This window comes from Amblyomma maculatum, chromosome 11, assembly GCF_055883805.1.
Source record: "Amblyomma maculatum isolate TAMU_Amacu chromosome 11, ASM5588380v1, whole genome shotgun sequence".
NCBI classification, from domain to species: Eukaryota; Metazoa; Arthropoda; class Arachnida; order Ixodida; family Ixodidae; genus Amblyomma; species Amblyomma maculatum.
Genome location: NC_139354.1, coordinates 144963359 through 145035447, shown reverse-complemented (window position 1 = coordinate 145035447; position 72089 = coordinate 144963359). Strand labels below are relative to the sequence as shown.

The 72089-nt window shown below is 47.9% G+C and overlaps 1 long non-coding RNA gene across 1 annotated transcript; it reads left to right on the top strand.

The window, feature by feature from the left end:
- The first annotated feature begins 27042 nt into the window (after window positions 1–27042).
- On the top strand, window positions 27043–70227 carry LOC146175122 (uncharacterized). The gene is made up of 3 exons (XR_014701834.1): window positions 27043–27094; window positions 45870–45978; window positions 70082–70227. It is a non-coding gene; the product is annotated as an uncharacterized LOC146175122 (long non-coding RNA).
- The last annotated feature ends 1862 nt before the right edge of the window (window positions 70228–72089 follow it).

Here is a 72089-nt window from a genome sequence, read left to right as displayed (position 1 = left end):
GGATTGTCGGAAGCACTCAAGCCTCACGGCATTTAATCAGGAAGGGCAACCCCAAAGACCTCATGCTATTAAAATGCACCAGGAGCATAGTCGGGGTGCATGCTGTCGTGGTGTTTTCTTTTTTCTGTTTTAGCAACGCCAAGCGAAGCCGCCCGCTTCTTTGCAGAACATGCGCTACGGCGCAAGTCCTTTTCTTCAGCTCTCCTGGACCCAGTTGCTGTCACATTTGTACTGCATTCTTGCAGAATTGCTGCTGCTGTATGCTTGCAGCCGGCATTGAAGCGCAGCACAGCTTCTGCTGTGGCTGCTTCCACAGCAAACAGTGATGAGTGCCGCTCTTTGTGGATCAAGGTCCAGATGACCGAGTGGAAGCTTTCGTTCGAGTTCTGGGTCTTCCCCCGAATGCACCTCTGCAGCAGGCTCTTCTCTGATAAACGACTATAAACAGGCAAAAGAGCATCAGCCACATCTCTTGGCAGACTGTAATTGTGCTTTGGTGCAGGCTCCTCTTTTGCCTTTGCAGCGTTGTGGCGGCACCATGACTTATCACCGGTAGGACACAAACTGTGTTTGGGGCAGTCATCAGTAGATGTGATGTGGTAATATGTCGCCATCACAGCTCGCTGCATGGCATCCACATCACCTACATTTGATCGAAGCGCTCGGCCATAATATATTGCCAGCTTGTCAACTAGATCAGCTGTCAGCCTTCCTCTGCCGCCAAGACTTTGCTTCCCTGCACCCTTGTGTCTCTGCAAGAGGTTGCGCAAAGCTGCTCCCATACGCTTGTGCACGTGATTTATGCAGTCCTCTTTGACTATTTCAATGTAGCCATAGATTGCAGCATCTTTAAGAGCACTGAACGTGCGACTGTCCCCATCGCATAGCATGGTTGTGTAGCGCATGTTGTGGCGCTGCAGAGATCTTTCAAACAGAATTTTGCCAGCCTCTACCTCCATTTGACCAGCCTTGGAGTTGGTGTTTTTTTGGCACTGGTGGCGTGATTTCCAAAGTTCGTAGCCGTCAGTGTTTGGCTTAGGACCAATTTCGCAGCCCAGACAAAAGTTTGACAACACCACATAATCAAGCACGTAACCAGTGAAGAGTTCCACCACGGCACCGACGCCTATATCTGATGAGTGTCCGCGCGTCATCCATGTGCCGTCGTAGCACACGGCAATGTTCCCCCTATGCCCAAAACACAAGTCATCGTAGACCTTCGCCACTGCCTGCGCGGCTTGTGCCATAGCGGTCGTGGCGGCTCGGGTAGCAGCGGGTTGCAGTGTGTTCTTCAGATGCCGTTGAAACGTCTTGTTGTGCATCCCACGCCGCGACAACCCCATCGCCGAAAAGATATCGTTCATTGCTGTCTGGCCGTTACCGGTCGACAGCATTGCTCGACTAGCCAGAATATTCAGCTCAAAAGGATTACACCTTTTCTCGCCGTCAATCCTCCGCGAGTTCCACTCGGCCGCAATCTCACCGCAGTTGTCGCATAGCACGATCAGTTTTACGGCGAGGCCATAGCTCCGGTCGCTGGTAATTAAACGCACGCATCCACGACACGTTTTGCACCCCACGGCATCCAGAAGGATATTCACAATGCTGAGGTCAATTACCGCATAGGAGGCCGTTCCGTCCGCATCTGACTCTGCGGACGCACCACTTGCATCGGCGAACAGCGCGGTCTTTCGTGCCGTCGCCGGCGTCGATACCAGTCTATCAAGCGTAGCCTGCTCACGGGCACTCACTTGAGTTATGTCACTGTTAGTGACAGGCGCGGTATCAATACGTACACGACTGCAGTCGGCACGAAGAACGGCGCCGTTGTCCAGCGGAATCGGAGAAGCGTCGCCGCCCGCAACGTGATCGTCACACAATCCCGCAGCACTGGCACTTGCTTCTTGCACAGTATGCAACGAAGTCGCATTCTTAACGCGTTTCTTTGGTTGCTTTCGCCCGTACTTGTGCAAAGAGCGGTACTTCTTCGCGCCTGGCATGACTCTCGCGTTGCACTAGCGTGGTCGGCAGAAAGACAAAATGGCGTCACTGGGAGTCCGCATTTCAGGGCTAGCTTGCCGGAACCAACCAAACGACGCCATTTTGATCACGTGCCTTAACCGGCCAATAGTAGCGCGCGCTGCATGCTATCTTTTTGTTTGTTTTTTATGGAGAAGGCGGAGCGCACAGGGTTGCTTTCCGAAAGAAAAAATAAGCCGAAAGCGCGCACTTTCGAACGAGACCAAAATCGCCGCGGTGGAGCGCGTAGTTCTCATGCGCCGGGCGATCGAAATTGGGTGTCGTTTGTCCACAATTTAAAGGGCAGTGGGTGTGGTACTGCATTTTTTAATCGCTATAACTTCATAAATACGCGGGGTATAAGGATGAAAATTTGCGTGCAGATGCGGAATGGTGCGAGGAATACGAAAATGAAAAAATTGAAAATCCGATTTTCAGGCCGATTTTCGGTGCCAAAGAGCCGTGTCCCCCCTTAACCATATGAGCGCACATGTAAACAGAACATTACTGTCCATGTCAACATCAGGATTCTGACTAACGTCTAAAGCATACACCTCTCCCGAATCTCAGGCGAGGAGCCAGGCATAAAGTAAGATAAATAAGTTGTGTCCAAATTTTCAAGTTTTAAAATCGAAAATAAACTTTTTGTAATAGAGGTTAACTAAAACGGTCCGATAGAGGAAAATCTGGTCTCCTTCTTCGCTTTCACGGTAGAATGTAATGACGACAATAGGAGGCTCACAATACCTAACTCTCCTCCCCTAGCCATACCCATTCGCTGCCAGCATATATAATTACCACACCAGGTTTGCTATCTCTAGTTTAAAAACCATGGGCGAACATATCCTCACCTGCTTCCCGAATATGCAAGCGCCCTTGCCGGCCTTTTGCGGCCATACAGCGACATTCGGGAGTTCCGCAAGGTAGTATACTTGAACTATTTTGTTTCTTTACCACATTAATGACATTGTACAAATATACGATAGTTGCCGGTTTGTTATATACGCAGATGACTGTACTGCTTTTTCTCTGGGAAGGACATGGCGGAAATAAAAATAAAAGCAAGTGCTTTTTGTTGTAAACTGAAAGCTTGGTGTGAAAAAAATTCACTTATTTTAAATGAGGCGAAAACGAAATGTGTGGTATTTCGTTCCCGCTGCTCATTTGTTGGTGTACCGAAAACACTTGTTTTAGGCCCGTATATAGTTTGTACAGAAAAATGTGTCAAATAACTTGGAGTGGTAGTTCATGAACGCCTGTCGTGGAATGATCATGTCAACTACCTCTCTTCAAAATTAAGCAGGGCAGCGGGAACGATAAACCGTTTTCGCCATTTTTTTTTTCAGCTGTAGTAAACCGCATGATCTATTATGCTCTTTTCCATTCCCATCTGTGTTATTGTGTCTTAGTTTGGGGCAACACCACTGCTACAAATATACATAAAATTTCCGTCCTCCAGAAACGAGCTCTCCGCGCAGTTGGAAATGTGTCAGCCTTGGAAACACAGCACCACTTTTTCGTACACACAGGATCATTAAGGCGCAAGATATATATACGCATAAATTACTTTCCACTTATAAACGGGCCATTAAAGGTACCTTAGAACTATTTTTAGATTTAGCCCAACTAACACATTCTTCGAGTAACTATTGTTTTCGTAATCCATCAACTTGGTGTTTCCATCAATACGAACTAATTATGGTAAAATGATGACTCAACATATGCTACTAACACTACGAAATCAGTCCGATGCGCTTCAGATTGATATCGCAGAACTGTCTCAAAAGGGCATTGCTGAACTGTTTATATAGTGTCGTTTACTGCCCCGTATATAATGTATTGCGGTATAATATACTATGTGTGTCCTAGTAATTGGAGTCTTTGATCATGTAAACCGTTTTACTTCTGTATTTTTAATGTTCATTTCTCTTTGATCATGTACGCCTTTTTACTTATGTATTTTGCATGCTCATTTTTTCTGCATTATGTATAAGTGCATTATGTATAATTATTGTAGTCAAATTATGTATAAACGTAACTAGTGCATCGTTCGTCAATGCTGCTGGGTGACTGGAGCTCAGTCAAGCTGCAATAAAAGCAGCTTTTTCTCCTGTCACCGTTTTCCGTTGTACATTGTATGCGAAAATAAACTCATTGACTGATTGATTGATTGATCGATTTTTGATTTCGGTCACGGATCCCTGGGCCAAACGTCCGTCGTCACACATCGCATCGATACTGGAGGTGCCTGCCCTATTCACAGAGGGCCTTACAGAGTTGCTCTTTCTGAACGCCGGGTCATTCAGGAAGAAGTGGAGAAAATGTTGGCCAGCAACATCATTGAGCCGTCGAGCAGCCCCTGGGCGTCTCCGGTGGTACTCGTCAGAAATAATTACCACAGCTGGAGGTTTTGAGTAGATTATCGACACCTAAACAAGATAACAAAGAAAGACGTGCACCCTCTTCCAAGGATCGATGACGCCCTCGACCGCCTGCATGGTGCCAACTACTTCTCCATCGATCTTCGTCCTGGATATTGACAGAGCTGTGTTGACGAAAGAGATCGTGAAAAGACGGCTTTTGTGACCCCACATGGCCTCTACCAATTCAAGATGATGCCTTTCGGCTTATGTAATGCCCCTGCGACCTTCGAGCGCATGATGGACTCTTTACTACGCGGGTTCTCAATGGACCACATGTATGTGCTACCTCGATGAGGTCATCGTATTTTAATCAACCTTTGAGGGCCACCTACATCATGTTTCGGCTATTCTTGGCGTCTTCCGACGAGCTGGCCTTCAGTTGAACTCCAAGAAGTGTAGCTTTGGTTGCCGGGAACTCAAGGTCCTAGGACATTTGTTCAACACCCATGGCATCCAGCCGGACCTCGACAAATTCGCGCTGTAAGTGATTTTCCTATACCGAAATCTAGCAGCGACGTGCTTAGCGTCCTCGGACTTTGCTCATATTTCCGGCGATTTGTACCAAACTTCGCGGAAATCGCCCGTCCCTCACGCAGTTTCTGAAAAAAGGGGTCTCCTTTTCCTAAGGCCACGAACAATCGGTCGCCTTCGTCGCTCTTATTGTCTACCTCACCGCTCCCCAGTGTTGGCTCACTCGAATCCGTCAGTGCCCACAGAAGTACGCACCGACGCAAGTGGTCATAGAATTGGTGCCGTTCTCGCACAACGCCAGCTCGGTTCCTCTCTCGTCATCGCCTATGCCAGCCGAATCCTCTCTGCTGCCAAGCAGAATTATTCCATCACTGAACGTGAGTGCTTAGCCCTAGTTTGGGCCATTACCAAGTTTGGCCCTTACTTGTACGGGCGGCCATTCACAGTAGTCACTGACCACCACGCATTGTGCTGGCTTTCTACACTCAAAGACCCTACTGGCCGCCTTGGACGTTGGGTCTTGCGCCTTCAGAAGTACAATTTTTCAGTAGTTTATGACTCGGTCCAGTTGCATTGAGACGCCGATTGCCTGTCTCGTCATCCAGTCGACCCGCCAATCCAACTTTAATGTGACAATGACGCTTGCGTGATCTCTATTTCTGACTTTTCCAACATTCGCCAGGAGTAACGCCAGGACACTCAGCTTCGCGAAATTATCAATCGCCTCAGCTCCGACCACCATGACACTTCCCTTCGTTTGTTCTCCACGATGGCGTCTTATACCGGCACAATATGCGACCTGATGGCCCCGAACTTCTACTAGTAGTCCCTCAGCACCTACGCTCAGCCGTCCTTGAACAGCTTCACGACGTTCCCACAGCGGGTCATCTAGGCGTCTCTTGGTTCTTTTGGCCAGGCCTATACCGCGCAGCCCGCCGCTACGTGGCCGGAAAAAGACATCAGTTTTACGAGCTGGCCTCCTGCAGCTGATCGACATCCCCATAGACCCATTTTCTCGAGTGGGTCTGGATCATTTAGGGCCTTTTGCACTGTCTGCATCGGAGAACAAATGGATTGCGGTGGGCACTGATTACCCCACACGCTACGCGGTCACACGAGCAATACCAACCAGTTGTGCAACTGATGTCGCTGCTTTCCTCTTCAGCGACGTTATACTCGGCAACGGAGCTCCCCGCCAACTGCTCATCGACTGTGGCCGTTGCTTTCTTGCGCGTATAGTCGACGAGACACTACGGTTGTGCAACGTTCGTTATTCTTTCACGACTGCCTACCATCCACAGACGAACAGGCTTACTGAACGCCTTAACCGGACATTAACTGACGTGCTGTCTATGTACGTTTCTGATGACCACTGCGACTGGGACATAACGCTGCCATTTGTGACATTTCCATACAATTCGTCGCGTCATGACACTACCGGCTACTCCCCCTTCTATCTTCTAAACGGCCGTGAACCTCTGCTTCATTTTGACAGCCTGCTCCCTTCTACTGCCACTGCCAGCTCATATGCTCGTGACGCCATAGCCCGAGCTGATGCTGCCCGCTTTGTTGCTCGCAACCGACTCGCATTCTCCCAGCACTCCCAGAAACGTCGCTATGATTCCTGTCATCGCAACCCAGTATTCTTGCGGCTCTCTCGTGCTACTTTGGACCCCAGCTCGCCACCTTGGCCTCTAGGAAAAACGTTTGCCCCGTTATGCAGCACCCTACAGCATTTTACAAGTGACTCCAGTGACATACGAAATTGCGCCCCTGCACCCCGCAACGCATACCTCTACACCACGCACCGAGACGGTGCATGTTGCACGCCTCAAGGCGTACTACACGGACCCTGTTTTGGACGCTAGCACGCACCGGGACGGTGCTTTTCAGTCGGCGGGGTAGTGTTACATTAGGCGGTGCATGCACTGATATCTGCATAAGGACGGAAGAAGAAGAATCTCGTGAGTTTTGGTGAAGACGACGTGCGAGCTGTGTCTGTTGCTACCCAATTCTTGGCCGATCCCCCTCTGTTGGCATGTGCCATAAATTATTTGGACAACAACAACAACAACGTCGATTGCTGCCCGGTTAACGCTGCTGTGTTTCTGTGTGCTGTGTGCGAAGTCATCTTGGAATTATCCCTTGGCCTTACCTTGCCGCGTATCAATATTATTAAATGTAGGGATTTGCGTATAACTTAATAAAATTTGCTTCAATATTAACTCAAGGCTACAACCACTCGGGCGCAAAAGCATTGCACTTTCTTTTATAAAATGCTTTAAGACAACCTGAAGAAGGGGTGCCCTTTGTTGTTGCTTGGAAGGGTCAGTGATTGATAAATTTAATATTCTGCACATAATGGATGCAGCTGAAAAGGCGTGTTCAGTATGTCCTTACAAGCATCAGGGCCTGGCGTTGATTTCAAATGACATGCCCCTATGCAAATTTCTGAAAGATCCCCAATTTTTTTCCTCGAACTGGTAATGTGTATGTACTACAGGAACAAATGATGCATCAACTTCAGGACGCCACAAGAAATTATGAAAACTTTAGTTACGCGCTAGACGTAACAAGCATAGCAAAAATCTATGCATCAAAACTTCCGTATACACAATAACTATGCTTAGGCTTTCAAGGTGGACGATTGCTTCCGAAAATAAAATTTGCACTTTTTATACCGAGTACCACAAGCCAGAGAAACACCATTAAAATAAGGACCAAGAACTGATGAGGAAGGTGTGTGGAAAGCGTATGGAACATTGTGCTTAACGTGGTACCCCTTGTTAGATTTCCTGTTCACGGAACCACACCGAGCTGTGAACAAGAAGGCTGTAGACTCGGAAATGATGCGTCATGTCTACTGAGGCAAAATCCTTAATATACTTTATTGGCGAGGCCAAAACGTTAAAGCTAAAAGTGGGGACTAACACACTTTCTCTGTGGACACATGACCGCGTCGTTAACGAATTTCGTGCTACTACACCGACAACAATATTAGGCCTTCCTCCTTAATAAACGTGACACATCTTTTTCCAGTCTAATGCCTGTTTTTGTTTCTCAGCTTGGTGTGCTTCCATTAAAAGGAAATCAAATAGGGGAGTCCTATTGCGCAAAATAATTCACGCACTTTGGAAAAACTTCCTCCTTACGTGCGCTTGCTTCTCCTTCTAAGGGTGTTTTTCTTGCTGGTGGTATTTTGTAGAAAAGTAAACAGTACCTAAATTAAGAAAAAATAATGTATTTTATTTTTCTACAGAGTACCATAACAAGAGAAATACCATTAAAAGGTGGAGCCCGCTGGAGTGAGGAGGAAGTGTTGTGCAAAGTGCATGGGTTATTTTGTGCAACACGATGCCTGTTGCCTGATTTCTTTCTCATGGAATCAAGCCGAGCTGAGGAAGAGCCGGCAGCAGACTGATGAATGATCTATCATGTCTATTAAGGTGGAAGACCTGATATGCTATATTTGGTGAGGTCAAAATATTGAGGATGAAAGTAAGGCTACAAAGCTTAGCGCGGTGTTGTAGCACGATTTGCTTTAATAGCGCGGTCAGGTGTCTACGGAGAAAGTGTGAATAATACAGCGTTTTTAATTTCCTCTAATACATTATACAACAATAGCGAAAGCATTTAGTAGGCAATGTAAGAAAATTAGTTGTGGTTTAACGCTGATTAACCCCAGTTGAATTGCGATAGCAACGGCGGAAGCTTCTTTTGCAGCTACATTATTCCCCTATCATGCCCTATCCGTGTAAGGTGCTACATTATTGGGTGCAATTAAGCTCATCCTTTAAGGGTATGACGCGAGCGCTTAAGATACTAGCCCACTTTAAAGTCACGCTTCAATCAAGCCGCATGGACGTGCCTCCGTGTCGTAGGGGTAACGAGAATGGAAACAGTTCTGGCAGGCAGATTCTGATATCACCCTCCCAATGAAAGAAGCAACCCGAGCCGGCCGCTCCTGCCCATGGCATAGAGGCAATGTGAATTTAGCCCGCTTAGACCGAGGCGAAGCCCGCGAAGCGTCATCTGCTCTCTGCCCGCGGAGCACAGATCTGCCCCCTCCCCCCCGCCACACACACAAAAAAAACTGATGGATTTATAGGAAGGGAAAGGCGCGGTAAATGTCTCACTTGTTTTCTGTGGACACCTCAACCGCGCCGTAAGGCAAGGGGGAGGGAAGGGGGAGTTAAAGTGGAAAGAGAGAAAGAGGAGCCGTAGTGGAGGACTACGGAGTAATTTCGACCACCTGGGGATATTTAACGTGCGCTGACATCGCACAGCACACGGACGCCTCTTAGTTTCGCCCAACGTTACTAGGATCTAGTAACGTTGGTTTCGCCTCCATCGAAACGCAGCCGCCGAGGTCGGGTTCGAACCCGGGTGCTCCGGCACAGTAGTCGGGCGTCTTACCACACTGATTTATTTATAGGAAGGGAAACGCGCGGTAACTGTCTCATTTGTTTTCTGTGGACACCGCAACCGCGCCGTAAGGGAAGGGAGAAAGGTGGGAGTGAAAGTGGAAAGAGAGAAAGAGGAGCCCTAGTGGAGGGCTACGGAGTAATTTCGACCACCTGGGGATTTTTAACGTGCGCTGACATCGCACAGCACACGACGCCTCTTCGTTTCGCCTCCATCGAAACGCAGCCGCCGAGGTCGGGTTCGAACCCGGGTACTCCGGCACAGTAGTCGGGCGTCTTACCACTGCACCACCCCGGCGGGGCCGTCTTACCACACAGCGAGCGAGAGAGAGCGAGCGAACGCTATCGCGTTGCTGCGGCAACGACGTTGCTATGGCGACGGCGCGACATTTCTTTCGCGCGGCGGTGGCTCAAGGTCAAGCTTCGCAGGGCACGAACGGCCACGGGCTGCAGGCAAGCGCGGTTCTACCTTGCGCAGTATTGCTTTCGCAATAATAATATTAATGTTAATTCGTGACGGTGGTAATGAATAATTAGAATGAATAATAATCATGATAATCAACAAAACGGGGTAAAGCACCCAGAAGAGAAGTGACCTTTAGGTTTTAGGGCAAACTGGAACTTTTGCTAGTGGAGCGCATAACACGTAAGCCGATAATGTAATTTAGCCAGCGGAAGGTTACAGGGTTGACTAAAATGACTATAACAACATGATGCATCACCTGAAGAGGATAAAACATTTGCGATGTGTTGACTGTTGCAGAGTGAAATGACCGTGCACGGCCAGGTATACGGACAAAGGGAGACAAAAGCACGGAACTGTCGTTTCCATGGCTTTGGTAAAAAGGAAATACTCGTAGATGCTGATACTGTCAATGTTCGTTGGATTAGTTTGGTGTGGTAGAAACATTTGGCTTAGTCTAGCATCGCCTTTTGTTGCGAAAGCAACGCTACGCTAGTCGGTGAGCTCCTTTGCGGAGCCTCCGATGAGCCAAGCTGCGCATGCGCGAGGAGCGAGTGAAGTCACAGGGAGCACAGCTGGAGAGCCGCGTCCGAACAGGGGATTTAGTCGGAACCACGGAGTAAGACAGGAGCGCCGCCTCAGGCGCGCTGCAATGCATTCGGCGTAGGCCGATTTTGCTACACGAACGCCGAGCCGGTGTCCGGCGCTCAGCTCTCTTCCTTCGCTCCCCTTTCCTCGCCGACGCGGTTTTGGTCACGCTTTCCTCCTCTCTCTATCCTCCTTGCAGAAAGACACAAATATGCGCGCCACCTCTCAACAGTTTTGTGAAACGAAATGCCCCTAAGGTCGATCCAGGCGACCGCGCGAGCGTCGCGTACAAAGGGCAGAGAGCAGACGGAGGGCTTTGCGCGTCGTCTGCTAGCCCGAAAACGCACAAGTGGAATCGTGATCATCACCAACCTGTATTTTTTTTACTATACTATAAAACTTCAAGATAATGCTCCGCTAGCGTTTTCTTTTGTTTTTTTGTCGTCTGCGTATTCCCTTAAGAATGAGTCGAGAGGGGCATGCAGACGACAAACCACGCAGCGAGATCACCAGTACGCAAATGGTACGGCACACAGCACGACATACGTGTGAGGAGCGCATAATGTGCATTGCTTTTTTTTTTTATTTGCGGATGGTAGGGTAGGCGATGAATTATTTCGTCGTTGGATGTGATTCAGAGCACGGCAAAGGAAACTAAAAAGTCCTCTTGTTTCTGCCGTAACTGATTCAAAGATTTTCGAGGAGTGGAAGCAGAACATAATTCTGCCACGGATGCTGCATCTGCATTGAGATGCGGAAATGTAATAAACACGCAGATCATGCGCTCGCTGGGAATGGCAGCGCATATTCAAGAGCCTTAGGTGGCCTAAATTGATCGAGAACCATCCACTTCGGCCTCTGTTCGTCTATGCGAAGGGGCCGGAGACTGAACTTAACATCGCGTACCGTTTTTCTAATCGTAATACTCATACTGTCATCCACAGAATCTCAGAACACAAGAGAAAACACAAAGAGGTGAAACACGCTCTGCATGGGGATCTTCGCAAATAGGAAAGAGTCAGCGGTACGCGGCAGATAAGATGTATGAAGCAGATGAGCGCAACGGGACTGAAAAATATATATTCCAGCGATGAGGCATGCAACAGGTGACACCTAAGTGTAGCTCGAAGATGCGGGAAACGCGATTTCAAGGGATATATTCTACACGGCGATGCAGGCGATACATATTCCCGCAGCGAAGCAGGCGATACGCAAGTGCAGCGACATGAAGCAGACGACAGACGCGGCGGCAGCACGAAACCGCCGGAGCTGAGGCGCGGCGGCGGCACGCCTCAGCAGAGTCGGATGGATGGACGGAATATAGGAGCGTTCCCTATGAAACGGGGTGGTAGCAGTAGCTCATTTTTCTCCCTATATCTTAATTATTGATTTAGATTGGTTAACTAAACCATCATTCTGTTTATTAAAATTTTGTTTCTACATTACTAACATTGTCACTTCTCTGCTTTTAAGCCACCAATCTTCCAGTCTTTTTTTTTTTGCTAGTTTCCACCGCCGATTTATTCACCCGGCTACTGGTATCTCTAAACCCCAGAGCTTCAGGAACAGTTACTTCGCCTGCGTCAACTTCCGGGTGGATACCATTATATTCGACTAAAATATGGTCAATTGTTTCACTGAAGTTACCACATACAGCGCATGCGTCATCTTCATTGTTAAATTTATTTTCGTAGCTGCGTGTTCTAAGGCACCCTGATATAGCTTCAAAAAGCAGGGCACTGCCTCTTGAGTTATCAAAAAAAAGCTTCCTTCCTGATCTGCATTTTCCACTTTCGCTATAATTCCGCACTCTGTTTCTTCTCCATCGAATTTATCCAATTTTTACCTTCTGTGTTTTTCACCTGTTGCTTAATGCACTTTATTTCTCCGTCCTTGTGACCAGCGTACTTACTAGTTAGTTACCTAGTTCTTTTCCTCCATTGTGAGTCAACGCTTTTTAAGCACAAGTATTTAAATACTTTAGCTGCCCATCTGTTACTGTCCAATTTCATCAGGCGTTCCTCATATAATATTTTACTCTGAGCTTCCGGTACATCGAAAAATGCCCAGCCCATATCTCCCTGTACCGCCTCATTTGTAGTTTTGCCGTGGGCACCCAGTGCTAATCGTCCAATGGATCTCTGATTTATTTCAAATGTCGACTGTACCTCTGATTTTAGGCACAAAACCGCATTTCCGAAAGTAAGTCCGGGCACCATAATTCTTTTCCAAATACTCCTCAAAACCTCAGACCTGTTGTATCCCCACAATGCCCTATGCTTCCTTATGCCGGCATTCCTTCGTCCTTCGGCCTTAAGTTATTGCTCATGCTTTGCAATGTATGCCAATCCTTCGTTTACCAATAACCACAGATATCTGTATTCTGCTACTCTGGGTATTTCATGGTCTTGTATTTTAAGACCCTGAACAGTTGAGCCGTTGAAAATCATCAGATCCGACTTAACTGCGCTAAAACTGAAGCCTAGAGCGTCGCCTTCGTCTCCGCAATACTTAACTAGAGTTTGCAATTATTCCAGACTTTCAGCTAGCAGCACAATATCGTCTGCATACATCAAACCGGGGAGGCGCTGCTCTACCGCCTTTCCACCTAATCTACATGACAAGTTAAAACCTATAGGTTACTGCCTTGTATCCTCCGTTCCAGGTTTATCATATAAAGCATGAACAGCAGCGTTGATAGAGGACAGCCTTGTCTTAATCCTTTGCATACTTTGACCTCTTCCGTAATTCTTATCTCTTCCCATGTAATTTCTACTGTGTTATCCCGGTATATTTCCTGTAGGAACTCTATAATCTCGTAACCGATACTTTCTTCTTTTATTATGTTCCACAGGAGTTCCCTGTTTACGTTGTCGTACGCCCCGTTTATGTCCAGGAAGGCCAAATACAAAGGTCTGTTTTCGACTCTAGATAATTTGATGCATTGGGTAAGCACGAACAGGCAATCATCTAAGCGCCTACCATTTCTAAAGCCGTTCTGAAGTTCTCCGAGTATCTTGTTACTTTATAACATGCTTGCACCTTTAATTTCACCGCCTGCATGGCCAACCTGTACATAACAGATGTTCTGGTAATCGGCCTGTAGGATTTTATGTGCATCCTGGCTCCTTTCCCTTTATAAATTAAATTCATTTTACTCTGCAGTCAGCTGTCCAGAATTTGCTTATTCGTTATGACTCTTTCCAGAGCTTTTAACAACGTTTCCTTACTTTTTGGATAAAGTTCAATAATCAGCTTGATCGGAATTCCATCTATTCCATTAGATGTGTTTTTAGGAATATTTTTTTCTGCCTTTTTCCAGTTTAGATTGGTCAGGTCTAAGCTGCTTTGTATTCTGTTACCTTGTATTGCTTCCTGATTAGCGGAGATTACCCTATCGTCGCTCTTAAATGACTCGGCTATAACTGATGTAATGTAGTTCACTGCGGTATTTCCCTTTAAAACAATTTCCCTCGTTATCTAGAATCCGATCTCGCTTTTTTTTATTCCTTTTCCCTAGCCGGCTTATATAGTTCCAGAATTTTCTTGCTCCGCCTCTAGAGGCATCGTGTATGTCAGCCATCCAGCGATCAGTGGACTGCTTTATTTTACTTTGGACAAGGGCCTGTACCTCAAGTTTCTTTTGTCGATTTGATTCCCATGTTTGGTCGATTTCCGCCTAACATACATGTGCTTTCTTTGCCACTCGATGTTCCCTCGAAGCAGCCCGTCGTTGTTCAATAGCTTCCCTGATTTCCTTATTCAACCAGCTCGGTGGCTTCCTGTTTTCATTCCAGCGGTTTTGCTACTTTAACCTCCTGAATTTTATCCTTATGAGTAGTTCTACCTGTTCATAATCCCAATCTTCCATGGGACTTTTCTCTATTGCTTCCTCTATATCTGCTGCTATCTGCGCTATATGATCCTCGTTTAATTTCACGTTTACTTTTTGTCTAAGTTCCATTTCTCTTTTCATCAAGGGTACCATCTGCAGACTATAATACGTTTATGATCACTTCCCAGACTACACTCCCCTTCTTCGTCTATTTCCATTTTTGTGACCTTGCTAATAATTTCCTGCGACATTAGACAGTAGCCAATGGTCGTCTGCCTGTTGCGGAATTCCCACGTGATTTGGCCTTCACATTTTGTTTCTCTATTTACTATAACTAGATCGTGTCGCTCACAGAAATCTAGCATTAGCTTCCCGTTACAATCCCTGCATCCATCCAGATCGTCGATGTGGCCGTTCATCTCCCCCAGCAGAACAATATTGGCCCCGTCTCCAAACTGGATTATGTCGTCACTGAGACAGTCAACAAGATCCTTGATTTCTTGCCTGCATTGGTGTCCTGTTCCTAAATAAACTACCCCTAGTCATGTCCTTATGCCGGCAATTGTTTCTGATACCTAGATATGTTCTTTACAAGATGATTTAATTTTTTCCCAATTTGTTTCCTGGTGTATCAACATACCTACCCCTCCACCCTTTTTTTTCCGTTCTCATTCTGTTGCATCCTTTTCAGACGTAGCCTTCTATAAACGGCGGATCTTCTAGATCCCTGAGATGAGTCTCGCAAAGAGCGTACACACCTATTTTGTCATCCTTCAACTGCTGTTCTATCTCTAGCCATTTCGCTCTTTTTCTACCTCCTTGCATGTTTATGTAGCTGATCCTAGGGCTAAATTTCTTTTTTGTACTTTTATTTCTCGACCTCCTCCTTGCCGTTTTTTGGGGGCTCAGCCTCCACTATTACACTTTCTTCTGCTTCACTTCTAACTACCTCTGTGCACGGAGTCCTCGGGGACCCCTAAAAAAGCTACAGCCTGCCTGCCAGGCGCCAGCCGATCTCTGCTCCCACCCTTCTGTTAAAATGAATGCCATCTCGCTGAAAAGCCCTACCAAAACCTGTTTTATGTACCTCCCTGTTTACCTCAACCACTTCGAAACGCTTCTCCAGGCTTAACTTTCTTATGTCCTGATTAACTGTCACCACGTCCTTTTCCATCTTTCCGTTCAATCCTAGCACCTCTGGTACTGTGCATACAACTATCTGCGTCTGCTGTGCTATCTCCCTGATCTCGTCAACTCCCTTAGCTAAACTTTTTACCACTCCTGCAGCGTCACCATTTAGGACATCGTTTAGCCCCGCGGCTACTATTACCATACTGCGCTCTAAGGAATTCTTCAACAGCCTATTTTTACTCTCTTTCAGCTCTGCCCTCATTGTTCTCCCAGGGAAGGCTCCAACCAAAACTCTCTTATCACCATTTACATGTTGCAAGATATCTCGCTTTCACCTGCTCATGTTAGAATCTCCGGCGATAAGCACCTGGGCCTTTTCTCTCCCTTTCCCAACTGTTGGATCCTGCTTTTGGTTATCTGAGTCCTTCTCTCTGGTATTTTCCCTCTTCCTTACTTCCTTTTTTTTCCGGCTTCTTAGTAGCTGCTTCTAAATAGTTCTGTCGGTTCGAATCCGCCTGACCTACTTTGCTTATGCCTTCCATGCCATTGCTGGCCCCAGCCACGTGGCCCGCACTGGAATGTTCGTCCTCGTTGGTTCCAAGGATGAAGTCGGCCTTTTTTCTTTTCTATTTGAGGAAGCTGTCCAAGCAGTTTCTGATTTTATGTCCTTAACAAACGACTTCATTTTCTAAATCATCCACTCGAGACAATAAACTGCCCCTTTCTTGATCAAATCTATCTAAGCGCGCACTCAGGACGCGACACCGACACAAAAAGTCGCTGCCTTTCGCTTCACCTACAGTGTCAAAACGCGTTTCCTTGAGATTAACCTGCGCCTCACACTTAGTACACTTTACCTTCTTTTGATTGCACATCTTAAGCATGTATCGACCGAACTATATCTATTACGAATTCTCAGAATGTACAAACTGCCAAAAGAAGACACAAGAAACGACTAGCAAACACGCTTTAAAATCAATTCTGCGAAAGCCAATAGCCTTGAAAAAAACATTATCTAAACACAATAGTTAAAAAATAAACGCCGAGAAAACTTAGCTGCGGGCACGAAAACCCAGGCCGCTAGGACAAAGAGCTGAAATTTATTCTTTAGGCTGCACCTGTAAAAATCATTTATCTAAACACAATAGTTAAAAAAGAACGCCGAGAAAACCTAGCTGCCGGCACGAAAAACCAGGCCGCTAGGACAAAGAGCTAAAATATATTCTTTGGGCTGCACCTAACCTAACTAGTTGAAAGCGAAATAAAGTTAATAAAAGAAAGAACTTATCTGTGTAACGCTTCGGAAGCTCCCGCTGTCGCCAGTCCGTCCATTTTCGGTAGCCACTTGCAATTGCAGGAGCGATGGAACACGCGTCTCCACCACACGGCTGTCAACTGTCATGGATGGATGGAATATGGGAGCGTCCCCTTTGAAACGGGGTGGTAGCAGTAGCTATCATGCTAATTTTTCTCCATATATCTTAATTATTGATTTAGAATGGTTAACTAAACCATCATTCTATTTACAAAATTTTTGTTCCTACATTACTAACATTATGTCACTTCTCTGCTTTTAAGCCACCAATCTTCCAGTCGTTTCTTGCTAGTTTCCACCGCCGGTTTATTCACCCGGCCACTTGTATCTCTAAACCCCAGAGCTTCAGGAACAGTGATTGCGCCTGCATCAACTTCTTCCGTATGGATACCATTACATTCGAGTATAATATGGTCAATTGTTTCACTGGAGTTTCCACATACAGCACATGCGTCATCTCTATTGTTAAATTTCTTTTTGTTGCGGCGTGTTCTAAGGCGCCCTGATCTAGCTTCAAAAAGTAGGGCACTGCCTATTGAGTTAATAAAGAAATCGTCCTTCCTGATCTGCATTTTCCACTTACGCTATAATTCCACACTCTGTTTCTTTTCCATCGAATTTATCCAATTTTTACCTTCTGTGTGTTTCACCTGTTGCTTAATGTTCTCTATTTATCCGTCCTTCAGACTAGCATACTTACTAGTATGCTAGTCTAGTAACTGGTATGCTAGTCTACTAGTAGCTGACAAATACTGGCGCCATCTATCGTACAGCCAACAAGCTTTCTCCGACGTAGCAAAATTTCGCGCTTCCAAAGAGAGGAGTCGGCGCTCCTGTCTATCTTACTCCTTGGTCGGAACCGTCGCCGACTCCTCAGCTGTGCGGGTGACTCAGGGTTGCTGCCGCCCCCGTGCGAGCTGCGCATGCGCCAGGAGGGAGTGACCTGACAATGTGCGCAGCTGACGTGCCGGGAAGCCCGCCGACTTCTCCGCAGCGCAGTGACTGAGAGGTGCCGCCTAAGAGAGAGAAAGAGAGAGAAGGCAGAGAGGTTAACCAGGAAAGCTTCCGGTTTGCTACCCTGCACTGGGGAAGGGGAATGAGGAGTTTAAAGGAGAAAGATAGAAGAGAATGATAGGAAAGGTAAGGCGGTTAAGGCTCCTCATTGAAGAGAGCAGGTGAGAGGCAGAGGATGGCACGAGCTGCTGGAACACCAGAAGAACGGCTACGAGGCTGGAGGCTTATCGTGCCCATTTCGCATGGCCATAGGTTTAACCATGCTTATACGTGGCCAACCTTTTCTTAAATAGAGGAGCCTTAGTGCCGCCGCATTTTCAGCGCCGCGTATGCGCAGTGACGTCATTGCTCTTCCCATGCGGCGGAGCCACTCCGCATGTTCCGGGTGTAAATATGTGGCACCGTGCCGGTACCGGCGCAGTCAGCCAAGGAGAAGTTGAGCGAAGGAAAAGGAGAGGCTGATCGCCTTTGCCGAACGAACCTTCGTTATCTTTGCTTCTGCGATTCTACTCGGCATGACCATTGGTCGACCCACAGCCAATTTGTTTTTAATTCCTTCTCGCAGTGGATAACTTCATGGTGCCCTTGGGTAGGCTGCTTAGCGGATTATAGTCAAAGCGAGAAGGCACAAAACAATAATAGTGTAAACAGCTCATTCAATCGACAAGCCATGGCCGTTGACTTGGCCGTATATTACAATTAAGGAAAACTTCTGACAAGCGCCCTCGATTTTATACAATATGTCGAACCAACTACGCGGACGGTTCCCGGCGATATCATATCACTTTGCCTAAGATAAAGTATTCATCTTCAAGTCACCTTGGTAGCGGGTTAGCGAAAAATCATAACCAAGTTTTATTTTCTGCAGTCACACACTGGTTGGATTCATGAGCAAAAGGCAAGATATAAGATTGATTTACGATATATGTATTTCGAATTCCAATTGGTTCATTGTAACTACAGGTGGCTACTGAGAAGTGAGACAAATTTTGCACCCTACCTCCCCCAACACTCATTGAACTAGGACTGAAGAAGGAACTAAGAAGGATCAAGGCAATAAAGAGGCCACTAACGCTTCGAAAAACTTTGAATCAGTATGTCAACGCCTGAAATTCGCCGAGTGAAAAAAAGAACACATGTGTGACGTCGAGTTGCTGCAAATACTATCGGCCCCTTTCCCTCCGGAGCTGAATATATTTGTTATTAATTTCTCTTAGAGGTCACTCATTTTATAGCCCCTTATTTCACAAAACAAGAATTAAATGCTCAGCGGTACAGATGTTCTGTTTCACCCTGTGGAATTCTATAAAGCTTATCATAGTCAGAGGTATTTGGGTCGAACCTTTACTAAGTGTGACGCCGAGTTGCTGCAAATACTATCGGCCCCTTTCCCTCCGGAGCTGAATATATTTGTTATTAATTTCTCTTAGAGGTCACTCATTTTATAGCCCCTTATTTCACAAAACAAGAATTAGATGCTCAGCGGTACAGATGTTCTGTTTCACCCTGTGGAATTCTATAAAGCTTATCATAGTCAGAGGTATTTGGGTCGAACCTTTACTAATGCACCATCAACCACCAATCAAATGTTGTACGCAACTTATTTTAAATGACAGCTTGAGTACGTTGCACCAATAAGAGACCCATTTCACGTCTCACTAACGCAGAGTTTTGAGACACTGGAAAAACGCTCAGCTCGCTTCATCATAATTTCAAAAAAAGAGAGCTAGCGTAACACAAATGAAACTACTATCAAAACATCTCCTATTATAAGATCGTCAAAAACACGCCCGAATTTTGCTCTTCTACGAAATTTATTATCAAAATATTTTTTACACAGTGTTTATATCAACCGAGAACCATTTATTTCTTCGTGGCTAGACCATACTCAGAAAGTTAGCATATACCATATTTTAACAATTTGGTGGTTTCTAACTCAATTTTCCCAAAAGTAGCAAGCAGTGGAAGAAGTTATCGAACTATAACAAACGCTTATACGTTTAGAAGCGACTTCGAGTGTTTGTTTTTCTTCCTATTTTCTGTAGCATTTTTGTTTGTGTTCTTATTACGGTAGCAATTTTCAGAAACGTTGAACTGCTTATTCTTTATGCATGTAAACTTACCATCGTGCACTTTGTATTTTGGTATTCTCTGCTTATCATCATTTGCAACTGCATCTTTTGATTCTTTTTCTTTTACGTCGTTTATTCTTGCTAGTTATTTATAATATTTCGTATTGTATTGATCTCTCCCCTCAGTAATATATTCCGTACCCTAAATGAAATACAATTCTTTACTTTGTAGCTTCACAGTGGTCCATGCCACTTGCTCCAAACGAGAAAGTCGAAATTATATCTGTAATAACGTCCTGGCGCCGTGATTATCCAGCACGACGACGACTGACAAGCCAAAATACGATTTAACACCGCTCAGAGGAATGCAAACGTTTTATCTGGCGCCTCCCGCTATCTCAGAGGTTTATGTACGGCATCCTGGGATTTTCAGTCAACCTGACAAACGCTTTCAGTGTTGTACCTTGCGTGTTTAGGCTACATACGTCTACACCTTTCTCTTATAAGACTTTAGCTCAGCAAGAGGTCTACCTACGGATCATACAGTATACCTTGTCCCATGGAAAATCTACAGAGCCATATACTATGGAGCTATAGTAGTCAGGACAAGAATGAAATTGGCTGTACTGAAGAGGAATCAGAGGTTCCGCCAGTAAAGGAGGACGAGACTAAGAAAGCCTTAGAAGCTATAAAAAAGGGGAAAGCGGTTGGGAGGATCATGTAAATAATGATTTGTTGAAGTACAGAGAGGATATACTGCTGCGAAAATGACCACCCTGTAAAACAATGCCTGATGACATCGATGGTACCCGAATGTTGGAAGAATGCTAACATTATCGTGTTTCATAAGATTGCGACGCTAAGGACTTGAAAAATTATAGACCAATAAGGCCAAGACAACCTTAGAGTTTAATCAACCAAAGGATCGCGCCAATTTCCTAAGGGTACCCTACAATCGATCATATCCACACTATAAACCAGGTGATGGAAATTGCTGGGAATATAACCAGCCCATATACATACCATTCGTCAACCATGAGAAAGCATTTTATTTGGTAGAAACCTCAGCGGCCATGCAGGCATTGCGAGACCAAGATGTAGGTAAGCCATATGTGAAAATACTGAAAGATATGTGCAGTGGCTGCACAGCAAGCGTAGTTCTGCATAGTGAAAGTTATCAAATTCCAAATGACAAAGTTGTTAGGCGTCGGCCTGAACATCTTCGTTTTTACAGATCGGGCACTCTGGGCGGGGATATAAATGTTGGAAGTATGACCACGTCCTAGTGACAGCTGCTGCAAGGGCAACACCGGCACGGATCCTCCTAAGCGCAACTTGCTCTGCACGGGTGAGATTGCGGGGAAGGAATATCGCACACGGAGGGATAAGTGCGCGTATGCGGCGCCGAAGTTGTTCTTTTCTTGACAGAAGAAGTGTAGCGTCGTCTACTTCGAGGAGCCGTGGGATTGATGCGTCTTGATTCACAAGGCGAGCTGGTAAATCAGCTTGACTTTGGGAAGGCAGCAGATCCCGTGGGATCCCCTCAATGCGTATTGACTGGGGGAGGCGCGCCGCGCGATGATCGATATCTTGGCAAATTTAAGGCAGCGGCTGAGATGTTGGAGCAGACATACTGCTTGAAGTGCGTCAGTCCGGATGACAACGTGGGTTGTAGGGAGCATGGTTATGGATGCCACGGAGCAGAGTGCCTCCTGAACTGCCACGAGCTCAGCGCAGAAGGTTATAAGTGGTTCCGAAAGCTGAAACGTAGAGGTCTGATTTAGGCTAGGTCTCCGTGGACAGTAGATTGCTGTTTCGGCTTCAAAGCGTTGCAGGCTTCCATCCACGTACACTACTACGGAATCTTGAGGCAGGTGAGTATCTTTCTCTTCAAATTTCTGGCGAAGCAACGTTGCCGAATTGGCAGACGTTGGTCTGCGGATGTCAGTTGGCTTGTTGTCTCCTAACTGTACAAATTTCCAGGAAGGGAGAAGTGGCGCAGGTGGCTAAACAATAATGTGTGCCGTTTCATACGCCCTCAGTGCTTGTGTGGAATGTGACAAAGTGGCCTTAAGTCTGCGAGCATCACGGCGCTGCTGCACCAGTTCATCGATGGTGTTGAGCTGCGGATACTCCTGTAACGCTACGACCGGTGCGACTCGTGGAAGTCAAGTTATGGTCCTCACAGCTTCTCGATTTACGGCTTCAAGGCGATCCCATTGTGCTCTTGTAAGATGCTGGAACTGGGCCTGATAAAAAATACGTGGCTGCAAATCGCGTTCTTATCTCCGAGCCTTCGCAGTACGATAATTCAGTTGTATACGTGCCTTCCTCGAAGTAGGGTCTCGCGTAGCAGCCAGCTCAGCTTGACGGCGAGCTGCCCACAAGTTAAGCAGGCCGAGATCTGGTTTCGGTCGACCTACATCAATCCAGGTAGTAGTCGTAGCGCTGGTTAGCGCTCTTTGCATACGGTCAACAAAGAGTGACGGCGAATCTAGACATACTGTCGAGACATGAGCCAAAGCTGTCCTAGTTGATCACAGAACATTTGCGGCGTAAACGGCGGAGACGGGAGCGATGGAGACCGATGATGATAGGGTGGTGATCACTTCCCCAGCAGTCTGGCTACATGTGCCATGAGGGAGTTCCCGCGCCCAACCACCACGTCGTCTGGATCATAGGCAACACTACGTATGTGACGCACAGGCCATGTTGCTGTCCCAGGTTGATTAAGCAGAACAAACAGGGCATCAGTGAAGGCGTCCCGCACGCGCCTACCTCGAGGGCTTGCAGTCGGATACCCCAATCCGGGTGAGGGGCGTTAAGTCGCTTCCAACCAAAATTGGACACCCGGGGTATTGCCGACGAACACTTAATAGCCAGCCAAGATTAATATGGGAAGGTGCGCCTCCAGCTGGTCGAACGTAATATGAGACAAGAGCGGTTCCTTTCAGAAATTTCGCAGCAACTACTACTACCTCTTGGTATATCGTGCACCAGTTTTCGAGAGAAAGGCGCACATGAGGAATACGCGTTTCAACATATACTGCCGCCTTTCCCGCGGGAGAAGCAGTCTGCACGCGACGGTTGGTCATTGACGGAGACACGTAGCCGCTGAAGCCCGGAATTGATGGCAAGGCGTTCGTTTCCTCAAGTAACATAGCCCACATCCGAAGCTTGTTCAATCGGAGCCGGATCTTGAGCTCGGCCACTTTTATGGAAATGCCTCGACAGTTCCACTGTACTACACCAGGACGACCGGATTTCGCCATTTTCGCGTGCTAGTCCAAGCGATGAAATATCACAGATGTCAGGTTGGACAGCTAGTTGACCATATAGCGGAGCAGCGATGTTGCAGAGTTATCATTGGCCTATTTGGTACACTGGAAAGAGGCAGCAAATGGCGCTGTTGCGCGGGATGAAGGCGGCGGTGCTGGGCAATTGGTATATTTCGCGGTTACTTCTGCAGCTCACCGACGTCAAGCAAGCATATCGAGGGGTTGTCGGAGATTAGAGACCTCTGCTAAGAGACGATTAATTTGCTCATCCACTACAGCCGTATCGTCGTCTGGTAGATCAGTACGCTGCTGTATTGGCTGTTGTCGACGGCGTTTCTTGAGCACCGTATCGTTAGAGTTTTTCTTAGCTGGAGGTGCATTCGAAGCGGGCTCAGGAAGCTCTGGCCACTCGTCAGCATCCCACTGGAGAGCTGCAAAGTTATTGGATGTCTGCACTGGTGTCATGTCTTCTATTGGCCAACGCTTAGCGTTCCGAAGACGAGCTTTCTGCGTTGGATTTTGCTTTGTCGGACAACTTTGAGATGTTATCTCGTGGTCGTCCGATTTGCAAAGGCCGCATCGATACTTAAACTTTCCTTCTGACGCTCCTTCATCGGCAGTAGTAAAAGCGCAAGATTTGCGCATGTGCCCTGCCCGGAAGCAGTTGCAACTGCAAACCGTACTCGGTTTATACGGCTGCGGCCTTAATATGTAGCCGTAGTAGTACAAACAGGCTGGGAGTGTCGGAGGACCCTGCAAGGTGATCATGCAGGAACGCCCCTTTCCTATGTATCGCGCCTGTATGACTAGGTGCGTTGGGCAGTAGAGCTCACGTTGAAGGGTCGTTTGATCTCCGTTTATGTCGACGTTGTAACCGACGCAAAGCTGCAAGTCGGAGCCTTCAACTAGATACCCTTGCACAGACACTGAGATCTCACTTGTTACTGAAATACAACTAAGCGTTTGGATACGTTCCACCACAGGTAAGTGTCGGGAGCCACACTGCTATAGTGTTTGACTTCTTCCTTGCCATGAAGCCCCGAAAACCTCGTTTCGAGACACGCGTCCGCGTGGATGATCCTGTTTGGTATATCGGTCAGGCTTTTGTTGGCTAGAGATTTAATCGCCACTTTATAAGATGTCTATCCCGGTGTAGGTGCAACCTGGTTTTCGATAGTTAAACAGGAGCGCTTTCCTTGATAGCCACCACTTGCCGAAGACGAATTCGTTTGATTATCTTACTAAGGACGCTTGTGAGGGGCACGGGTGCTCGGTGACACGGATGGTGGTGCCGGTAAGTCCATTGGAGAGCATCTCTCCTCATGTCGTACTGTTGGATGTCCATCTCGGCATGTAACTCAGGTCCAGCTGGTGCGGGAGCACCAAGCTGGACCTGAGGCCGATGGTCAGGTTGAAGTGTCGACGGCAGGGCAGAAGTTGCAGCGAGCAATTCTGGCGAAGCTACCTTTGCCAGCGTGGCAGCGGCAGCACTAGGCCTAGCCTCCTCGCCGATCTGAGCGGCAATCATGCATGGGTAGCATGCGCTGGAGGTCTCGCAACCAGACGCCGAGAGGACGTCTGGAGCTTCCTTGGAAGTAGAGGATCCACTTCTCTGGAGACAGAACAGGTGCTTACAAGGACGGCAAGAATTTTCAGAGGAGCGATGAAGCCGCATAGCACGAAATCACTTCTTCTTCTCTTTCACTGGTTTTAAATGTTCTAAGCTTTTTTATACTTGCTTTTCTTTTATTTCATTGCTGCTTGTGTTTGCTTCAGGTCTTTATTTCTCTGTTCAGTTCTGGTCACTAAATCAATTGCCCATTGTTCTCTGCTATTTTTTTGGGTAATATTTCACGACACACTCGTACTACTAGGTCATTTGTTTCTTTTTTTGTCTTGTGTTATTTATTTTGGTCTTAGTTTTTTTATTATATAACGACAAGTACAGCGCTAGTAAACTTCTTTTTGTTGTTTCTTGAAGTTCCTTTTTTTTCGTCTTGTTGTTGTTGATGGTCCCGTCTCCTTGCTTCGCCGAAAGAATTTCAATGGGCCGAAATAAATTAACAAAGTGATTTAATTAAAATAATAGGTTGGTTGGATAAACAAGCACAGCACAGTCGAAATAAAGAACAGAAGAGACAGTGAGTTGGGTCGCCCTCCGGCTTAGGACAGTCCGTCGTCCCAAGCGAGCGTACGGGAGACCGTCAGTCTTCTCCTTCGCTCGGGCCGAAACTCCCCGGGCTACCCATCGCACCTCGTCGTTTTCGCGCAGTCCCACGTTTCCGTGAAAACGTCCTTGGTGTCCCCCGTTCACACAGATTCGTGGAAAATCGTAGCCGAGGTCCAGTTCGCCGAAGCGTCCCAACCCCGGCCTTTCCACCCCTGGCATTCCACTCTCGAGGGCGCGCACGAGATTTACGGCTGCCCGTTACACATACCAAAGAAAAAAAAACAACACCCAACGGGCACTCGACGGGGTCCGCCGACGGCGTTCGGAGCCTCGCGCGCTAAGCACCAGGCCAAACAAAGAACGGCCGAGCGCCTTTCAATGCGCGAGACCCCCCGCCCCTCAACAAAAACATAAAACAGACAACGCGCACACGCAGAGACACTTCGCACTGTAAACAAAAACAAGAAAAAGGTCCCCCTACCTGGGTACGGGCTCCACTACACCCGCGCGCCTCGCGGGCCGGCTCTCCGAAACGGGAGGAAACACACAAACACACAAAAGGAAAACCCGAGTAAACATGCACTATTGACGACCTTACAGCGCTGTTTGTCGTTATATGTTTTCTCTCTTGTCCCGTTTATCGCGCTGTCGATACGGAACATCGTCACCAACTCGCCCAACAATTGACCTTCGTTTTTATTTACCTCTTTTCTTCTTTGTATTTTTCTTGTATTAGCCTACAATTCCTAGCACCGCGGGGCTGAAGATCATTTAGATATTTCCATCTTTTCCTTTCCTGACACTGCAGATACAATGTTAAAAGAATTACACGGGTTCAATGCTGCTTAACTGATTGTGGAGTGATAACTCTGGCTGCGAGCTACCAAGCGTTGCAGCAAACACAATCAGCGTTACGCTGAACGCATCAAAGTTCACCGGCGAATTAGATGGCGGTGGTAAACACGTTTATTGTATTTAAATACGGGGGACACCTAAATTCTGTCTTTAAGGGTATGACGCCATAGCGTAGGCTAGCAGCCCATATATAAAATCTCGCTTTAACCAAGCCGTATGAACTTGCCTTAGTGGCCTGTAGGGGTCACGTGAATACCTATGTTCTGGTAGGCTGATTCTGACGTGACCGTCCCATGTGAAACGGTAGACTCAAGTTGGCAGCTCTAGCCACAATGCCACAGTCCCACGTCGACGGCTTGAAAACCTACAGTAGTGTAGCTTCCGCGACAAAATTGTGTCAAACGAGAAAGGGAAGGATTTTCAGTACCCAGTTAAGGAATGCTATTCACCGCATCACCCATGGCCTGCCTTCATGTGCCTCGTGTTCCAATGTACGAGTTATTCACCTTGCGATAATATTTAAACGGATAATGCCAGCCATTCATGTCGGACATTAAAGACGTTGTGCGAAAGTGAGGGTGTAATGTTGTTCAAAGAGCACGGTTTCTCACAACGTTGCTTCCCTTTTATGAGTATAGCGGCTGAGAGAAATAACAAACGCCCTAAAATTCCATTTACCCTAATCCAGGTCGCATGCCCGGTTTTGTAAGCATAGATTACTGAACATATTAGTAATGCGTAGCAAAGTTATGGGATTCGTTTTGGCCCTACGACTCATTTTTAAGACCTCTGTGTAATGCGAAGAAAACAGCTGCATTCTGTCATTTTTAATTTTTTCGATTAAGCTGACTTCTGCTAGCATAATATATTTCGTTATTGAATTTGTGTTCAATAAAAAATGCTATTATCGGTAGCGATACAGAAGAAACACTTCAGCCGCTTCTCTAGACGCGTGTCTCTAAGCATGTTCGTCCTCTTTCTTCCAGCCATAAAATTGGGATCCGCGATGCCGAAGGAATATACGACGGCATTAAAGGTAAGAATAGGATTTGATGCACACTCCCTGACTAGGAGTTCTCAAATGTTGTAGTATATACGTGTGCAAAGGCCTCAATAGGCCTGCGTCTCTATCAGCTACGGTCGGGATATGAAGAACCGCTTCCAAATTGGGAACCGCTTCCAAATTGTAATCACAATTTGAGCTGCTTGTTCACAAAAATTACAGGCCCAGAAATGAGCACTTTTAAATGCATAAATAATATTTTATGTATAAATAACATTGCCGCTAAAAATGAACCAGCTCACATGAAAGGAGTTTGTAACAATGTGGCAACATTATTTTCTAATTAACAAGTCTCTTTTTTAACCTATCCCATTTTTTTAACTCTCTTATATGTTTAGCCACGCTATATGTAGAGCATACGCTAAAGCATTTTGGAATCGGCTATTTTGACCTAACTCCCAATAAATTTGGTACTGATATAAAACGAACCCAAAGAATGAATAATTTCTTTAGGAACCATGGCCCTCAGGCCGCTTTCCCTGGCCACAGAAAAACAGCATTGACACAAGACGCAATTTTATGGCGAAGCCCTCTGGGTGTCAATAGGTTGATAGCTGACACGGCTTCAAATGAGCGACGTGGCACAGTTCAGTTTTCGCAGGCCGATAACTTGGTGCGATCAGGCGGAGTATTTTAGAAGCTAAAGCACTTATCCTTCTGAGCGCCACATATGGCCCGTCATAATGGGCCAAGAGTTTTTTGACGTAGGCCGCAGCGCCGATACGGACGCTAAAGCTAGACGAAATCACCTATAGATGATGTGACATGCCGGTGATTGGTATGATATTGTCACCGTCAAAAAGCCAGAAGGTTAGAAGGCGGGTTTATTCACAATGACGCGGCACTGGGACGCGGCAAGGCTGGAGGGAGCTCGAAAGAGGGAAAGACGAAGGTTGTCTTCCGGGTCACGAACGTGGTTAGGGCCCGCAAAAACGTCAGTAATCCAGTCTGGCCGCATGACGCCCCACGAGAGTGATTAGTAATGTGGCATTAATTCCCCTATTTGAAAGGCGCCGTCCTCGGTGCTGTTAGCGATCCGAGCAACAAGGAACATCGATTGTATCGGGTGGCTGGGCGAACAAGCGGCTAACGAGCATGGTAGGGTTTCATTCGTGCAACATGAATCACTTCGGACGTTGGCCGTCGAGAGGAACAAACAGTTCCCTGGGGAAGAACTTCAAAGTTCATCTCGCTGAATTGGCGGACTACCTCATACGGGCCAAAGTTTCGCCGAAGCAGCTTTTCACACCGCCCTCTTACACGGATTGGGCTCCAACCCAAACTCGTTCTCCGGGCTCGTAACTCGCATTTCTGTTACGTAGGTTATACCGGTGAGATTCTTTTTCTTGCTGGCACCGGATACGCTGTAGAGCAAGTTGTCGAGCGGTCTCGGCATGCAGAACGAATTCATCAGCACCCATGACTGCGGGATTAGCACTATCAGGAAGCAGCATTTCGTCCATCATAGTCGTGGCCTCGCGGCCGTGGACTAAACGAAACGCAGTGAAGTGCATCGTTTCTTGCGGCGCAGTATTATACGCGAAGATGACTTAGGGAAGTATTGCATCCCAGTTTCGATGGTCCTTGTCAACATAGATTGAAATCATATCCGCAGTTGTGTTATTAAGTCGTTCGGTGAGCCCATTTTTTGTGGGTGATAAGCGGTTATTCTTTGGTGGCTTGTGCCACTGAGTCGTATAACTTCCTGCGTAAGCGCCGAGGTGAAAGCTGTTCGACTGTCAGTTATCATGACTGCGGGTGCACCATGACAAAGTATAATGCTCTGCATAAAAAAACGTCGCAATTTCAGCAGCGATTCAGCGGGGAGAGCTTTAGTTTCACAGTAACGGCTGGGGTAGTCCGTGCCGACCACAATGTACCGATTACCGAGAGAGGACTTTGAAAACGGGCCGAGTAAATCCTGCCGACTTATCGGAACGAGACTTGCAGCGGATCAATAGGTAGTAGCAGTTCGGCTGGCTTAGTCGGCAGCGTCTTTCGACGTTGGTTCTGCCGGCAAGTTTTGACGTAGCGCATAATTACCGCAGTGAACTTAGGTCAGTATACTTCTGGCGTATGCATGCAAACATTCGGGAAAAACCCAGGTGACCAGAAGAAGGGTCGTCATGGGACGCCTGCAGGACTTTGTCGCGAATAGCCTGAAGTATGATGAGAAGGTAATTAATTAGTTTTCGTCGACACGTAGTTCTTCTTGTACAGGGTTTTGTCTCGTAAACAGAAGGATAACAATCCGCACGAGAAGATTGGCGGCGGAGTGGGATTATTTCCTTCTAGGTACTCAATAAGATGCCGTCGTTCAAGGTGGTCTCTTTGTTGTTGGGCCAATGTGTCAGCGGAGATGGCGCCAAGAAATGAAGAATCGTCGTTGAGCTCAGTGCTGTTATGCTGAAGAGGCGCGCGGGACGAGCAGTCTACATCACTGTGCGTCTTGCCTGATTTATACTCGATGATAACACTAAATTCTTGAAGTAGAAGGCTCCAGCGTGCTAGCACCCTGAAGGATCTTTGAGGTTCGCCAATCAACAGAGTGGGTGGTGATCGCCCACTAATCGAAAAGGCCGGCCATACAAGTTGGGGCGAAATTTTGTCACTACCCACACAATAGCAAGACATTCCTTTTCGGTAGTGGAGTAGTTCACCTCGCACCTAAGGTGCGGCTTGCGTATGCGATTACGCTTTCCAAACCATCCTGGCATTGTACGAGGACTGCTCCCAGGCCGGCGTTACCTGCGTCTGTCTGCAGCGTTGTGTCGGCTTGCTAGTCGAAGTGACTAAGTATAGGTGCCCTTTGTAGATGAGTTCGTAGTTTCTCAAATGACCGTTATTTGCTCTTGACCACAGCAGAAAGGTTCGTTCTCTTTAGGGAGGTGAGCTAGGGGCTCAGCTATGCGCGAGAATTTATTCACAAAACGCCGATAGTAGGCACGAAGACCCAGAAAACAACGCACGCTTCACTTGTCGGTTGGAATCTATAAAGCAGCTATGGGGGGGGGGGGGGGGGGGGGCTGCTGTCTTGTCTGGGTCTGGGCTAACACCCTTGGCATTCACAATGTGGCCCAGAAACTTCCGCTCTTGGAAACCGAAATGGCACATTTCTGGCTTAAGCGACAGGCCGGCTGAACGAATGGCTTAAAAGACGGCGCGCCGGCGGCTCAGGTGTTTCTCGAAAGTGTCGGAAAAAATAACGTCATCCAGGTACACAAGGCAAGACTGCCATTTCAGGTCAGAAAGCAGTGTCCAGCATCCGCTGGAACGTCATACAAACCGAGCATAGGGCGAAATGGAGCACCCAAAATTTCTACAAACCGTCCGGGGTAATAAAGGCGGTCTTCTCCCGGTCGCGTTCGTCCACCTCTATCTGCGTAAATTGAGCGGAGCGATGAGAAGTATTTGGCGTGGCGATGACGGTCGAGGGAGTCATCAATGCGCGGTAGAGGATAAACATCATTTTTGGTAACCTTGTTTAAACGGCGGTAATCGACGCAGACATTCTAGTAGAAATTAAGAAGAAGAAATGGACATGGGCAGGACATGTAGTGCGAAGAGAGGATAACCGATGGTCGCTGAGGGTAACAAACTGGATTCCAAGGGAAGGAAAGCGTAGCAGGGGGCGGCAGAAAGTTAGGTGGGCGGATGAGATTAAGAAGTTCGCAGGGGTCAAGTGGATGCAGCTAGCACAGAACCGGGTTAAGTGGGGAAATATGGGAGAGGCCTTCGCCCTGCAGTGGGTATAATCAGGCTGATGATGATGATGATGAATCGACGCGGAACCGTAGGGTCCCATCGTTCTTTGCCACAAGGACAACAGGCGACGCCCATGCGCTCGTCGACGGCAGGATCACGTCGTCCTGGATCCCGTTCCTTTGAAAAGACCCGATAAGGCGACTGACGTAATGGTCTCTGGTTGTCGTCGACTATATTTCGATGCTTTGTGAGCGGCGCAGAAGAGGTTGCCATCGCCCTCGCAGCCTCTGACTCCTCCTCCAAGTACATCATAACCAAATCGCGAGGGGCTTGTCGGAATGTCCAGCAAGGGTGGACTGCTCCCCTAGCTTACCGCATATACCAAAATTGCAGTCGAGATTCGGATCCCCGTACCGATCTCTCGTTTGGGCTCCAGGTCACCAAGGTCTCCAAGGGAATGAGGCAGCCGACGCCGCCACCCGCGCGCTTTCTCTTCGGGCATTTCCCACGGGACCCGACGCGGACCAGGATTTTTATTTCAGCCCAGTTTACAAATTTAAAGAAATATGTGAATATTACAGATCTACACACCAAACTCTTCCCACCCCGTGCAAAGGGCTGGGGAAGGCTAACGAGCGGGTGCTCCTGCGCCTGCTCACCAATACAATGTTGTGCACGGCTATTCTAAAACATTTTGATCCGCAATTCGACGGGCTGTGCTCGCATTGTGCGGAGGTGTCTGACACCTACCACATGCTGTGGGCCTGCCAGCAAAACCCATCTTTGCCCCCTACCCCCAACCCCACACGAGAGAACTGGGAGGCGACCCTGTCCGGCTGCTGCACCCTAGAGGCCCAAAAGGTCTTAACGCAGCGCGCCCGGGCTGCGGCAAACGCCAATGGAGTGCCTGTCTAGGCATCCCACCTAGTGTATATACCTATATGTATTAAAATAAATATTTTCACCACCACCGCCGCCTAACCCTGGAGGTCGTTGCAAAGCCATCCCGGAAAGAGTTGATAATGATGTCTAGGCAGGGTTTTTGATTAGGCAGGATGTCCAGGTGGACGTCAGTTTTAATTGCACTAGTCGGTGTTTCTAATGAGTTTGTGATTTCTGACAACGCGCACTGCCCTGCGCAGTCCGGGAGTTCTTCAAAATACTCAATCGTTGTTTTGCTCGCAACCGAAGTTCGTCACCAAAAGCTCGGTTCGCCTGTCGACCCAGAAGCAGCGACATGTTGGCTTCGGCGATGCCACGAGTTCGGGGGCTGCTATCGCACTCCAGTCACAAACATGCTCGATCTTGACGTTATCACATCGTGATCGTCACAGACTCAAGCTTCTATATGTGTTGCCAAGGTTCGGCTTCAAGAGTGCGGTGGGCGACAAACGATACGATTAGGTCCTTAAGGTGATCACAGCGCCATACTCCTGGAGGAAATGTAAACCGAGTGTAAGGTATCTGGAACACTTAGAGAGCACAGCAGCCGGGGAAAATTACGCCTCGGATGTCTATTCGCGAGGTACAGACAGCAATCGGTGTCACCGGAGCTTCCGGACGTGAAATCTGGGTTTCGCAAGGGCAGAGGATCTAGAGGCCAGATTGCCAACCTTCGCTGGACCATGGAAAAAGCAAGAGAATTCCAGAAACCCACCTACTTTTCTTTATTGACTATGCGAAAGCGTTTGACTGCGTAGATCACAGCAGATTGTGGCAAGCTCTCCAAGAGATGGGAGTTCTAACTCACCTCGTCTCTCTCCTCTGTAACCTGTATGAAGGGCAAGACGCCACAGACAGAAGTGGGCATGGTCTTCCTGATTGGTTTCTGATTGAGAAAGGCGTGAGACAAGGCTGCATACTGTCGCTCTGCCTATTTAACCTATATGCAGAGTGCATCATGGGGAAGGCCGGTCTCGACGAGTTTTCAGCTGGAGGGAAGTTTGCTGGAAAACATATCAACAACCTTAGATATGCGGATGATGCCACTTTAATGGCAGAAAGTGAAGTGGTACTCAAGAAACTTCCGATGCGCGTACAAGAAAAGAGTGAGACGTTTGGGCTTAAACTGAACATTAAAACGACAAAGGTAATGACGTTTTGCCCTATCAAGTCCTGGAGCATCAAGGGACAAGAACTGGAAGCTGTGACAGATTTTCTCTTCTTGGCCTCCAAGATTACCTTGGAAGTAGACTACAGCCATGAAATTAGGAGACGCCTGCTTCTGGGAAAGAGAGCCATGGTTAACATTGACCACTTAGTAAAGAGCAGAGGCATTAGTCTGCCAACCAAGATCCGTATCACTCATGCTATTATCTTTCCAGTTGTGATGTATGGATGCGAGAGTTGGACTGTGAAGAAGGCTGACCGCCGAAGAATTGACGCGTTTGAAATGTGGTGCTGGCGGAGACTCTTGAGAGTTCCTTGGACTGCCAGAAGATCAAATCAGTCCATATTGTCGACCATAACCCTGACTGCTCATTGGAGGGTAAAATTCTAAAGTTAAAGCTCAGCTACCTTGGTGATGTGGTGAGAAGAGAGGAGTCGCTGTAGAAAGATTTGATGTTGGGAAAGATTGAGGGTCCCCGGAGAAAGGGTAAGCAGCGAACGCGATGGTTAGATGGCATTCTCGAGGCGCTGCAGATGAAGTAATGTGATGTTAGGAAAATAGTGAGAGACCGAAAGGCGTGGCGTGACAGACATCGTCCATAGGATCACAAAGAGTCGGACACGACTGAGCGACGGAACTGAACTGAACTGAGAAACTGGTCGGAAATAACCAGCCCCTATACAATGTATTCATTGACTATGAGAAAAAATTTCATTTGGTCGAAACCACAACGGTGATACAGGCAAAGCGAGATCGGGGTGTAGGTGAGCCATATGCGAAAATACTGAAAGATATGGGTAGCGGCTCACAGTAACCGTAGCTCTGCATAAAGAAAGTGATAAACTGCCATTTAAGGAAGGCGTTAGGCAAGGAGACACGAGCTCAGTCAAGCAGTGGGAGCAGTTAGGCATTAGGGTGGATGGAGAATATGTCAGTAATCAGCGATTCGCTGATGACATTGCCTTGTTAAGTAACTGAGGGGACCAACTGCAACTAATGATAAATGATCAAGACAGGAGAAGCAGGAAGGTAGGCCTAAAGAATAATATGCAGAAGACTAAGGTAAAGCTGAGCAGCCTTGGAAAGGAACAGCAGTTTAATATACGTAAGGAAGCGTTGGGAGTAGTAGACAAATATGTCCACTTAGGACAGGTAGATACCGCATATACGCAAACGCACCAACTCGCCCAATTCAGCATTCTTGTGCGTGACTAGATGCTATTTTTGAATAGACATTATGTTACTTTCAACTGTTTTTTGCCTTTTTATTGAACTTTGTATTCTTTTTCTTGCTCCCTATGTTACTGTGCATTAATGCTGTTTCCAAACTACAGCATTAATTTTGTGTATAAATAACAAACAAACATCTGTCTTGCGTCATTCGTCACTTATGTAGTACATGGAGTAATCAGTGCTGCCAACCCTATTGCAAAAACCAGCGTCTCCAGTGCGAAACCAGTAAGATTTTCGCGCTGGCTTTCCACTGGATCTGCTGGACACGCTGGAGGTCTGCGATATTCACTGGAGCAGTAACGGGAAGACACTGGCTGCACTGGTGCGATGGGAGAAAAACGCTGGGATGAGACTTGACGCTGGGTGTGTCGCTGGCATCCGCGATGCACTGGGAGAAGCGCTAAATGTGCGCTGGGCCGCACTGGTCCCAGTGTCCCAGTATAGCCGGTGCGGCCTGCGGCGTCAGCCGGAGTAGCATCCCTCAGGGGCCAACAGGGCAACAGCGTACTTTCAATCGACCATAGGGGGGTATATGAAAAATATGGTTCAAGCAAGCGCTTTTTGCTGCGAAGTCGTTGCGCATTTGTAAGAAAACAAAGGCAGTATCTTTTTTCTAAAGTTTCCATGTTTCGATAGGTCGTTTCGAGCGTTTCGAGAGCGACAACGATCGCCGCGCCTCGATCTCATGACAGACTGACGATTAACGCACTACTAAAGCTGCAATTGAATAATGTGGGCTACCATGCATAACCAACTTCACAGCTGATCTTAATGGCACTCTAACCCAATGATTACTGCCAAAATGTTCAATGCGGGCTCAATCGCAGGCGAGCGTAGCCTGCACCACGGCCCAGTATCAACAGCAGAAAGAAAAACTAAAATGAGGAAGAGAGTAGTTTACCGAGCGATGGGTCCATGAGAGAAAAAGGAACAACATACAGCGCTTGTAATACATAATATTTGGCGTGTTTTTCAAGCTTTTGCGCTCCTTCTTACTCTGCGTATCAAGCAGCCGAGCACTCGGTCATCGCAACGCTTCCCGCAATGTTTATATACAAATAAGGTTTAGTTACACGCAATTAGGGTCATCGCTGCAGCGCTTGCCGGTATTGAAGCTTGGTCGCACGTTTTTCCTTGAAGGCTTCTACTAAAGCTCCGTGTTAAGCGAAAATTACGCCCACGGTAGCAGAGCCCCACCCAAGAGCCAGCGTTGGTAAATTTGCCAGCGATGTCAAACTCCACATGTTAAAATGATTCCAGTGCACAAAATACCACGCATAGGCACCCAGAACATTAGTTGCAAGTCGTGAGAGCAGACAGCAAGCTAAAATGATCAAGAAGTTGCAATTGTTAGAGCGGTAGCAATGGCCTGTAGACTGCGAAACATGAAGTCCCAACCTTATAAATGCGGGTCCTGACATAAAATGCATAAATGTTTTCAGAAAATCCAGTTCTCGGCGTGGCCGAGTGGTTAGCGTGCTGAGCTAGTGATTGGAATGTACCTAGGGACTTAGTTCGAGGCACGCTTGTTAGGCTGTTTGTTTTACTTTTTTAAGTTTTTTTATGTACCTAACTTGTTTCGTTACTTTTTACTTTTTATTTTTTATCCCACGGCTTTTTTTTCCGGGCGAACAGTGCCGCCAGCGCGAAGCGTCCCAGTATGCCGCGTCCCAGTGCGCCCAGTGTCCAGCGTCATACTGGGACGATAATCAGGTATGGCGCTGGGGCGCTGGCTCCCAGTGGCACTGGTTTTTGAAATAGGGAACTGTGAAAACTAAGGAACGAAAACTCAGGAAGCATAGTATAATAATCAGTGATTAGCTCGTTGCATCGTTTGCAATATAACACGAGAGGCCTCAGATTAGAAACACATAAATATTTATGGAAACCAGAAAAATGCAATGATATTTACTTTATATGTCCTACAGTTTTCGAAACATTTCAAGAATCTAGGTCGGAAGGGGGGGCACAGGTAGCGATGTGCATAAATCAGTAAGGCAATAGTCCCACTGAAAGAGTGTGGTGGCCTTAGATTCCTATCACCGTAATGAAATCGTAAGAATCGCAAGATTCGTGAGCAGCGCATCTGACATGTACTTTCCCAGTATAAAGTGTATTGCTCTTCGTAACAAGAAATAACATGAACAGTGCATCCTGTCGGTAGTAGACTGAGAAAATGCAGAGACGAACGATAGCGATTGGTATTCAATGTGTCCTGACTCTCCAAGTTTTGGAACAGATTGATTTCATTTAAGGGGTTCACTTAAAAAGGACTCAGGCTGTGAGAGGCGCCGCAGTATAAAGGATTTTAAATTTCAGCCATCTGGCGTTTTTTTTATAAATTGCTCTTATATCGCACAGCACACGGATGCCTTACGTTTCGCTCCATCGAAAAGCGGCCGCCGCATCTGGTATTTAGATCAGCTTGCCTCGGTAGAGCAGCCTAGCGGCTCAAGCACTGCGCCACCGCGACGGGGTATTTGAAGAGAGACGATCGATTTTTGTTAGGAGACCTACGCAGACATTTTGGTGCACTACCGGGGGACCAGAAGCCGGTATGCTCCGCCCCACAAGTTGGTTAACAGGGAACCATCAGTGTCTGGCGGCAGCTACAAATTCTTATCCATGCCTGTCTTTATACAGCAAGATACATCCGATCGTATACAGGTAACACGTGTCCCTGGTGTCGACAGAAACCGACAATTTATTATATCACATGGGCCTGCCAGAAAATAGATGCAGTGCCGATAATTCACAACGCCCCGCCGGAGCAGTGGGAGGCTGCGCTCTCCAGTTCGGAGTCGAAAACCAGCTGTGGCTGATTGAACGGGCCAGCAGGGCGGCAAAGGCCGCGGGAGTCCTGGATTGTGGACACAACCACGGGAGCTCTAGATTTTTGCATTATATAAAGTTTTTTCTCTCTCTCTCTTTCTCGTTAGGAGACAGAAATGGAGCAGACAGACAGAGGGTGGCAGCAGAGGAAGCAAAAATAGTTTTTCGAAAGCGGGGAGACTTCCTCGCCGTGGTGGTGCAGTAGTTTAGATGCCCGACTACTGTGCTGTAGTACCCGGGTTCAATCCCGACCGCCGGCGGCGGCGTTTCGATGGAGCCCAAAACGAAGAGGCGTCTTTGGGCTCCACGATGTCTGCGCACACTAAAGAACCAAGGGTCGAAATTACTCCGGAGCCCTAGAATACGGCACCACTTTCTCTATTTTCGCTTTGAAACCTACCTTCCTCTCTTCCCATATAGCGCGGCTCCGGTGTTCGCAGAAATATTTTGACAGATACGGCATCTTTCCTTTGCCGTGGGCCAATTATTATAATTATTATTATACCAGCAAGAATAAACAGAGTGGCTTGTAGGGTGACATTGTTGAACAATAATTTAAAACAGCCGGCCCTATAAGACGAAAAGATAGAAGAAGAAAAAAATGTCTGCCTCTATCTGTCCTTGTCCTAGCTCTGTTTTAAAATAACAGGAAGAATAATAAGCATGGACAAAGAGAAATGAAAGAGAACCATAAGAGATAGGTGCCTGCTTCGAAAGGAATCACAGGCGCAGGAAGTAGGGGCAGGGAAATAGGTGGGCGAGTGAAATTACACACTGCAGTGATAAACTTGCTGGCAGTTGGCGATGGCAGAAATCTTCAAAAGAGGTGAAAAACTCATCTAAGTGGGTCTTGCAGGGCTGAGAGTGATCAGCTTTTGTCTAGGAAAATGACAGAATTTGTATTTAACGGAACACGACTAGTAACAGTGGAAATCATTTATTTAGAAAAATGGTTAAGAAGTTAGAGTTCGGGTTGGCGGGGTTTTAATCTGAGCCTCTCTTAGGTGAGGCCCTTGACCGAGCACTTGAAAACAAGGACCTTTGTGTCCCGAGGTCGGCGACGGATGGTAGGCCGCCTCCCAGTTCGACTAGGTTGAATTTTCATTAAGTAGTATGTTTTAGGTTTCCTTAGAAGCATATAAAATGTATTAAACGTCCGAATTGTGATCACAAATCTTGTGTTGATCTTAAAACGGCTGTGAGCTGATTGCGAGCATTAAAGGTTCGCTGATTATAACCATGTTTGGAGGCCGTGGAGGTTATAGTCCTTTCATGTAACCAGGCGATTATTACGACCAGGTAATCTTTGTAGCTTTAAACGGAGACATTGCAGAATGCCGTAATATGTAGTGATGAGCTGGGGATAGTCATGATGGGAATGATCAGTTGTCCTGCAAAGGGAACCCTTAGACTGAAACTTGTGCAGGCTCATGTATTATTGGTTCTTGATGACCAGCAATCGATATTATTTTGTGAGGGCTGGTGTCTGTCTTAGTTTAAGATTTTTAAAGCGAACAAATATACTTGTGGGGCCTTGAGCTTCTGTACGTTGTTTGAGTGTCATGAACGAGGTGTATATTAAGAATGACTCGCGGCTAAAGCGTTTGCTCGATACCCTCTTTGTGCGACTGCTCAATTTATAGCCCCAGTTACAAACAAATATAATCCTTCAAATTCATCACCATAGTTCGTGCTAGATATTAGGCCGGATGTTATTTAGCGTGCACCTCGCTTCGTAGTGTCATGGTGCGAAATTTGGCACGTCATTGAAGGTGCATGTCCTGTCTTTGTTGGGCGGTGCTGGCCAGGCTAATATTGAGCTTTTGAAGTGCTTGCCGCCCAACAGCGGTACCAGAGAGGCAGGACGTTTCAGATAGAACGTGAGCCTCTAAGAATGCTTCGCTGGTGTTTTGGACGACACATTGAAGGAGCCGGTTGTAGGATGCAAATGCAAGCTCGCGAACCTTTTACACAGGAATAGCGAACAGTCAAATGATTTAGTCTTTCTCGCCGGTACGTAAAGAGCACTGATGTGCGTCTAGGTTCTACAGAGGTATTTATTGTAGCCTATATGTATTAAAAATCCTTGAATTGTCATATAAAATACATTATATTGTGCTTGAAAATTCACATGCATCATATTCTGGTATATTGTGGCTCTATTCTTTACGGTTTATGTCGAGCTAAGAAATATACATATTATCACGACTGAAGTCACAGGGAGTCGTGAAGGTACACGTAGCCGAGGACAAGAGAATAAGGTCGGCTTGTCGTTCCGATCACAGAGTCCAGCACCAGCGCGCCGCTTCTGCCAACAACAACCGCTTCGTCGTCGTCGGCGCCAAACACGGCTGTCGCGCGGCGCTAGGCACCTGGCATTATTCCCCCCCGGGAAAGAAAACATCGTCCCCATGACAAGGTGAGAGCAGAAAAAAAAATTAGGCGTGAGGTGAACTGTACAATAACGCAAGGTTTTACTTGCAGGAAGCGCTCAGTCACGCAAAATGTACGGCTTTAAGCGCACCACATGCACAATTTCAGGCCGCTGGCGTCGAACACTGACGGTCACAGTTCCATCTGGAATGACTTCGTAATTAACGCTGTTTAAACGGCGCAGGACTTTATAGGGTCCAAAATAGCGGTGGAGTAGTTTCTGGCTCAAGCCTTTGTGGCGCACGGGGGTCCACACCCACACTTGGTCCCCTGGTTCATAGTGGACTTCCCTGTGCCGGAGGTTATAGTGTCGAGCGTCGGTGGCATGCTGCTCCTTGATGTGCAAGCTGGCCAGCTGACGGGCTTGTTCGGCCTGTTCTGCGAAATGGGCGGCATTGGGTTCGACCGCTTCTTCCCCGCACGGGAGCATCGCGTCCAACATCATGCGGGCCTCTCTGCCATATACGAGACGGAACTGCGTAAACTTCGTGGTTTCCTGCGGCGCCGTATTGTAGGCGAAGGTGACATACGGCAGGATCTCGCCCCACATTTTATGTTCGACGTCGATGTACATTGAGATCATGTCCACCAAAGTTTGGTTTAGTCGTTCCGTTAATCCATTTGTCTGAGGGTGATACGCTGTTTTTGTGCGATGCTGGGTGTGGCTGAGAGTTAAGGTGTCCCGCAGTAGCCGAGCTGTAAACGCCTTTCCTCGGTCAGTAATGATGGTCGACGGTGCACCATGTCTGAGCACAATGTCGTTCATAAAGAGTCCAGCAGCTTCGCCGGCAGTACCTCGGGCAAGGGCCTTCGTTTCAGCGTAGCGTGTTAAGTAGCGTGTTAAGTAGCGTAGCGTGTTAAGTAGGGCATGGGCCTAAAAGGTCCATGCCCACTTGCTCGAAGGGTGTGAGGGGTGGTTCAATAGATTGTAACATACCGGATGGCTTGAGCGTGGGTTTTTTTCGCCGCTGGCATTGTCGACAAGTCTGTACGTAACGTCTAACGCTCGGAGAAAGATGGCTAGTAATAGTTCTGTCGGACTCGGTTTAGGGTGCGTGTAAAGCCAAGATGTCCTGAAGTTGGTTCGTCGTGGCAGGCCAGGAGGATTTCGTGCCTTAGATCAGCCGGTATGACTAGCAGGTATGTTTTCGCACTGGACGTAGAATTCTTATAAAGCACCCCATTGCGGAAGCAATACGACGACAACCCCCGAGCAAGGTACCGGGGTATTGTAGGATGCCCACCTTCAAGGTGGTCAATAGTCAGTCGCAGCTCGCCGTCGGCACGCTGTTTGGAGGCGAGATCGGACGTAGTGACTGCTCCGAGGAAGCTATCGTCGTCGGTGGCATCTGACGATGGAGGGCCGACGGGCGCGCGGGACAGGCTATCAGCATCGGTGTGCTTCCGGCCAGACTTATAAATAACATCGAAATCGAACTCCTGCAGGCGCAATGCCAACGTGCTAAGCGGCCACGAGGATCCTTTAAGTTTTTCAGCCAAGACATAGACTGATGGTTAGTGATGACACGAAACGGTCGGCCATAAAGTTACGGGCGGAACTTGGCAGCGGCCCATACTACCGCCAAACATTCTTTTCCAGTGAGTTACACTCAGCACGGGAAAGTGCACGGCTGGCGTAGGCAATTACTTTCTCGACACCGTCTTGGTGCTGAACTAGAACGGCACCAAGGTCGACGTTCCTGGCATCCGTGTGTAACTCTGTGTCGGCATCATCGTCGAAATGTGCCAGGATTGGGGGTGACAGGAGCCGGCGTCGTAACTCGTCGAAAGCCATCTGCTGCTCGGCGCCCGAGGAAAATGATGCGTCATCTCGAGTCAGGAGAGTCAGAGGGCTAGCCATCTGTGCAAAATTTTTTATAAAGCGACGATAATAGGAGCACAGCCCCAAAAACCGTCGCACTGCTTTTTTTTCCGGGCGGGGACGGGAAAGGCAGCAACGGCAGCAAGTTTCTCAGGGTCAGCTCGGATACCATCAGCACTCACGATGTGCCCAAGAAACTTCAATTCGGTGAGCCCGGAGTGGCACTTTTGAGGCTTGAGAGAAAGGTTGACAGATAGGACGGCTTCGAGAACAGTTCTCAGGCGGCGCAAGTGTTCCGTGAACGTCGGTGAAAAAATTATCACGTCGTCGAGATAAACAAGGCATGTCTGCCACTTAAGACCTGTGAGCACAGTGTCCATCATCCGCTGGAAGGTGGCAGGAGCACAGCAGAGCCCGAATGGGAGGACGTGGAATTCATAGAGCCCATCAGGTGTTACGAAGGCAGTTTTTTCACGGTCCCTGTCATCAACTTCAATTTGCCAATAACAGCTCCTGAGGTGAATGGAGGAGAAGTACTTGGCTCGGCAAAGTCGGTGGAGAGAGTCGTCAATCCGTGGCAGCGGACAGACGTGCTTCTTTGTCATACTGTTAAGTTTCCGATAGTCAACGCAGAAACGAAGTGTTCTGTCTTTTTAACGAGGACTACAGGCGACGACCATGGGCTGCTTGAAGATTGAATGACGCCATCGGCGAGCATCTCCTTGACTTGCTGTTGGATAGCGTCTCTCTCCCGAGGAGACACACGATAGGGCTGCTGATGGATGGGTCAAGTGCCTTCATGCGTGATAATCCCGTGTTTAATGACCGACGTTTGCTGCACTTTAGATGACGACGTGAAGCACACACGAAACTCCAGCAATAGATCTTGGAGTTGCCTCTTTTCAACGGAGGAAAGGTTAGAATTGATGTCGACTGCGTGTACGGCATCATCCGGTTCAGTGCTAGGCGTAGCTTCCTCTGAAGCAAAACATTCTTCGACTTCGTGCAGATGGTCGACGTAAGCAATGACAGTGCCACGGAACAGATGTCGATGGTTATTGGAGAAATTGGTGACAAGCACCTCCGTCTCTCTTCCACGAAGGAAACAAAGACCTCTTGCCACAGAAACTCCCAAGGAGGGTGAGAGGGAGACAGGCTCAACAACCCGGAGGCCGTGATGTGGCTCGTCACAAGTAACTCTGGCGAGAATGCTGGCGCGTGGTGGCACTGTGAGGCTATCATCGGCAACTCGCAGCGTGGGTGGGACCCGCGGTACTCATACTTTTCAGTGGCCAGTTTGGCGGAAAACGTCCCCAAGCGGTTCGGTATATCAATAGTGGCACCGTGCTCACGAAGGAAGTCGTTGCCAAGAATAACATCACGAGAGCATTCGCGTAGAACAATAAAAGTAGCAACAAATGTGCAGCCTCGCACCGTAACCCAGGCTGTACACATACCCAGTGGTGCAACCACATGTCCGCCTGCCGTCCGTACGTCTGGCCCGTTCCATGGCGTCATCACCTTTTTCAGTGTCCTTGAAGCCGCCCGCTAAGGATAGAATAATCGGCTCCCGTATCAACTAAAGCGCTGACCTCCTTCGTGTCGACGATAACAGGGATGTCCAGAGAGACCCGGCCAAGACCAGGGCCTGTCGACGTCGGCTCGGAGTGAAGTGAGCGGTGTGGCGGTGGAAGCTGGACGGCAGGTGGGTGGTCGCCGTCAGGACAATTCAATGTCGACGGCAGGTCGGCGTGAACAAGCGGTGCGGCGGCGGAAGCTGTGCGGCAGTTGTGCGGTCTGCGTCGGGGCGATTTAAGCGACACGGCGGTGATAACTGGTCGACGATGCGGACGACGTCGGGGCGATCTGGTCTGTGCGGCGAAAACTGGATAGGAATTCGACGTTCGACGTCGGGGCGAATCGAGCGGTGCGGCGGTGGAGGCTTTAAGGTGAATCGGTGTGGGGTGGCCTGTCCTCCAAAGGTCGCCGGAGCTAGTTTTCCCGATGAGGGCTCGAGGAACCATGGCGTCCAGTGGTATACCGTGGCCCAGAGGGCGATTCGCGACGAGGCGAAGGCGAGCGCGATTCGCGACGAGGAGAATGTGGCAGACTGCGCTGGCGGGTGACGTACTCGGCGATGTCCTGAGGCCGCTGACCAGGCCGTGGACGAGGGCTGTCGGGGGAAAATCCTCTAAGGCCCATATGACGATAAGGACACTGCCGGTAGAGGTGACCTGCCTCGCCACAGTGGTAGCAGAGAGGGCGGTTATCTGGAGCGCGCCAGAGATCAGTCTTGCGGGGCGCCTGGCGCCGATCTGCCCAAAGGGGTAGTGGTTCCGCAGCGTGCACAGAGACCTGTGGCAGCGTGTAAGGCGGAGGGGTAGGTAGCAGGACTGGGCGGCGTGTGACATCAGCATAAGTCATCCGCTGGGTGAGGCCCGGGGGTGGTGGTGGAACGACTGTACTTGTAGGTGGCGTGAGTGCGTTCTGGACCTCCTCACGGATGATGCTGGCCAGGGAAGCCGCGCCAGGAGTAAATGATCCATGAAGTTGCTGGAGCTCCTCGCGAACCACGGTGCGAATGAGGTCGCGAAGAGAGCTGATATCTGCCCCGGGATTGTAGTCGGTTTGATCAGACGGCGGTAGTGTGGAGATGGAATTCAGCGGCCGAGCGTACTGGCTGCATCGCTGCTATAGCAGTTTCTCCATGATCACAGCTTCAGCCAGAAACGCCGCGACGGTGGTGGGCGGGCTCCGCACGAGGCCGGAAAAAAGCTGTTGTTTGACGCCGTGCATCAGGTGCCGCACCTTCTCCTCACTCATGGACGGGTCGGCGCGATGGCAAAGGCGCATGACGTCTTCAACGTACATTGCGACCCCTTCGTTCTGACGCTGAACTCGAGAGGTCAGGGCACGCTCGGCATTCTCTCGGCGGTCACTGTTGGCGTACGTATCGAGAAGCTGGCTTCGGAAGGCCGGCCACGTAGAGAATGTGGCCTCGCGGTTCTCGAACCATGTCCGAGCAGCGTCTTCAAGGCTGAAGTAGACGTTCCGCATTTTCGCAGCGTCGTGCCAGCCGTTAAACGTCGCGACCCTTTCGTAGTGGCTAGCCAGTCCTCGGCGTCTTCAAACTGCTCACCGTGAAATGGTTTAGGGGTACGTGGGGTCTGAAGGATGAGACAGGACGAAGGGGTGGAAGGGACAGTCATGGTACGGGTGGGCGGTGTCGTTGCCACAGCTAGGGTCTCTTCGTCAAGAGCGAAGGCCTCGGGGGGCAAACCTCGGAGCCGTCGGCTGGTATGATGAACAGGAGTGGTCACGACAGGCGGCCGCGTAGGATCGTCCACAGGAGAAGGGATCATCGATGGCACCTCCACCAGTGTCACGACTGAAGTCACAGGGAGCCGTGAAGGTACACGTAGCCGAGGACCAGAAAATAAGGTCGGCTTGTCGTTCCGATCACAGACTCCAGCACCAGCGCGCCGCTCGGCCAACAACAACCGCTTCGTCGTCGTCGGCACCAAACACCGCTGTCGCGTGGCGCTAGGCACGTGGCAATATGTTTTTGCTTGTAATTCATCCTGGCAGGTAGCCCTAGCTTTACTAGCATATGCATGATAAATGCTGCAGGAAATTATATTGCGCTCTCTTGAATGATCAACGCCGAAGTTGCATTACAACTCTCATACAAAAGTCGAAGTGTCTAATTCGACGGTCTTCGGCATTCAAGCCCATTTTGAGAGACTGATTTGTGAAGTGAGACTGAGAGACTCATTTTTAATGTACAGCCTCATTAGCTGAGATCCTTTCCATTGGCGAAGTTAGTGCGAAAACTCTACTTGCTATCAAGAGATTCAGAACACTGGAAATTCATTACAAGCCGCACAAAGTGGCTGAGGAGCACACCCCTGGGCTCTACGCTTTTGAAAAAGACTGTACCTACGTAGTATTGATTCGCAATTATAAATCATAGGCTCCTTCACGAACTGTCCCAGTATCTTGCCTTGCATAGAAAGAGAGCATATGAGTATGACAATGCAACAACAGTCTGAGCAGTAATGCTAAAGCAAATGTCCAGCTTCTTCGTGCAGTTCTAAATATAGTTTTCAGGTTCGAAAATGCTACAGAATTGTAGAAAATATTATGATTGTTTTTTAGTTGTTTGTCTTGACTTTGGAGGCTCAAGATGAGTGCCACGTACTCCATATTGGATGTAAATTGGATTTTAAGATATTGCATTGAAAATATTTTTTGAAAAGGGGACCTAAACTTTTGATGAACATAATAAATGTGGTTTTCACCAATATGTACATTATACAGACACATCGCCCCAAATGACCTTCATATTGCCTCATCGAAAGTAATGTGAGGTTTATCATGAATCGCACGTTCAAAACAGCAGACCATGGGGTTAGGAACCACAAAACGACACCACTACAATGCGCAGACGCCCAGGGTAAGTGCCGATCAAATATTAGAGAGAAGACTTCTTTATCATTAGGGTACAACCGCGTCACCCCAAAGGTGCGCCTATTAATACGAGGCAGGAATTTTCGTCTAAGGATAAAATAAATTTTTCAAAACAAACAGGAGTAAACTTTTTTCTCTTGCAGGTGTTGCAAGTGTGGGCGGCGCATGCACAGATGCAAAATATGCTGTTGTGCGAGAAGACCCTGGAACATTGGAAGCTGTGCTGAATGCAGCACACGAAATAGGCCATCTGTAAGAGCGTGCTTTACACATTTGTTTTAATCAGGATGTTATCAATCCATTTCGTAGTGTAGCATTACGAAACACTATCCAATCATGCCTAATCAAAATTTCTTTACAAACTTTCACTGCGGCACAGATGCACTTCAAATGTTTTCCTTTAGAGTTTAATACGCCGAACAATACTTAATTCAAAGGAATCGTGATTTTACACTTTAGAAACTTTCTTCGCCTGTAGCGAAAGTGAATTATTCTGTAAAACGCTCAGATGGACAATAAATGGCCGCATTCAAGCTTGGTGCCAATGCGCCGCTTAGGTACCCAAGTAGGCGTATTTACTGTAATTTAAACGCCTAATATTCATGAAGAATGACGTTTTTTCGCAAGGTTGACCGAATGAGCTGATTGAGTGGTCCGAAGCGTACAATGTACAGAAAAATGAAGCCAGGGGCACCATACATTATTAAACAAGAAAGATGAGGCAAAAAGAAGAAATAACTATGCATATTGGCATCATTTTCAAAATCTCACTATTTCGTAGAAGAAGCAAAATTTCTGCAGATAGCGAATGCCTTCCAGCTGAAGAAGCCTGAATGCAAAGTTATTGATATAGGCAATTTACAGCGAGTAAGAACGATGCACAACGGGCACCACTGTCGCATTCATTTAAACAATTTTGCAGCAACTTCCCAGACTTTGCAGCGGAGGCTTCACCTGTCGTTGATCAAGAGAAATGGATGGATATTTCGATGGCCGTAGAGATGTTACTCGAAATCATGCACCAGTAGCTGTCCCAATGACTCGGAAAACCTCTCTTACACAGTGCGGTAAAAGTGTGGCAATACTTTCTGTTGCGGAGCGTTGGAATATTCTGTAAATTCCAATTAGAGCAATCTTCAAGAGCCACGTGGATTCGCCCAGGAAGCATTTGCGGGCGGAGCGTCTCACTTCATTGTGTGCGCTGTTGTATATGGGGTGAGAACTTGCCAATCTAAATTGTACAACGATAGATTGAAGATTCTTCGCTGTTATTCTGGCATGATAAATCATTATGTGTAATCATGTTGAATGCAGTTTACGTAAAGCCCTGGCCAATGTTGAGTATCAGAAAACTCATGGTAAAGTTTGAGAAAGAATAGCATTCGGCGACTAGTGCGTTTCCCATCTCAACCTGATTATATCAAAGTGGATTCCGCTTTAACAAGTGTCACTATATTCATTTCGGCTCCAACGCAAACGTTAACGTTGCTATATGTAGGAAAATCGCCTAACGCCCGTCCATTTTTCACCTTTAAGGCAACCTTTATCGCTGTCTCAAGATATTCGACTTCAAAACTCTGAAGCCGCTCAGCGTAAGGCGCAATTTCAACAACTGCGGTTTTTTTCCGCTCAGCGCCACAAGCTTAACAAGGCATTTTTTCATCGTCATTAACCGGGCCATACCCACTGCAGGGCGAATGCCTCTCACATTTCTTCCACTTAACCTGCTCCAGTGCTAGCTGTATCGACTTGCTCCCTGCGAACATCTCAACCAAATCCGCACAGCTATTTGCTGCAGTACCCTTCTACAAATTTCTTCCCTTGAAATATAATTGTTTACTCTTATCGACCGTCGATTATCTTCTCTTTGCACTACATCTCCTGCCTATGCCGCGCATCTTCGTCTTGATTTTCACTGAAATGTCTGTAACTTGATTTAATTCTCTGACACACTCTGCAATCTGCCTATTTCTTCACGTTATCTCTACCATTTCCGTTGCATTGTTAGGAGCTGAAAGCGATGAAAAGGCAATAATTAATTAAGCAGACCTCTGATGTATGCATGAGGCCCAAGGCGGCCTATGTCATTACTCGTCCCTGTCTACTGATATGTCTGTGGCTATGTTATTTGCGCTAGTCTTGTTATTTATAATGACACACCAACTAGTCCAGCTTTCTGCTTTGATGTCATTACTAACATAGACAAGGCAATCAAGGTAGATGAGGAGCTTTATATGGACCTGTACAGTAACAGAAGAATTCAGGAGAATAATGAGATTGACAGTGGTGAAGAGCAATCGGTCATGCTCCAGTAACAAAGGATGAGTTGAGGAATCTTTCCAAGCTATGAATTGGGAAAATACTAAGAGAGCTTCAAATACAAGCAGGTTTCTTGAAGGACGGGGGGAATGCAGTGCTGGAAAAACTGCCGACCATGAATGCGCAATGCCAGATAACATCGAAGGTACGAGAATCATGGAGGGACGTTAATATTACCCTAATTCTAAGACAGGGCATGGTTGGGACTAAGGACTTGAAAAAATTCAGACCAATATTTATTATCGGTTACGTACAATGTAATTACTTAGGTAATCGCTGATAATATCAGGGAATCCTCAGACTTCAATCAACCAATCTATACTATTAAGCAGGCGACAGAAAAGTGGTTGAAGATAACTAGCCCCTCTACCTAATATGCATTTAATACAAGAAATCATTTTACTAAGTCGAATCCTCAGCCCTCGTGCAGCCAATGCTAGATCAGGGTGCACGTGCGACATATGTGAAAGTACTGGAATGTATATCTATTGACTGCAAAGGAAACACAGTTCTGCATAAAAACCAATTCTAAAACCAAAACCATAAAAACCACAGTTCTGCATAAATGCCAATTAAGCGAGGTGTAAGGCAAGTGGTAAAGATCTTGCCGGTACAATTTAGAGCTTGCTTTTAAATTGAACCGAAGGAATGAAACAGGGACATCACACAGCGCTGACCAGCGCTGTGTGGTGCAGAGCATTAAGTACATGTACTTAGCTTGGATTGAAACCAAACATCGGAAATTCCGAACCATTTTTTGTGAACTACGTATCTTTATTAGAAGAACCTTATATTTAGTTTGATTTTTTATGGATTCTTCCCTGAAAATTGGGCTTGAATTCCAGAATATTGTTACGGCGCGAGCCGAGGATTGCCCCGCCGGGGTGGTGCAGTGGTAAAACGCCCGACTACTGCGCCGGAGTTCCCGGGATCGAATCCCGGCCTCGGCGGTTGCGTTTCGATGGAGGCGAAACGAAGTGGCGTCCGTGTGCTGTGCGATGTCAGCGCACGTTAAAGATCCCCAGGTGGTCGAAATTACTCCGTAGCCCTCCACTACGGCCCCCCTTTCTCTCTATCCACTTTCACTCCTACCTTCATCCCTTCCCTTACGGCGCGGTTCAGGTGTCCACAGAGCAAGTGTGACAGATACTGCGCCTTTCCCTTCCTATGAACCAACCAACCAACGAACCAACCAACCGAGGAGCGCTGCTCCAGAAAAAGAAGAGGCGCGGGATGAGCGCGAGACGAGCACGCGGCGCCAGCGCGAGGGTTATAGAACAAACAAAGAGCGCCAGGGAAAGTGGTGTTTGCTTGGTTTCCTCCGTTCTTCTGCGTCTCTCTCTAGGCGGGCACAGCGTCCCACAACATATCGGTGTCAGAAGTGGGATCATGCCGCTCACCCGCTCCCAAAGTCAAGGACCCGACGTGCCAGACGACAGGACTCTGCCACCAGGCGATGGCGCCGACGACGCAGCGGCTGGCGCAGCTAGACCTAGACGCTCGGAGGGGCTCGGTCCTTCGCAGCAGCTGGATGGCGGTATTGAGCGCCTCCTGGATATAGTTACTCAGCGGATGGACGCATGGGAGGCCCGTCTGACTGCCCAGGCTGTGGAGATGGAAGCTCTCCGGTGCGACTTCCGTCGCCTTGTGCCAGCCGAGATGGGCTCGGCGCTGTCCTTCTGCAGGAAGACGAGTCTGGTGACCACGAAGTTTTAGCTTATGCCAGCCGCCAGCTTTCCGACGTAGAGCGCCGCCGCCACTCTTCGGAACTCGAGTGCCTTGCCGTTGTCTGGGCCGTCGAGAAGTTCCGTCCCTACCTGTACGGCCGTCATTTTATCATGGCAATGGACAATAGCGCTCTCACTTGGCTGCAGTCTGCCAAACACTTAAATGCTAAGATTGCGCGCTGGTCACTGCAACTTCAAGAGTACGATTTCACCATAGTGCATCGGCGCGGTTCTGCCCATCAAGAGGCCGATTTCCTTTCTCGCCACCCTTGTCCCGTGACGGCTATGGCGGATTTCAGAACTGCACAAACACAAGATCCCGACATTGCGGCCATAGTCCAATCCTTTGGCACCGCCACCAGCGCAGGTCTCCGTAAACTGCGCCGGGTCTATCGAATTAAAGATAATCTTTTGTGTCATGTGAGGCGGCTCCGTGGTCGACCACCCGTGTGGTTGCCAGTGGTGCCAGCAACACTGCGGTTGCAATCCTTTCGCGGCCTACACGACGCTCCCACAGCTGGTCACCTTGGTCGCGGCAAGACCTACGCACGAGCGTCGGAGCGCGTTTGGTGGCCTAATATGTCCAGAGACGTCAAGGAACACGTTGCGTCCTGCCACACGTGCCAATACCGGAAATCGTCCACACGAATAACCAAGCCACCCCCGCAGGCTTTTTTTCCGTCGAGTTCACCTTTCGAACTGGTTGGACTGGGCCATTTGGGCCCATTCCCGAAGACGCCCGCCGGAAACAGGTATATTCTGGTGGCGATCGACTACTTTTCCAGGTGGGTCGAAGCACTGCCCGCTCCAGACACCTCTTCCGCTCATGCCGTTTTGTTTGTGGAACAGCATCTCGTTCTTCGGCATGGTGTGCCCCGACGCCTCATCACGGACCGTGGGAGCTGCTTTATGTCCCATGAATTTGAGCGAGCCCTCCGCTCCTTCGGCATTGCGCATTCCACTACATTCGTCAATCATCCCCAGTGCAATGGCCTCGTGGAGCGTGTTAACCGCACCCTCACGGATATACTCGCCTCCTACGTGGCTCCGTCTCCCAGAAACTGGGGTCGTTTTGTTTCTGCCGCAGCTTTTGCACTCAACACTGCCAGGCAAGAAACAACGCATGTCACGCCATTCTCAGTCGTCTATGGCAGAACACCCTCTATCCCTCTCGACGCGCAGTTGGGCCTTCCCCATCAGACTGCGTCACCAACTGACTCAGCCCAACAACTTCGTTACGCCTACCTTGACGCTCAGCGCAACCTTCTCACGGCTCATGCGCGTGTGCAAGTGGCCAATGCGGCAGCACCACCCCTTCCCTCCTTCCGGTCCGGTGACGGTTATCGTTCGCTGCACCATCCGCGCGACTGGCCGTGCCACGATGCTCATGCCCAAACACTGTGGCCCTTACCGTGTCGTTGAACGGCTGGGCGCCGTGACATACCACCTCGAAGACTTCTCTGAGTATCGATCATGCGGTGTGCAGCACATTTTCCCGGAGCATGCGTCAAACATGAAGCGATATGTCAACGGCGCCAGCATTGACTCCGACTTTAGATACTGGGTAATCACCACTACTGTCGTCCCCTGCTGCCTCATTTGCCCTCCCCACGAAACGCCGCTCCATACGTGGAGCGCCTCCGGCAGCTCACCGTCACTTTCTTCCCCCCCCCTCCCCCCCGGTGGAAATATGTTACGGCGCGCGCCGAGGTCTGCACCAGAAAATGAAGAGGCGCGGGACGAGCGCGAGACGAGCGCGCGGCTCCAGCGGGAGGGTTAGAAAACAAACGAAGAGCGCCGGGGAAAGTGGTGTTTGCCTGGTGTCCTCCGTTCTTCTGGGTCTATCTCTAGGCGGGAACAGCGTCCCACAACAATATCTAACAATATTCTCACGTAGTGGTGACCAAGCCGCCCACACCAAAAGAAGACACAGGAGGGGTGGTACTGAAATCAACCCTTTATTGGGCTGGTTTGCGCCCACAAAAAACTAAGCAACTCGGTAGCGGCAAAAGAAACAAGCGGGCTCGGCGGTCGTCGAACAAAGAATGTCCGCCGCGCCCGTGAACGTTCAAGTTAAAGGCTGCTCAGGACCTTTTAGGTAACGTCGCAAATTGTTATTATTAAAACCTGGAACATTGCAGGCATACGCGACTGGTCGAATCGTCGAGACAGGTCTCGGTGCATCTTGCGCCGCAGAGATACTGATAAAGGTTTGTCTCGCGACATCAAGCATTAACCATCAAATAGTACAGAATTCATACGCGCGCAGAATCAGTGATAAGGCCGCATGCCGGTTGCTGCTAAAAACAAGTACAGTTTTAAAGGTCACGGCGGCTGCGTTTCCATGGAGGCGAAACAAAGTGGCGTCCGCGTGCTGTGCGATGTCCGCTCACGTTAAAGATCCGTAGGTGGTCGAAATTACTCTGAAGCCTTCCACTATGGCTCCCCTTTGTCCCTTTCCACTTTCACTCCCACCTTCCTCCCTTCCCTTATGGCGCGGTTCAGGTGTCCACAGAGCAGGTGTGACAGATACTGCACATTTCCCTTCCCGTGAACCAATTATATAACTATATATAAGGTTTCGCTGCATTACTCCCCCTTTAAATAACATCGCCTCAATGTTCAAAAATAAACACAGCAACTTAAATAGAAACGTTACAAATTTTAAATATCACGGATTCTATAACGCGCGTAATAAGGCTTAAGACGAACAACATGAACTATTTCAGTTTGCGCGCGTCGTAGTTGTGATGCCGTCGAACCGTCCGGAATGGCTTCATAGTCGAGTTGTCCCATGCGGGGAAGGATTTTGTATGGCCCAAACCATCGACGCAGTAACTTTTCATTTAGTACGCGGCGGTGAATTGGAATGCAAAGCCACACTCTGTCTCCTGGATTGTATTCTGCGTGGCGTCGTCGTAAGTTTTATCGTCGGATGTCGGTGCGCTATTGGTCTTTAATGCGCAGCTGTGAAAGTCGTCTAGCTTCCTCTGCACGCTGCAGGTAGGCGGCGACGTCAAAGTTCTCCTCACCAGTTGCGTGCGGCAGCATTGCGCCGAGCGCCGTCGCGGGCTCCTTGCCGTACACAAGCTTGAACGGTGTCGTACGGGTTGTCTCTGAGACTGCCATGTTATACGCGAAGATCAAGTGTGGAAAGATGGAAGCCCAGGTCTTGTGTTCAGCTTCGATGTACATGGCGGTCATGTCCGCGAGATCTTTTTGTTCAGGCGCTCCATAAGTCCATTAATCTGGGGATGGTACGCAGTTGTTCGTCGATGGCTTGTATGGCTGTATTCCAGTACGGCTTGTGTCAACTCTGCCGTAAACGCCGTTCCCCTGTCGCTGATGAACACTTCTGTGGCGCCGTGTCACAAGACAATTTTTCCGACAATAAATTTAGCAACCTCTGTGGCAGTACCATTAGGTGGGGTTTGGCTTCGGCGTAGCGGATCATGTTATCAGTTGCCACGATGATCCATTTGTTCCCCGCTGAAGAAGTTGGGAAGGGGCCGATGGGGTCTATCCCAATTTGTTGAAAAGGCAGGGTTGGGAGCGGAGCCGGGTTCAGTAGTCCCGCTGGTCTGATCGGCGGCGTCTTGCGTCGGTGACGCTCACGGCACGTCTTCACGTTGTGGGCAACTTCGGCAGGCAGTCCCGGATAGTAGTACTTCTCCTGTATTATACGCAATGTGCGCGCAAATCCAAGATCGCCTGCTGTGGGCTCGTCGAGCAACACCTCCAGAATTTCCTGCATCATGCTTTTAGCCTCAACAAGAAGCTGCGCTTTCTTGTGGGGTGCAAGGTTCTTTACGAGAAGGCCATTACTTAATGCGAACAATGATAAATGACGCCTGAACAGAGCCCTGGTTCTGTCATCACCCAGGATGACAGGAACAGGGCTGGTGTCTTGACTTGAATGGGTAAACCGGGGTTCGAAGGGCAGATGTCACGTAGTGGTGACCAGGCCGTATACACCAAAAGAAGACGCAGGCGTGATGGTACTGAAATCAACTCTTTATAAGGCTGACATGCGCCCGCAGAAGAGCTATGAGATTCGGCGGCGGCGGTAGCAACAAGCGTGCTTGGCGGTCGTCGAACAAAGAATGCCCGTCGCATTCGTAAACTTGCAATTTAAAGGCTGTTCAGAAACATCTAGATAACGTCGCAAATGGTACTAGTACAACCTAGAACATTGTCGAAACATACGAGACTGGTCGGAATCTTCGAGACAGATCTGGGCGCATCTTGCGCTACAAAGAAAGTGATAAAGGTGCGTCTCGTGACATCGAGGATTAACGGACAAAAAATACAAAATTGATACACGTGCCATAATAACTGTGATAGGCCGTATACAGGCGGCTGCAAAAAAACAACAAAGACAGTTTTGAAGGTTTTGCGGCAGTATTTCTGGATGCTAGTCATTCAATCGTGTCTGACTCTTCGTGACCCTATAGACCATATCACGCCACGCTTTCCGGACTCTCACTATCTTCCTAACATCACATAACTTCATCTGCAGCGCCTCGAGGATACCATATTGTCACGTAGCCGTTTAGGCCGGTAACCAGAAGGTTGGTTTTAATAGGGGGTTGACCTAGAAGGCACAGAAGAGCAGGTCCAGAGAGCACTGGTGACAGCAGCGGACTTCAGCTTCTCGAACGCCACGGGGGCCACTTCTTCGAGTCCGCGCACGAGACTCTCGATTAGCAGCCGCCTAACGGCTGCTGTTGCACACGCTACATTACCCCCCTCTCTAAAAAAAATTAAATGCGAGTTTGATGAATTCGAAAGCCGAGAGAGAAAAAAAATAAAGCAAGAAACATGCGGTAGGCGGTGCGCTAATTTTCTCGCGAAAAGTACGGTTTCATGCGCACGACATGAACAACCTCGGATTTCTGCTGGCGATGAGCAGAAGAAAAGCCGTCCGGAAGCACTTCGTAAGTCACGTCGCTCAGCTGACGGTGCACTTTGTATGGGTCAAGGTACTGCTTCAGAAGTTTTTCGGACAGTCCCCGACGTCGAATCAGAGGAGTCCAGAGCCGTCTCGACCTTGCTGGTTCCGGATGCGTGCCCTCGCCAGCTGTCGCGCTTGTTCTGCGCGTTGAGTGAACTACTCGGCGCCAACTTCGAGGTCACGGCCGTCATGGGGCAACATGGCTTCGAGCATTGTCGAAACTACGCGGCCATACAATAAGGAGAACGGCGTCATTTGCGTTGTTTCCTGCTGCACCGTGTTCTACGCGAACATGACGTACGGGAGGACGTAATCCCAAGGTCGATGTTAAACATTCACGTATATGGACATCATGTCGGCGACAGTTTTGTTCAGACGTTCTGTCAAGCCATTAGTTTGTGGATGGTAGGCGGCTGACCTGCGATGGGTAGTGCCGCTTAGCTGCATGACAGATTCCAGTAGCTTGGCAGTGAAAGCAGTGCCTCGGTCCGTTATTATAACTTTCAGGGCGCCGTGCCTCAGGACTATGCGTTCGATGAAAAATTTCGCTGCCTCGATTGCCGTACCACGCTGGAGGGCCTTCGTTTCAGCGTAACGCGTAAGGTAATCTGTAGCGACAATTATCCACCTGTTGCCGGAATGAGAAATTGAAAAAGGACCCAACAAATTCATGCCAACTTGTGCGAATGGGTATCTTGGCACTTGGACAGGATGTAGTAAACCGGCCGGCTTCACAGGCAGTGTTTTCCGTCGCTGGAAATCATGGCATGTTCTCACGTAATGTCGTACTGCGGCCGCAAGGTTTGGCCAGTAATAACTCTTCTTAATTCGGGCCAGAGTTCGAGCATACCCCAGGTGACCCGCGGTGGGCTCGTCATGACATGCCTGTAAGATTTCTTCGCGAAGAGTCTCTGGTACGACGAGGAGATAATCTCTTCCCGTCGGAGCGAAGTTGATCTTGTATAAAACATTGTTTCGAATGCAAAACGACGAATGCGTTCTGGCGAAGAGACGGGGAACTTCTGTAGTGCGCTCTTCCAGAAAATCGATACGTGGTGCGAGAGCCGGATCGTTACGTTGCTGCTACGAAACAGTGAGCGCGTCGACTGCTGCGATAAGGGGAAAGTTTGGTTCTTCGTCTTCCCGCGCAGCCTCGACAGGTGAACGGGACAAGCAGTCAGCGTCGTTGTGCTGACGCCCAGACTTATACACGATGGTCATCTTGAGGATAACAGCGCGGAACACAGGACGGGAACACAAGATTAGAGGACGACACAACGAGCGCTGGCTTTCAGCGCTCGTTGTGTCAGCGCTCGTTGTGTCGTCCTCTGACGCGCTGTTATCCTCAAGATGCATAACCAACATGCCCAAGCTGCTATTCTAGCTAACGATGGTCATGTCGAACTCCTGTAGCGGTAAGCTCCATCGTGCAAGGCGTCCGGAGGGTTCTCGCAAGTTCTTTAACCAGCACAGAGAGTGGTGGTCACTCACACCCGAAAGTGCCGGCCATAAAGATAGGGTCGAAATTTCATCACCGCCCATACAACAGCCAGACATTCTTTTTCGGTGGTTGAATAGTTCGATTCGACACGGGACAAAGTCCGGCTGGCGTATGCGATAACTCGCTCGGCACCGTCTTGCCACTCGACGAGTGCAGCGCCTAGACCCACGTTGCTGGCATCTGTGTGGACCAGAGTCTCGGCATTCGCATCGAAATTGGCAAGCCCAGGTGTTGTCAGCAAGCGGTGCCGTAACTCGTCGAATGCCTTTTGCTCTTCGTCCGTCCAGGTGAAGGTGACATCATCCCGGGTGAGACGTGTCAACGGAGCGGCAATGCGTGAAACGTTTTCAATAAATTTGCGGTAATAGGCGCAGAGGCCCAAGAAACGGCGAACTGTCTTCTTGTTACATGGAGTAGGGAATTTGGTGACGGCAGCTGTTTTAGCGGGATCGGGACGAACTCCTCGATGACTGACGACGTGGCTCAAGAACAGGAGCTCTTCATAGCCAAAGTGACACAATTGTGGTTTTAACGTGAGGCCGGCAGGTCTGATAGCCCGTAGCACAGCGGAGAGACGTTGGAGGTGTTCCTCGCACGTTGGGGTGAAAACACAACAACGTCGTGTCGTCCAGGTAGACTAGACACATCTTCCCTTTAAGACCAGATAGAACTGCGTCCATCATTCGCTGAAATGTCGCTGGAGCGGAGCACAATCCAAAAGGTAGGACTTTGAATTCATAAAGTCCATCGGGCGTGACAAACGCTGTCTTCTCGCGATCACGTTCATCGACTTCGATCTGCCAATAACCGCTCTTACGATCAAGCGATGAAAAGTAGCGCGCGTGGCGCAGCCGGTCTAATGAGTCCTCATTGCGTGGCAGCGGGTAGACGTCTTTTGTTTGTGACCTGACTGAGCTTCTGGTAGTTCGCACAGAACCTTAAACTTCCGTCTTTCTTCTTAAAAAGGACAACAGGCGAAGCCCAGGGACTACTCGATGGCTGTATGACACCGTCATTTAACATCTCATATACCTGTTGAGAAATGACTTCGCGTTCCCGCGGTGACACTCGGTAGGGGTTCTGCCTGACTGGTCGGATGCGGTCATCGGTTATTATGCGGTGGTTGGTCAAGGGCGTCTGTTTAACCGCGGAGGCGGATGAGAAGCAGTCTTGGAACTGAAAGAGTAGCCCGACGAGTCTGTCCTTCTCTGCCGGTGATACAGCGGGATTCACATCAGGGTCGAAGTTGGGCGTTTGGCTAGCAGATGTGTTAGTCTCAAGAACAAAGCAGTCGTGGGCTGCCTCTGCGACACCTTCAAAGTAAGCTACCGTGGTACCTTTAGCGATGCGTTGCCGTTCGTTCCCGAAGTTCGTAATCAGCACGTGAGCTAGACCACTAGTCAGACGAACTATACTGCGTGCAACACAGACTCCATGATGTAACAGAAGCTCTGTGTTCTGTTCGGCAACACCGGCAGCACAGGACTGATCGTCGCACCTGACTGTGACGAGAGCAGACGAACGTGGCGGCATGGATACATCCGCGCCAACGATGCGTAAAGGTGCGTGGCGTCGTTCTGAGTAAGCAGCCATCGTTGCAGGCGTTGAAAACGTTACAGTACGGCGAGGAACATTAATAATGGCCCCATGCTCACGTAAAAAGTCCAGGCCGAGTATGAGATCCTTGCAGCACTGTGGCAGGATAACAAAAACGGCTACAAATGCTGAATCGGCGATGGTTTCTCGGGAAGTGCATCGTCCGATCGGCGTCATAAGGTGACCGCCAGCAGTACGAATTTGCGGCCCCAGCCATTCAGTTTCCACCTTGGAGAGCTGATCTGCGAAATTCTTGCTTATTATCGAGAAGTCTGCTCCGGTGTCTAACAAAGCTGTTACTGGGTGTCCGTCGACGAGAACGGAAAGGTCGGCGCTAACGACGTGATCGGCTTGAGGTTGACTGGGAGTTTCGGGTTCATGGGGCGGCGGAGGCATCGTAGTCACAGCATCGGACTGAGTCGTCACGGGGGGGTCTTCGGGACATCGGTTCCGTTCGTCAGCAACCTGCCCCCCTGAGGTCGCCGCCTTCAGTTTTCCCGGTGTGGGCTTGGCGACCGGCGCCTCGGCGCTTCATTAAAATCACTGCGGCCGGGTGACGAGTAGCGCGCGGGCGAAGACTGTGTACGGTCGCTCAAAGAGGCTGCGCGGGTTGCGAGGTATTCCTCGATTTCTGGAGGGCGTTCGCCGACCCGGGGACGCGGGGAATTCCGAGAAAAACCCCAAAGACCGAGCTCACGGTATGGGCAACGACGGTACAAGTGGCCGGGTTCTCCGCAGTGGTAGCACAGCGGCCGTTGGCGAGGAGTGCTCCAGACGTCTGCCTTCCGAACCGGTGGCTGCATGACGGGGCTCTGCTGGGATGGCGGCTGGTAGGAAGGCTGGTAGTATAGTGGCTGAGGAGCGGACGACTGCATGACGATGCTCTGGTGTGATGGTGGTTGGTAGGAATGTTGGTGTAATGGTGGCTGCAGAGGTGGCGGCGGCTGTGATTCGAAGCGAAGCTCTTGCGCTGGAGGCACGGCAGGCCGACGAAGAGCCGCTGCGTAGTTCCTAGAACGTGGCTCCGACAGTGACTCAGGCGGTGAAAATGTTTGACGGATTTCTTCACGTGCGGCTTCGGTGACAGCAGCGGCAGTCGGGTTAGGCGATCCAAGATTAAGCTTAAGGAGCTCCTCGCGAACTACCTCGCTGATCAGGTCACGCAAGGAGTGATTTTCAGTGGACCCGTACAATGTGGCCACACTGCTGAAGGGCTGACCACAGGCAGACTCAGTGCGCCGGCATCGTTGCTGCAGAGCTCGCTCAATGAGGGTAGCTCCATTGATGAAGTCCGCGACGGGTTGAGGTGGACTGCGAACCAGACCAGCGAAAAGGGGTTCTTTTACGCCCTGCATAAGGTGGCGCAACTTCGCTGATTCCGTCATGCCGGGATGAGTCCGTCGGCAGAGACGGGTCACGTCCTCAGCGAACATGACCACGCTCTCGTAAGGTAGCTTCACACGAGCTTCTAGGAGGCGGCGTGCGCGATTACGGCATTCGTGGCTGGCAAAAGTGTCCCACAGCAGTTGGCGAAAGGAATCCCAGCTTTGAAGACTGGCTTCCTTATTCATACCACGTTTTTGCGCAGTCCTCAAGGGCGAAATATACATTGCGCAGCTTCTGAGCCCGGTTCTACTTATTGAATTGCGCCACTCGCTCGAACTCGTCGATTCAGTCGTCGACATCTTCCCCAGTAGCTCCAGGGAAACTGGGGGGCGTACGAGGCTGCTGAAGCAGCAACTGGTGCTGACTTGCCTGTGAGATTACAGAAGTCTCGAACTGCTGGTCAGCTGGCATCGGCTCAGGAAGAGAAGCGAATTCCGGCGCCAGAACTCGGAGGCGACGGCTGCAGCGATGAACGGGTGTCGACACGAGCGGAAGCGGGTTGGGACTCAATGAGCGGCTGCGAGAAGCCCTAGACCTGTAATTCAAGGCCTCACCTCCACCAGTGTCACATAGCCGTTTAGGCCCGTAACCAGAAGGTTGGTTTTAATAGGGGGTTGACCTAGAAGGCACAGAAGAGCAGGTCCAGAGAGCACTGAGTGACAGCAGCCGACTTCAGCTTCTTTTCGAACGCCACGGGGGCCACTTCTTCGGGTCCGCGCACGATGGATGGATGGATGGAATGGATGGAATATTGGAGCGTCCCCTTTGAAACGGGGTTGTAACAGTAGCTATCATGCTCATTTTTCTCCATATATCTTAATTATTGATTTAGATTGGTTAACTAAACCATCATTCTATTTAATAAATTTTTGCTTCTACATTAATAACATTATGTCACATCTCTGCTTTTAAGCCACCAATCTTCCAGTCGTTTTCTGCTAGTTTCCACCACCGGTTCATTCACCCGGCCACTGTTATCTCTAAACCCCAGAGCTTCAGGAAGAGTGATTGCGCCTGCACCAACTTCCGGATGGATACCATTACATTCGAGTATAATATGGTCAATTGTTTTACTGGTGTTTCCACATACAGAACATGCGTCATCTCCATTGTTAAATTTCGTTTTGTAGCTGCGTGTTCTAAGTCACCCTGATCTAGCTTCAAAAAGTAGGGCACTGCTTCTTGAGTTATCAAAGAAATCTTTCTTCCTGATGTGCATTTCCCACTTTCGGTATAATTCCACACTCTGTTTTTTTTTCATCGAATTTATCCAATTTTTGCCTTCTGTGTTTTTCACCTGGTGCTTAATGCTCTTTATTTCTCCGTCCTTGTTACTAGCATACTTACTAGTTAGTTTCCTAGTTCTTTTCCTCCATTGTGAGTCAACGCTTTTTAGGTACAGGTATTTAAATACCTTAGCTGCCCATCTGTTACTGTCCAATTTCCTCAGGCGTTCCTCATATAATATTTTACTCTGAGCTTCCCGTACTTCGAAAGAAGCCCAGCCCATATCTCCCTGTACCGCCTCATTTGTAGTTTTGCCGTGGGCATCTAGTGCTAATCGTCCAACGGATCTCTGATTTGTTTCTAATGTCTACAGTACCTCTGATTTTAGGCACAAAAGCGCATTTCCGAAAGTAGGTCCGAGCACCATAATTCATACCTATTGTATCCCCACAATGCCTTATGCTTCATTATCCCGGCATTCCTTCGCCCTTTGGCCTTAAGTGATTGCTCATGCTTTCCAATGTATGCCAATCCTTCGTTTATCCATACCCCCAGATATTTATATTCTGCTGCTCTAGTTATTTCAAGGCCTTGTATTTTAAGACCTTAATCAGTTTAGCCGTTGAAATTCGTCACCCCCGACTTAACTGCGCTGAAACTGAAGCCTAGAGCGTCCCCTTCGTCTCCGCAATACTTAACTAGAGTTTTCAATTCTTCAAGACTCTCAGCTAGCAGCACAATATCGTCTGCATACATCAAACCGGGGAGGCGCTGCTTTACCGCCTTTCCACCTAATCTATATGACAGGGTAAAACCTAAGTTACTGTCTTGTATCCTCCGTTCCAGGTTTATCATATAAAGCATGAACAGCACCGGTGATAGAGCACAGCCTTGTCTTAATCCTTTGCATAATTTGACATCCTCCGTACATCTTATCGCTTCCCACGTAATTTCTACTTTGTTGTCTCGGTATATTTCCTGTAGGAACTCTATTATCTCATAACCGGTACCTTCTTTTAATATGTTCCACAGGAGTTCCCTGCTTGCGTTCTCGTATGCCCTGTTTATGTCCTGGAAGGCCAAATACAAAGGTATATTTTCCACTCTAGATATTTCGATGCATTGGATAAGCACGAACAGGCTATCATCTAAGCGCCTACCACTTCTAAAGCCGTTCTGAAGTTCTCCGAGTATCCTGTTACTTTCAACCCATGCATGCACCTTTAATTTCAGCGCCTGCATGGCTAACCTGTACATATCAGATGTTATGGTAATCGGCCTGTAGGATTTTATGTGCATCCTGTCTCCTTTCCCTTTATAAATCAAATTAATTTTACTCTGCCGCCAGCTGTCCGGAATTGGCTTATTCGTTATGACGGTTTCCAGAGCTTTTAGCAACGTTTCCTTACTTTTTGGACCGAGTTCATTAATCACCTTGGTCGGAATTCCATCTATTCCTGTAGATGCTTTTTTTTTTTGGAAAATATATTTTTCTGCCTTTTTCCAGTTTCGATTGGTCAGTTTTAAGCTGCTTTGTATTCTGCTACCTTGTGCTGCTTCCTGATTTGCGGAGATTACCCTATCGTCGCTCTTAAATGACTCGGCTATAACTGATGCAATGTAGTTCACTGCGTTATCTCCCTTTAAACAATTTCCCTCGTTATCTTGAACCCGATCCTGCTTTCTTTGATTCTTCTTCCCTAGCCAGCTTATATGGTTCCAGAATTTTCTTGCTCCGCCTCTAGAGGCATCGTGTATATCAGCCATCCAGCGATCGGTGGACTGTCTTATTTTAGTTTGGATGAGGGCCTGTACTTGAAGATTATTTTGTCGATATGATTCCCATTTTTGATCGATTTCCTCCTGAGATACCTGTGCTTTCCTTCGAAAATTTGAATATTTTCTTCTCCAATTCGTGCCCCGATTAAAACAGTCTGAAAAAAAAAATGGAAATATTTGCACTACAATATAACATTTTTGTTTAAAAACATTTTTCTCCCTGGCCTTCACCTGCTGGAAAGGAATACGCACTGCCGATAAAAAAAAAAAAAACATAGAGCGTCTTTTCAAAAATTGAGGAAGGGAAATCCATTTGTCTAGTTTAAAGCCGGACCCTAAACAATTGAGCAAAGCAAAGAAGCAGAAAGAGCAGTTGGAGAGGTTTAGTGTTACATCGATAAAATGCACGTGTCGTCAAGAAACTGTCATCAGCATCATCATCATTAGCCTCATTATACCCACAGCAAAGCGAAGGCCTGTCCCATAATTCTCCAATTAACCTGGTCCTGTGCTAGTGGACCCACTTGACCTCTGCGAACTTCTTAACCTCATCCGGCTCCCCTGCTACGCTTTCGTTCCCTTTGAATCCAGTTTGTTCCCGTCAGCGACCATCGTTTATCCTTTCTTTCTACTACATGTCCTGGCCATGCCCTTTCCACTAGATTGTCAGTGACTTGAGTTATCCCACTGTGCACGTTTCCTGTCTCTTAATGTTTACCCCTACCATGTTTTGTTTCACCTCCCTCTGCGTTGTCCTCACCGTAAGTAGAACCCTCTTTGTTAGCCGCCATGTTTCAGGCCCGTAGGTAAGTACAGGTAAGATGCAACTGTTGTATAATTTCCTCTTGAGCGATACCGGTAAGGGCTAGTCATATTATGAGAGTGCTTGTCAAATGCGCTTCACCCTCAATCATATTCTCCTTGATATTTTTCTTTCACGGTCCAGATCTGCGGTTTCTACCCGTCCTACGTAGACATATTCGTCGACTACTTCCAATGCTTTGCTACCTAACGCAAACTGCTCTTCCTTCCCGAGTCTGTTGAACACTACTTTAGTCTTCTCCATATTGACCTCTAAGCCTACCTTTCTACTTTTCCTGTCTATTCTATCAACCGTTCTTTGTAGCTCATTCCCTGAGTTACTCAACAAGGCAATGTCATCAGCAAATCGAAGATTACTTAGGTATTCTCCCTGTACCCTTATCCTAACTGCTCCCATTCCAAGTCTGAATACTTCGTCTAAGCAAGGTTTGAATGGGCCTGATAAGACCGTGTCTTCTTGCCTAAAACATTTCTTTATATTAATTTTGTTACTTTCAGTATGCAGAACATTGGTGCTGTGCAGCCCCTATATTGGTCATTTTCGTATTGTACATTGCTCATTATTGTATTCTTTGCTTTGAAATATTTCATGAATATATTGACACAGCATGTTCGTAATCATCTTTCCATGTAACCTCGAGACCACGGCATTTTCAAGATTTCGCCAAAAAGAAGCTCATGAATGGATTCTCTTGCTTTATTGTGCTATCTACGTCACTGCCATCACCCTGCGGCTCTCCTCCTGAGACGTACGCGTATTAAGCCCCTCCTGACGTAGCGCATCACGCATGAAATTCCTCAGATTGCCGGAGTAAGCCGAGACGAAAGTCCTCAATGGTCCTCTCCCATCAAACTGACCCTTGTGCAGCACTGGAGCTTTTGGGTCCAAAACCCCCGGGCAGAGTTGGGCCCCTAGAGTTTCATTTGAAAGTTGCGACCAAAGCCTTTGATTCAGTAGTACCCTTAGTGCATATCGCCTAGGGAACAGCCTTCGGTGTGCGATCACCTCATCTTTTCACTAATGTAGACTCCAAAGTTTAACTCGTGTTCTCTTCGCTGGATGGCGGAGCTCTAACGCGGTTCGAGAGCCTAAAATCATGCATAAAGACATGAAATACTTTCACATATAAGTTTTTCAAGAACTTCACTACAGTTATAGGAAAAAGAACAGACGAACTGCTCCTCCAGCCGTACGCTCTAGTCCCAAAGAAAAGAGTGCTATTGCACTTCACATGCATGATGAATACTTTGTGCCTGGTTGGATTAGAGATTCTGGTTCGTCATGCCCGATATGAAGGCTCATATCGTCCGGACTGCGTGAAAAGCATCGAATATTGTCGCAGGGTTTGTGTTGGAAACTACCAGTAGGAACAGGGCCATCTATATGCCGTTGCGGCATTTCATCCGTCCTGTCGATCTCGTCAATCCTGTTGATGTGCCTGACCTTACTGCCGACGATTGCGTTTTCTCCATCTCGTCTTTTCTCCACATCAGAGGCATCAAACAGAGCCGTGACCATTTCTTGAGCCCCATTACTGATCACCTGCGCAATGACAGCTCCTATCCGTCCGTCAATAGGTTTGTGTTGTGTACGTTATATAAACGCAACATGCACCTAGATGGTGTAGACCTTTTGCTTGTTGTCCTGACTCATTTGCGCACGACAGTCCTTGCGTGCCTTCTTGACGCCCCTACAGCAGGCACCTGAGAGTGTCACGTACATAGGAGATGTCCGACGACGATTCTACTGGCCTAGCCATTACCTCTGTTCGTCTTTGCATCGCCGCTTATAAGCTGTGCCAGCGCCGAAACACACCCTGCGTTGAGGCTAGTGCACCCCAGCAGCCACTCGCGATTCCGACTCAGCCGTTTTCTCGTGTTGGTCATGAATTCCTTAGGCCATTTCCTACATCGACTTCAGGGAACAAATGGCTACCGTGGCGAGAAATTACGCCACCTGGTATGCCTATTACCACAATGTGTGCCTCTGACGTTGCAGCCTTTATTCTGCATGACGTTTTCTTGCTTCATGGCTCTCCTCGTCAATTGCTCACCGATCGTGGTTCCTTTCACAAGTGATTCATGACCTTCGGCGCTCATGCGCTACGCGTCAAAATTTCACAACGGCCTACCATCCACAAACGAACGGCCTTATCGAGCGCACTTAATCGCACATTGACCGACATACTCTCAATGTACGTTTCCGACCACCGTCTTGAGTGCAGCATATATTTACTTTTCATAATAGTCGACTATAACTCATGATATCATGATATCATGATGATGATATCATGATGGTATCATGATAACTCATGATATCACCCTGCTAACTAATTTTCGGCCGCGACCCTTTACTTCGACACCTTACTGCCTCTTGGCGATTCCTCCTCTAGTTAAAAATCTAATGCCATTCCGCGCGCTGATTTCGTCCGTCATATGTCTTGAAATCGGCTTGGCGCATCTAAGTACTTTCAAAAGCGCCGTTACTATCTCCACCACCATGACGTCCAATATGCCCCTTGCTCCCTCGTACTCCTCTGGCTCCCGCCCGGACATGCAGGCATGTGCAAAGAACTTTTGCCTAGCCCAGTGGGCCCTTACCGCGTCTTGCGGCAACTCAGCGACGACAACTACGAGATAATGCCGCTGCACCCCAAGTGTTCCCTCCACAGCCCTTCATTCAGTAGTAGTGCATGCCATCCGACTTAAACCTATGATTCGCGCTCCCTTGCGTAGTATAAGCACCGGGCCTTTACTTCTCTTTGGGGGGGGGGGGGGGGGAGTATATTTTACGGTACGCAGTCTCGGAGATAATGAAAATTTTCTGGGGTAGTAACCAACGACAACGCTGAAACGAGCCTCTGTTGGTCCTGCTAGTTTTTCCCTGACGGCGAACTGTTGCGGTTACGTTGGAGTGCGTCTCATAACAATATAAATCATTTTACTATTTCTGTTTTGTTTCATGAGATAAAATAGCACGATTTCGCATCTATATGCTAATCCACCCCTTATTGGCTCTGTCTAGGGCTTACATTATAAAAAACAAACAAATGAAACAAGATTATAAAAGTTGCCAATTATTTAGACTTGTATTTCACATTGAAGGGAACCTTTCGAAACTTCATTGTTTTCAGTCCCGCCCCATGCAGCCTTATGACGATTTTGCAATCTTTGTTCTTGCTGCTTGTCGCATAACGGCGTGTTGTCATTTCTTTATTGTGCAAGATAGGTCGAAATGTATTCCGAATGGTTCCAACCAAGCTAATCGATTTCTACATTTTTTCGCGGCTGTGCTACTCATCGTTTGCGTTTCTATCTTGATGCTTCTGTGAAAGTAAATTGAGGCCTGGCATGCGCACCGGGCGTTCGTAGATCGACGCCCGCCGATCACACTTGCTGCTATCTCCACCGCCGATTGCTTATTTCTTTTCTTGTTGCAACTCAGCCCAATAGTTTTTCATATGCAACACTGGTCTCCTCATTTGCCGCCAATTGCATGGTTACTACTATATCAGAACACTGACAGCCTAGCGTAGAAAGGACATACGAACAGATTGCGCAAAAATATTACAAAAAAAGGGGCATACGAAACAATGATTCCGAAGCTTCACCTCACGAATGAACACCTCGTCTTCACATACTAATACATATCGTCGACGTTACATGCATGAAATCAGATATTTCTCATGCCAGTCTATAAACAAGATATGCTGTGCAAATTCGATCTGCTGGATTGATGCTTAACAGTTTTCAGTGTACTTTTGCATCATAAATGCAAAAAATACACTTGACATATAAGTGACATATCAGTATCAGTTGATTTTACCTTCCTTTTTCAAAACATCCGCTGCTTTCATCACACGCTCAATTTGTGTTATATTGCACTATTGCGATATATATATAGCAATAAATTCTTTAGCTCCTATTTTGTCGATCATGAGACATTGAAATAGAGCCAAGAGCTAATATCTAGGCACATATTTTCATTCATCCAGGTAGCAATTACTACCCATTCCGTGAGCAAAATGGGAACATCGGGCACCAACCGAAATTTAACGAGACGAAATAAAAAATTAGGGGAGGTTAAAAACAATCTGAATTCCCGGTGGACTTCGAAAACGCACCGCGAGAGGAACAGTTGCAGTAGATGAAATGGATTAAGGCGGCGATGTGGTCGAGTTGGTACTTATTCAGAGTGAAGACAGCCTGGGAAAACAGGACGAACGAAGAAAGACACAACACAAGCGCTGACTCACAACTGAATTTTCATTAGACGAAAACGCTGTTTAAAGGCTTTCCAAACCAAGAAAACACCAAAAGCAAGGAAGACAACAAATACTACTAATCAACATGATGGTGACAAGACACAAATCATCGCCATAGTACATACACCTGAGACCGTTAGATGTCTTTTTCCGAATAAATAAGGAAACTCTTTTATCAATGACATCGGTAGAAGGATCGCTGACAAGCCCGCCACTGTTATCGTGAATATTGAATGCCTCTGTATGTCACATTTTAACCTATGTTTATGTTTGGCGAGGATGTCGGCGTTAGAGAAAATAGGAGTGCAAGTACCTTGTTTCCAATGATGGGCAAGATTGCATGAAGAATTATTGCACAGGCAATTGTGATGCTCACTCAAATGCACTTCGCTTTTACCTCCACTTGCCTGCACGTTTTGCTCGATGCTTTAAACACAGCGTCAGCGTTGCATCTTCCTGCAACATTCTTTAAGCGATGCGCTACACAATGAGTCTACAGCACAGCCAAAAACTTCCTTCTTTCCCGTTTTGGCTTTTCACAATTCTTCACTCAAGCAATAATTTAATCACATGACTGAGAAATCAAATGCGAGGGGTAGTCGCTGTACCTTAATCTGGCAGCCAGACACATCACACTGTCATTAATTCTATTTTCACATCTGTAGAAATGGCGGGTTGAAGACACAAGAAAATAATGCCATTTTTTACCAGTTTTGTATGACCCGACTCTTGGTCGCTGAAATCGCCCAAATCGCAGCTTTAATTAACGTAATTCCTAGTACTGTGCGTTCTCCTCTCCTCTCGATCTCAGTGTAACCAATCCTGTCATCATCGTGTCCATCGTCGTCGAGTGTGTGTGCAAAGTCAGAGTTTTATCCTGGCAGGCCAGGTACGGTTTTTGCCTGCCTGACGTTCAAATGGTGTGTGGGCTTTTGAAGCCGACAAGAGGGCATACCGAGGAGTTTGCAAGATCTTGAAGTCGGAATATCATCTACGGGTGGCCTGTACCAGGACGGGTAAGCAGCGGGATTTTCAGACTGGTGCATCACATCGGAGCTCGTCACTGATGTCCTGTGGAATACAGTTGGTCTTACTTTGCGAAGAAGGAAGTTACAGGCCGCCGAGCCAGGAAAGATTATCTTGGGCGACTGCCAGGTACCGGGCGAACAGCTACGAACACTTCGGAAGGGCCCGCAGATTGCTTAGGAGCTTTATGTCAAGCCGACTGAAAAACTTTTCTTTTCTAGATAAATGTCCGGGTTCACTCATGAGGAGAGTAAGTACCAGTGCATCTCACAGTGGGTCGATGTTTTCGAAACGACTAAGGAAAAACAAGGGAACAGCCAAAGCATGAAGAGACTCGTCGACTTCGCGGCATCCGGCGGCCCTCGGTTCATAATGTCTGATAAAGTAGGGTGCTTTGTCGTCCTTTTAGCTGGCACCTTTGAAGAAAAGGCAGAGAATGCCATAAGAAACAATTCAAGACTATGACATTCAATGCAAGAAAACACAACGCAAGTGCAGTTCGTCTTCTGGAGCGAAGCAACTTGCTACGTCTCGCAACGGGTGTTAAGAAGGAGGAGAGGATAGCTTCAGGTCTTCTTCACTGTAAAGACGCATAAACATTATGTTCCTTTTCCATTCTGTCGTGTCTGAACACGGTACCATAGAAATTTTTGGTGCGAGGCTATCTTCAGAAGCACTTGTCAAAGCCAAAGGTTCAAGATTCTTTCTATGTTCCTAACTCTTAAGCTGTGCGTAAATTTCTAAACACCGACAATCCAGGAAGGTGTGACATTTTCAGTTTTGACGTGCAAGACCTGTTCTACTCGTTACCGCATGGTGAACTAATGAAAAGTGTCAAACTGTGCATCTCAGAAGACAACGATGAAACAGAATTCATTGCAAGCTGTGGAGTTTACCTTGAGAGGTCCCTAGAGATCTTATCCTTTTATCTCCAGTCGACTGTAACTTAATGGAATGGCAGGTATTTTGTCCGAAATGAAAGTAGCCCCAGCACTTTCCAATATCTTGCTCGTCGGGGTTGACAAATTAATTGAAAATAGTTAGGAGGGTTAGCGGTAAAGATGTTTTGCCCCGTAGATGTCTATATCGTCTTCACTCACAAGGGAAACGTCACCGAAGGACTAATAGATGCATTGAAGGCTAGATTACGCTAGATTACGTTCACAACAAACCTATCAAGATATGAGGCGCTCCAAATTCTCGACTTAAGACTCCAGTTAGAAGCGCACCATGTGTGCTGGTTACAGTCTCCTCGGTCGCCCAAGTCTCTCTTCAACTACTAGTCGGGTCATACAAAACTGGTAAAAATGGCATTTTTTCGTGCCTTCAATCCGTCTTTTTTAAATCAATTGAAGATAGAATTATTTAAAGTGTGGTGTGTCAGGCTTGCCGATTAAGGTCTAGCGGTTACCCCTACCATTTGAGTTCTAGAGCATGCGATAAATTTATTACATGGGTGAAGAATGGTGATAAGCCGAAACCGGAAAGAAAGAAGTTTATAGTAGTGCCGTACACTCAAGATGTAGTGCATGGGTTAAATAACTTTGCAGGAAGATAAAACTTTGACGTTTTTTCAGAACTGGCAAACGTCACCCATATGCAGGCAAGCGGAGGTAAAAGCCAAGGGAACATTCATAAAAAAGAATACGAGGGGTGATTACCAGATCAAACATCACAGTCGCTTTGTACCATGTAGTGTAGGGGTGGTGCACATAATACCTTGTACTTTCATTTAATTTCTTTATTTTCCCAGAGAACATCCTGGACGGGTCCCGCGACTAAAAGCTGTTATAACAGCTTGAAGAGGCCGTGGAACCCTATCGCTTGGCAGGTGGCGGTACAACTAGTAGACAACAGCAAAGCAGAAGCAAAAATATGGCATTTGAGAGCAATAATTGAGTTAAGGAGTACAAACAACAGTGCAAAACAAAAATGAAATGGCATACCAGTGCATATAGAACAAAGGAATAAAAACCACAGCAACAAACACTTTGGCAGATAAAAGTGTTTATAAAGTATGCGACAAATATAAAAAAGTGTAAATTATCTGGAACACAATTTTCATGGATATATAGAAAGTAGCTACGAAACCAAGTGAACACAAAAGCTTATTCCATACTGAGAAGAAGGGATCAGACATTGCTTAGAGTGAGATTTTGCGCCATGCGGTATTTATTTAAGATATATGGCAAATCGTACTGCTACGTCGCTACGGCGGCAGAATGTTAGGTGGGCGGATGAGATTAAGAAGTTCGCAGGGGTCAAGTGAATGCAGCTAGCACAGAACCGGGTTAAGTGGAGAAATATGAGAGAGGCCTTCGCCCTGCAATGGGTATAGTCAGGCTGATGATGATGACGATGATGACTGCTACGTCTTGAATTTATAATTATTACGAAACCTTGAAATAAACTATAATCCGGTGCTTCGAGTATGTGCGCGGTCCTGGTTTGACACGAAACATGCAGTAGCTATTATAAATTTCTCAAAGTCGTCAGAGGAGAAATAAAATGAGCGTAAGATTCGAAAATGATACCAGTACTCAAGTTTATTATTGCCGTATTTTTTTAATGCAATCTATGCTGAAGAAACATAACCTATATTTGCCACGTTTCGGAGCGGTTTACATAGGCTAGATGTATAAATGTTTATTTCAGTCAACATTGCAACTGCTGGTCCAATGATTCTTGCCCGCCATTGGAAGAAAGGTACCTGCACTACTCTTTCCTCTAACACCGTCATCGTCGCCAAACATGAAGGTAGGTTAACACATGAGTATAGAGGCATTTCAAATTCGCGATGCCAGTGGCTGGCGTACCAGCGATCCGTCTATAGCTATCAACGGTAAAGAGTTCTCTCATTTATTCGGCAAAGACCTTACAGTCTTACGTGTATGCGCCATGGCGATGATGTGTGTCTTGCCACCATCATGTTTGATCAGTAGTTTTTGTTGTCTTCTTTTATTTTGGAGCTTTCCTAATTAGGAAAACATTTAAAATTTCTTTTCTTCCTATAAAATTCATTTGCGAGTCGGCTCTTGTATTGTGTCTTTCTTCGTACGTCTCGTGTTACCGCGCTGTTTTCACTATGAAGATGAAATTTCAGAACACCATTACGTGAGCGCTGATATCTGTGTCGCACTCCCGGAGTCGGTAGTGCGCGTTAGGGAGTTTTGCGACGCCGCCGTGCGAAATAATGCGCAACCTGGCCAGCAGGTGTCTACGAATAGAAAACGCTTCTGCAGCAGCAGTGGCGAGTTCTGGTCCGCCGCTGCGCGCGGCAATGGTCCGCGTTTGCCGCTGTACACCTAGGCGTTGCGCCTGTCAGCGCGTGCAGACTTGTTAGCGGCGGAGTTGGTTCGAGTAAGCCGCAAATCTTCGAGCTTAAAAATGAGGTCACCGTCAGTACTGCATGAGCCTAGCAGTGGAAGCATATGACACGATAGCGCAGGAATAACTGCAATTCTTACTTGTATCGACTCGCAATTGCCGGAGACCGCCTAATTGTTCCACTTTGTATATCGCTATAAGCTTAGCGCAACATGGCAGCCCACAGTATCATGATCACATTAACTTCCAAACTTCCAAAAGTACATGACACGAGCCAACCGCTTACTTGCCGCTCTAGTCACTGTCATAGACATGAATACTCATAAGCATGGTTTATAATAACGTCTCTTCTGCAAGAACCGCATCTCTCTCACGTTTCAGTTTTAGTGCTGCACATTTGTTCTGCCTCTTCGATTTTTAAGGTTTTCATTTGT